We start from the raw sequence: 72,089 nt of genomic DNA on the forward strand, positions 1-72,089 counted from the left end.
TATAAAATCAACTCCACGCCGACGTGGATAGTGGGGTTATGCTGAACTTCCCTTTGGAGCACACACCAAGAAGGATAACCAAAATAGCCATGGAGAACGACCATGCTGCTGCGGTACTGTGGTCATGCTGTACAGCGGGGCTCTCTTGCCAGCCAGTAGCAGAATTCCTGAGCACCCAGAGAACTGCAAATGGCTCTTGGCACCAATCATGGCTTGGTACTCTCTGCGTCTACAATTCTCAAAGCGGCCCATTTCAGTTTTTTTGGCAGCTACAGCCGAGTAAGCGGACGGGCAGGACTCTGGAAAGGCCACACTCACTAAAAAGTACTAATTCCTAATATACACGTGCAGGAATCTATGCAGGCTACACTCCTGGATACTCTACTCCTCCTCTACCAGGAACCATTACTTTCAGCTCTTACTCTCTACCTATCCAAACTAGTTAGCCAGGAGAAAGACTAAGAGGAAGGGGAGGAGTGAGGTTATATACGACCAGGTGGTCAGTCCCTAGAAAAACATCCTGTCTAAACTAGGAGAGGGAGGCTATATCCCAAGGTTATAGCTGCTATGGACATCGTAGAAGAAACAGAATTCCCAGTTCCCATATTAATACAGTTAAGCGCAATATCAAATTCATATAAAAAAAAACACTGCATGCTGTTTGGCCTCACATACCAAACTGAGCACAGGTCATATCTAAAACACTTTTTTTTATGTATTGTAATTAATAAGAGTTGAAAGCATAAAAGTAGTGAAGAGCCCACTTATTTTTATTGAGTACAAAGACTGGAAACCCAACTTGTACACTTCAGTGCCATAAAAAAACTGAAATAAATACATTTTAAATGTTTGATCAAATGGATTGTTGTTAGGTGCTATTTTTTTTTTTTTTTTATTTAAGTCAAAGTAATTGACCAGAACCAACAGTTGAGCAAATCATGTTAAAGGTCTGAGTAAACGCATAAACAATCTGAAGTATGAAGATACTAAATTCATCCTTTGAGAGAAGACATTCCTGCTCTCATAATCTCATCCACCAAAAGGATATTGCTTGCGATAACCGTGCTGAAAAAAAATAAATAAATAAAGTTAGGCTGATGGGTTATACAATATTTAGCATCACAGGTTCCTCACATAAAAGACTTGGTACTGACTTCACGTGCCCTGCCCCCCTCCAGTGTTTAATTAAAAATTTGCTAAAAACAGGAAGGGGTGTTTACTTCTCTTTAGTATCAGAGATGTTAATGCACCTCACTTCTGCCTTATACTGCTTCACCTCATTAAAAATGGTGAAGCAGGAAGCATTCTACCAGCAGGATACGAGAGGGTGTAAAGTTGGTCTTTAAGGACAGGCAGAAGGAATTACCAGGAATGAAGAAGCTGCTTCTTAACACAGTAATTGTCCCAGACACCCGCCTCTGATGAGACCATTGGTTCACCTAGAGGGAAAAAAAACAAAACAAAAAAAAGTTAATAGAATTCGCCATTACAATACATGCTGCCAGATGAAATATTTTACAAAAAAAGGTTTTGAAATCAAATCTTCAGCCCAATAACACTTCATATTGAAATACTTCTGTACACAGTACTATTCTACTTGTGTCATGAAGTGTGTATTTTAGGTGTCACTGTATAAACAAACCTACACTTTTCAGAGTTTGGAACTTAAGCTATGTGCAATATCGCTAGCAATATGGTCGAGCGACCATATTGGCAACTATTTGTTTGTGCTGCAGCAGTTTCCCTCTGCAGCTCCCCCGGCGGGGTCTCCTGTTCAGTGACAATCTCTTGTCTCTAATGAAAAGGAGACACAGAGCAAATATATTGTGTGTACACAGCATTTAGGGGGTCAGACTGGAATCCCAGAGACAATAATGGAGACTGGAGTCTGCAAGGTATTTCTGTGACCTCGCTGGCGTTAGGCAGTTCTTACACAGGGGTGATCCAAAAGAGGATGCAGAACTAGTTTCAGCACAATTTTACGAAACATGCTTGATAAATATTCCCACTGACAACTTTGAGTTGGGGACATTCCTTCTATTTGTAAAAGAACCTCCCAGTGGTGAGAAACCCATATAGAGCATAAAATGAAAGGACCCTTGGGTGTTTGTGCAGAGCAGTTTGGGAGGGAACATGGGCCCAGAAAGACAGCAGATTACAACTGCAAATGCCATGTGACAATTTACACTTCAAATGGCACAAGCATCAGATAGCACTGGAAAGGGTCATTAAATTTGCACAACAAAAAGTCACATTCCATAGCACATTTAAAGGGTTTCAATACAGGGGCAGATGTATTAAGCCTTAAAATGAGATAAACACCAGTGTGAGTGATAAATACCCAGCCAATCGGCTCCTGACATTTTTCAAACAAAGCCTGCACATATATCACATTTTAATGTTTATTACATCTGCACCACAATTCTCTAAAACAGAGCTGTGATTTAGAAGTGAGACATACCTGTATTCAAGTCTACACCAATGAGCTGGCCTGTTTCTGCATATTCGGCCTGTAGTTTTACTAGAGTCTCTTGGGGGTCATAGCCAGAGTTCTGGGCAAGAACCTTTAGGATGAAGAACACATAAAACAATAAAAGGTTGGGAACAAAACCACAAATCTTCTAGTATAGGTGGTAACTAAGAAGAAATCCACTTTTCCCCTTGATACTTATATTCAAGAATTTTTTATTTATTTTTTTACACACACACACACACACACACACTGCTGGGAATAAAGTGTTACACAAAAAAAAAAAAAAATGTATGTATTTTATTTATAATGCACAAGTAATCTGCTGCATACCCTTAAACAACGATGGGACACTGCAGTATATACTGGTGGATGAGTACAATTCTAAAGAAGTGCCAGGCTCTAGCCAACTATATACCACACCAGAGGTAATTTTAGATAAGCGCCCAAGTGAGCTACTTAACCAGCTGTCTACAGGGGATGCAGTTAAGATCCCGGCGGTCGGGATCCCGGCGTTCAGAATCCCGACGCCGGAATCCCGACCGCCGAAATGCCGACACTTTCTCCCTCCTGGGGTGTCCACGACACCCCTGGAGGGAGAATAAAATAGCGTGCCGAGCGTAGCGAGGCACCGGGCCCGCTGCGTGGCAAGCGCAGCGAGCCCGCAAGGGGGGGCGATCCACGTCCCCCCCTTGTCGGCATTTCGGCTGTCGGGATTCCGGCGTCGGGATTCTGAACGCCGGGATCCCGACCGCCGGGATTCAATACTGAATCCGTCTACAGTCTTTTTACATTTTGCTTGAATTTCAATCAAGGTTACAACAGGTAAACTACAAGCTGCTGGAGGGACCAACCATGTTTGGGTCCCAGTGGCAAGTAGCACCCCTGGCCTCTTGATTAGCAAATGGGTGGTTTTTACTTCACAAGACATGGATGCACACCCAAGCACTTTGCACAGCGTGTTTTGTGAGCGCAGCATTGGAGCACAGACATGCTACTGTATAGTGTTCACATGCCGTACAGTGTGACTTGTGCAAAGTGTGCTGCTTTTTACTGTAGCGCTTTATGGTTACAGCACTATAATTAGAAATACATGCACTGCCACCTTTAATTTTTTTCATTTTCTAAGGTGCCAGGCTAGCGGAGCTTCCAGCATCCCCACATGACAGTACTAGGGAACCCCTCACTAAGGGTTAGGGCTCCCTCCCATCTGCCCAGCAATAATCAATACCCAGAAAGAGGAATCTGACTCCTTTAGGCACATGTCATTTCCAGGATGTCCCCTATTACTGCTGTGCATGTGGCTCTCCAGTGACCATGCAATACAGGCAGACTCCCACCTGCAGTGGAGAACACGTGCTCAGAGCCTCTACCATGTCTGAACACATACAGCCACAGCTGGTACCAACGCAGTATATGGGCTTCTTGCCCTTTTATCTTGCAGTTTTATCCCACAGGCTAATCCTAAACCACCCAACTTCCCCGGCTGCACGTCAGTATTCCAGAGTTGATATATAGAATGCCAGGCGTCTTGACCCCAGGGATGCTGACCACATACCCTGTGGAAGCAGGTGAGAAAATGCTAACTCATCACAATAGAACCCTTAAACAGCAGCACAATTACACCACACAAGGTTTGGATTAGACCACTGAACAGCTTACTTGAAAAATCATTTACAAACTAATCAAACACACTCCACATCTAGCAATACCTTGGGAATGATGAGGAGAGCATCAGCAAATGCCTGTACACCAAGCTGGGCACGGCCCTTCACATTAGGTTTGTGTTTGATAAGAGCATCTGCTATTGCCACTTCTAATGCACCAGCACCCGGCACAACAGAGCCTGTTCAAAAGAAAGACAATTATAACAGCTTAGTGTATGGAATGGGAGTAAAGGCACGTCTTGCAGTACATAGCATTAAATGATAAAATTACCCCTGTAGATCAAAGATGCAACTCACCATCGTCTATAGAATTTTTCACTGCACGCAGCCCATCCCGTATGGCATCTTTAATTTGTGTAAGCGTGTGCTTATTGGGCCCTTTGACCAGCAGTGTGACAGAACGTGGATTTTCACACTCTTCTATGAAAGTGAACTTCTCTTCACCCTTAAATATTGTAATTAAAATGGAGAACAATTAAAGGATACACATGTAAAACAGTACGCAAGTTATATATATTTAAAAAATAAAGTACTCTTTTTTTACCATTGTGTATTCATAGACGAGACCAGCATGTCCCAAGCACTCCGGTGTGAGGTCATCCACTGAATTCATAGCACTGCCACCACATGCCAAGGTTAGCCTTGCAAAAAGAATAAAAAACAGTCAATACCATCTTGTATGACTTGTGTAAAAATCTTTTTTTTTTTTTTTAAACCCCACACCTTACAACGTCCACTCACCTTTCCATATTTCTTCTCTTTGCTCTACGTAGGGCTACAATCCCTTCTTTAGCAAGGGCATCTAAGGAAAATGGGTCAATTCCCTAAAAGAAAATTAAGAGCAGTTAAGTCAACGAGGTATTCACGGCAGTTTAAGCTACTAGCTTTCACATGGAGCACTGGTGTAATGTTTACAATAGAACATAACCTTGTATGGTATAGGTAAGAATGTATCTCTACATGGTGATAGAACCATTTACCTGCAGTACTGTGACATTTAGAGATAATTAGACTGCCATTGTCACAGAGGCTCTTTCTCTATTGTACATTTTTTGGAGGTTGTACCATCTTCCTCATACTTTAAGTATAGTTTAGAATAGAAAAAAATAGAGACTTTACTTTGTATTGGCATTCTCGGAATCTACAAGCTACTAACATGTACTGCAATACAATTACATCAGTTTTTACCCATCATCTTTAAAACCGTGCTCAGATCCCGGGCACCATAATCCTTAAGTTTTGCTTCCCAGCGATAAGACTGAAGGAAACAAATCATTTAGCCCCAACAGATTTGTGGGCATGCCCATATTGCGGGGACCATTTGCTGAATTTCTATCAGCCTACTCTGATTGCTTGTGCCCAAACTGCGTGCATAGTTTTTCTGGTCAACGGTTCTATGTGTTGCCAGGTATTGCAGCTTCAGAGGGGGTAGTGATGTTGCCATGGAACACGGTTGTTTGCCTGGGGTAACCCACTATAGGAGGGTTGGTTACCCAGGTACCCCTTCAGTTGTGTGGACATGGGAGATTTGCCAGGGGGAATGGCTCACTAATGTGGCTTGGAATTGTAAGTCTTTATTATAAACATGTATTGTAACCTGTGGCTGCAGCCCCCCAGTAAAAATCTGCCATCACCAGTAAGTGATTGCAGTGGCTACCTATTGGAAGCAATGCTAATCTGCCACACTGATCAACAAGTATGGCTTCCAATGGGAAGCCCTTGTGCCAGAAGTGTTGCGCTTCTCAGCATGTAGCCTGAAGATGACACAGAGAAGGGTGGAGTTGCAGCTGTGCGTGAAAATGCCTCCCTCCCAACCAATGTTCCCTCTAATTTTCCGAAGGCTGTGTTCGGCAAAAGATTTTGGCTGTGCAACTTTGGAAGGAAATTTACATTTTTGTGCGTCACTTATATATAACTGGAAAATGATGTTCAACATTTGTGTTAATATCATTTTGAAGTAAAGTAAAACATTTGAACATTCAAAACACAGCACACAATGTAGTTAATGGGTGAAACACATTAATTGAGTCCACAACTGCAAAAACGGACCACTGCTGCTTTGTGCGCTCTGTTGTAATGTGCGTGTGCACAGCTTAGAGGGAACACTGCTCCCAACAATAAAGTTCCTCTATGGGCTGTACAGCATGCAGACCATAGAAGTTAGTGCCCATGTGTACGGCCGCTGTCAGGTATTTTTTCCTCCCAGACATGGACCGTGGCTTGGTGGTGCAGAGCAGGAGGCGGCACTGGCAGCCCAACCAAGGACTTGATAGGAGTCGCCACTGCATGTAACTATTTCCTCCGACCCCCCCCCTTTAGACACTAATCAAACTCTACATAACACATACACTTTTAAGACACCACTTAAAAACTGTAAAATGTAGGAGGTAAGAGACTGTCCGTTAAAGGGTTTTAATAATTCAAATTGGAGATCCAACTTATTTTGCAGACATTGCAATAGTAAATATGAGCATGTACTGTCCTTCTGAATACGTGCAGGTGAATGAACATGCTCACCGGACGCAGAGGAAAAGAACAGCCCTTTATCTAGCACAGACTTAAAGCCAAGGATGCTACAAAAGTCACACTTGGGTGTTCTCTGTGCATGTCTACAGTGCAAAGACATATTGTATTCTTACCTTTTGATTAATCACAATGAAACCTTTGCCAGAATCCCCACAGACCTTCTCCTTGAGGGCTATGATTTTTTTTACTCTTTCTTCAATAAATTTTCTCTCAGCTTTCACCAGTTTTTCACGTTCCTCCGCACTTTTGTAGAAGAAACCAGAATTCACTTCCCTGCAAAACAAAAATGTTTAATTAAATCAGAACACAGGTAGTAGCATGAAGCCACCATCATAAAAAAATAAAATAATAATTACCGGGCAATAGATAAAAAAGCACATTAGTCAGTCATTTTAGTAGATCAGGCATGTCCAAACTATGGCCCTCCAGCTATTTTGAAATTACAAGTCCCATCATGCCACGCCACTGTTTTGCCATTAGGAAATGCTAAAACGTTGGCATGGCATGCTCGGAGGTGTAGTTTCACAACAGCTAGAGGGCCATAGTTTGGACATGCCTGCAGTAGATGGTAGTATAGTAGTAACCTGTTCATTTCTTGCTATGTAGCCTAGAACAAGGAACCACCCACGTTTAAAGTCAAGTATTTGTTGTAACACATTTTTTATATTGACCACTTAAAAAGTTTTAAGTTGTCTCCATTGCCCACTACAGTAGGTCTTTCATACAAAAGTGTCAAGAGTACTTACGTTTTCTCATACTCCAGGGAAACATTGCATGTAAGAATAAAGGCATCTTCTACTCTCTTCTTCATGTCTGGATGACGTGCTCCATGGTCAAGCACAATCCCTCTAATGAGCCTAAGAAATAATCATTAGATAACTAAAAAGCATATTGTGGCTCGCAGCAATTCAATTTTATTTTTAAAGATCTAGCAATTGCTTTAGGAAAAACACCTATTTGCATTGAACTATTTTTGCAAACACTGGGCCAATTAGGTCCACTTGGTTGAGGTACTGGGGAACGTTTGTGTAATTTAATCACCATCTATTTGATAATAGCAAGACTGACATTAACAGGCTTGTAAATTAAGTATCCCATTGACGGCACTGTTGGGACTCCTGGCCAGATGGAGGATACTAATTTGCAAATCTTGACAGTGTTTCACCAGGCATCAAACATACTGGTTTGCGAAGCATCTCCAATATAAGGAAAAGCCAAGCTGGCATATCGGTATTCTTCTATATGTAAAAAATAACTTCCCTTTTAGACTTTTAAGTCTAGGAATCCCTTCCTTGAGCTCCGGAACAGGAGTACATGTTACAATTATTCTTTAACTTCAACTAAAACACCTCCATAGAGTAGAATGTTTTTGTGATATCTGCCCGTTTGAGAGGTCTACCACAATACACAGCCGGAAACTATTACATATTTGAAGCAATGTAGCACAAGTAATATTGCTAGACTCCCTTTGAAAAACATTGCTGCCTTTCTGAGAAAACAAACATGCAGGGTTGAAGGGGAACATTTTTTTTTTTGATTTTCATGTTAGATTCAGGTAGTGTTGGTCTAATGTAGTTATTCTATTTAATTTCAGGTAGTATTATTCTTCTTCAATGAAAGGCCATGCCCCAAAGCATGATTAATATTGTACTCTAATGCACCAATATGGTCCCATGAGAGCAACCAAGAACGGCACAAGAGAGATTTAATTTAGCAAGGTGTCTGACTGCAAAAACTACCACAAGTTAATGCAGAATTCATCCGTGCCAACTAGCTCCTAAGTAAGAGCTAACTTCCAGTCTTGACAATACTTAATCACAATCCATCGATTTGCTGTAAATACATTTGCAACCGATCACATCAAATGATTTCCCCAGTCTATGCACAGCCGAGCACTTACTCGGCCAGTGTGATAGAAACAGGCTGATGGGGCTGGTGCGGACATCACATACCCTCCTTGAAAAGGCTTGGGCATGCCAGAGTTCTGACACTCCCATAAAATCGCAGGGTGACACACAAATGCCAGCTTTCAGTCCAACAAGTTGTGTATGGCTTGCTAGTAAAAAAAAAAAAGTTGCTGGAACTTATCACTGGGTGGCTTTGCATTTGCAGAAGTTCAATGATTGCCTAGCCTGCAGATTTGCAGCTGGGTGATCAGGTCTGAATAACCCCCACTATCTGCTACACTTCTCACAAGGAAGGATACTCAGAGGACGTCAGTGTTGGGAGTGGTATGTGAATAAATAAAGAGACGCCTGTGGCTCAAGAGCCACCGCTAGACTAGTATGTACCCAGTTTTAAGACACAAAAACCCTATAACAATGTGGACTGCATCTCTATTTAAATCATCCAACTAGAAAGCTAATTCTGTACAAGTTTAGGCTCTATGCAGTATGTTGACTATTACTTTTCAGTAAGTTACACTAGCAATACTCACGTTGTGTCACTTTCAGTTTTGTGTTTCATCTCCATAATTTCAACCATGAACAAATCAATGGATTCATTTGCTTGTCTTATGGCCAAAACAGAATCCACAACAGCCTGAATAGAAAAATATGCATTAAAACTTAGATGAAGTCATTTATAAAAAAATACACCTATGACAAGGGTTGCTATATTTGTTATGACTTTCCCCTCTATAAGAAGTCCATGCCTGGATTGCCTATTCAGCTACAGATGGAGCCAGCCTTAACTTTGCAGGGCTGGCGTTTCTATCACCAGCCCCGCTAGGGGCACGCGCACGAGACGCTCGCGCGCCCCGTGGCAACGGACCTTGTCCTGGGTCCCCGCCGCATCCCCCAGTGCCACCCCCCCCTAACCCTGCCCATCTCTCTGAAGCAGAGACGGATATACAGTTTCAAACAAACAGTTGGCCAAGTGGACAAAAGTTGGCCGTGCACCGACTTGGCCAGATTGTGGCTGTTTGTGTAGCTGAGCAGCACACTCTTTGGACTGGTACAATAACCAATCACTGGTGCAAGTAGTATTCATGCTAGGCTGCTTTAGCTGGGAGTAGTGCCCTGACTGATTTTTAAAGGGCAAAACGCGCTTTGACCATTTTGAGACACCCTGCTAAAACAACCTAGCCAGTCAGTCGCCATGGCAGGCTTCTGCACATCCCCAAGGCAGACTTTGGTGGACGGGCCCACCCACACTGGTGACCCTATCGCATACGAAGTGCCCCTTTTCCTCCAGCACTCTGCCCTCCTGGGATGCTGGAGGGAACACTATGCAAGTCCTGGAAGCCATAACCAGACACCATCCAAAATATGTGCTCAGTGTCCTTCTCCAACACAACATTGCATCAGACTATAAATCTATTAAACTATTTAGGAGCACATGACAGCATTAAACAGCTTTTGTCTTCCACCATACACCCAGCCGTCTGCAACTGGGCTTCCCACAAATCAGGCACAAAGATGCATGGGATTAGTTTAGAGTGACTGGAAGTTGTGGTGGACAACTTTATCCAGCATGTACAACACACAGTTGCTTCAGACTGGTTTGAGCTGCTTCACCAAGTGCTGTGTGAACACAGTTTTTCATAGATTCCTATGCGAATACTGACAACCAGATTTGGGTGTGCACAAACTGATCAGGTTTACCTCTGTTAATACATCAGCAAGTGCAGCATGAACTTTGGTGCGCAGTGAAGTCCTGGCCACATTAATAAGTGTCTCTCTGTCCATTTCTTTAGACACTTTGACTTCATCCAAGACCTTAAGTGCTTTAACTTTTGCTTCATCAAACCCTTCTGTAACAATTCTTGGATGGAGCCCCTAAAAAACAAAATACCATTAGAAATTGTGACAATTAAAAAGGTTAAATCATTTATCAGGTTCAAAAGGTTTCAAGCAATTGGGCATGTATATCAAGTGCTGATAACGTGCTTTCTTTGCAATATGTAAGCATGACCAAGGAGAATCAAGTAGCAGCAGCACTGTATAAAAAAAAACAAAGTAATGCTTTACATTTCTAATTTAGGTAGTCCAGTTAAGTGTATAGTTATACAAAGTTTTTTTCCTGTCAAAAGATTTTCGATTAACAGTAAACTTCATTAGTGTGTTACTACAGTAAAGCTGTGTACACACGGGGGCGATAGGGGCTGAAATCGCAGGGAATATGGTCTCTGGTGACCATATTGCCAGTGATGGGAGTGTGCCCCGGCGATGAATCGCCAGGTGCGCGCTCCCGTTTTCAGCCTCGTTCTAATCGCAGGAGCTTGCTCCTCGACCGCGACCAGCTGATTACCTCTGCGGCACTGCCGGCAGAGGTTCCCTTTCATCAGCGACCATCTTTGGTCGCTGATGAAAAGGAGAAACTGAGCAATATATCTCCCCCGTGTGTATGGGGCTTTAAGGTTTTGCCCATTCCAAGGAGCATCAATTGGTCTGTTAACACATTCCGCTAGGATCATGGAAGGGATGGCCAGCACATACTAAAGTGACAAGCATCTGTAATACTGATTAACGTTAATAGAGGTCCTGCGCATGGCATCTATTTAACAGGTCTAAAGAAACAGGTCACATTTTGTTCTTTAAAAAAAATAAAATAAAATACAACCGGCAGGACACAGCACCCTGCTTAAACAGCCAAGTGTGAACACTGCTTTTGCTATGATTTGATTGCAGCATACCTCAGAAATATAACGATCAGCTTGCTTCAACAGTTCCCCAATTATCAGCACATTTGAGGTGGTTCCATCTCCAGTAATGTCATCTTGAGCAGTGGCTACTTTAGCAATCAAAGAGGCTGTTGGATGTTGAATTTGCTAGAATTCAAAAGACAAAGAAAACTATAAACATACATACCACAACTATAAATGGCCTTCAATAAGAACCTTGAATTACACATGTGTTTGGTATGCTTTTGTTCCTTTTTCGGCAGACATGACATGTACAAAAGTATTTAAAACGATGATATTAGATAAAAATACATCATTTTTAAAAATACATTGGATTTACTTTAGCATGGTGTCTGACTGCAATGTCAACAACATGACAATGCAGAATTCATCCATGCATCAGAGTGTTTCCTCCAGGGTTACAATAACTTCTAAAAATGATAGAAGCTTCTAGCTTTAAAAATAAACAAAAAAAAAAAATCAAATATAGAAATCGAATGACAAATGAAATGGTTATAGCGATAGTTGAACATTGAAATATATTTTTTTGGGGGGGATGAAATAGTTTTTTGTACTCATGAAAGAGGCTATTTAATTGTTACTCTGATTAAGCGTTAGTGCCATGAGCACACATTATTTCTGCTCGCATCCTGTCAGGTGCAGAAAGCTCAAAACCTAACACAATTGAATATGGCCACCATCAAACAGAATGACCAACGTTAAAATGTTTATTGTTGGGACTGAAGCCACTATCTTTCCAAGTGTTTGGTATCCACAAATCTCTAACCGTCGCACCGTGTATGGGCACCAATATTGAAAGCATATATCTGGTGACTGACGCTGCATGGGTGCTGGTGGTTTGACGCATGGGTACTGGTGGTGTAAACAAGAAGCCCGTTTCTGAATTGTGCATTTTCAAGAACACTGACTGCAGACTGAAAATGGTCACACAGAGCATCTCTTATGCAGTCAATAAGATACTGGCATCCAATATTTTTAAGAGCACTGGGCAAAGATAATAGCGTGCATTTATGACACATCCTATATGCAACTATGTAGAGGCAATTACAATGGTCCAGTGGTTCTGAAACTGGGTGCTATGTGACCCTATTGTCCTTCAGAGCATTTGCAGGGATGCACCTGGTTTGGTGGTCCAGGATTATGGACAATGTGACAAGCAATACCATTGTATTTGGCTTCCAGACATTAGATGTGCGGATGAATTAAAAAAAAAAAAAAAATGTATTCTGAATCTCTGAATAAACTTTTGGCTTATGGGTACAAAAAAGGTTTGCGTACCATTGCTATATCAGATCGAATGACATGCATAGTACCACTTGTACTGGTCCTATAAAACCAATTTTACAGCTTGAAAGAACAAATCCTAGCAAGCGCAGGACCAAAGCAGCACACACACACAGCACTCACCATTTCATGCAGTAAGACATTGCCATCTTTGGTAAGCTTGATATCTCCAGCACCAGACACCAACCTGTTTGAAAAACAAATTGAGACTAATTCAAACTAGCTACTGTTCATGGAGTACATGACATATGTGGCTTCCCACAGAAAAGCAGCAGTATATATGGTGCAGGAGTGCATTCTGACAGATTAGAATGGGCTTATTGGGTATATAAAAGGGAGGGGTGTGTATTCAATGTGATTATGTACCCATTATAGGCATGCCTATTGTTGGGGCACAAGCCGGAAAATAAGTTAGAATAATGCACTGTACAGAGACTTTATTTTAACGATAATATCGTTGCAGGTCATGCAATTGTTACAAGACTGTCGGTCCCAACATTAAAATAAATTAGAACACAACTGGGACTTTCCAACCTGGTGTTGCACCCTGACAGCCACCAAACAAAACACAGGCTTATGGCGTTTGTTTTGCAGCATCTTCAAACTGTTACATGAATGACAGGAGGCCAGACAGGAGCATTTGATTTATATTTTTAAAGCTTAATAAAAGTACAGTTTCTACATGGTTACCATTAAATCAGACACTTTAACTACAGGATAACACTGGCCACTGTCATTACTATTAATGCATCGGTCAGAGCAGGGCCAGATTAAAGCGGGGCAAAAGGGGTCAGTACCCCTGGGCCCCTCTAGCTAGGGGCCCCCTGTGGTTGTCATGTATTTGTTTTTTTATTTTTAGCTAAAAGTTTTGTGCATGGGATTGGTAATGCTGCAGCTTCACCTATCTACCAATGATTAATGGTGCTGAGCATTGGGAGCCAAGGCACACTGAGTGCACAAGTGTGCAGTGCATTACTGGGAGTTGAGTAAGGCCTATGAATCTTTGCGCTGTGCGGGGTCGTGTTAGAAGCCCATAGGGTTCTGGCGATGCCCACCATTGCGGTAAGCCGGCAGGGGACGCTTAGAGCATCCCAAAATACGGTAAAAAAACCTCATTTTTAGTTTAGAGAATCTACCCCTTAATCTGGCACTGTCAGAGCAGAAGACAGGAGACCAGCACGTGATGGAGCACCAGTTGAATAGGAACAAAGGCAGGAAACTGACTTGGGGTAAGTAGCCCAGTAGGTGGAATCGAGGAAGGAGGGTGGGAAGTGAAAGGAAGAACTACAGAGAGAAAGGGTAACAGGAGCTTTGGTGGTGTAAACATCCCAATACCACATTACGAGGTTATTACAATGCAGGCACGATTACACAAATGGCCACCCCTATAAGCTCTCAGCCTATGCGCGTGTGCCGGGGTAACACAGGAACATAGCGCAGCACCGTATGCACTGCTAGGGGACGGCAGAGCTCATGTACAGCCAGCATAGATATAGGTTACCATGACACAACCATCTGATGCCATGCTATAGAGGGGCGGAGTAGTGCGGAGTCCCAGAGCCATGTGAGCGGCTATGCGGGGCTGGAGACCGCTACCAAATAAGGAAGCGCCAAAGGGCCCCGGCTCCCACGTGTGTAAATGGGCGCTGCCGGGCCCAGTGTGTGCGGTAGCTAGGCCCCGGGTCTACGGATCACACTACATAAATTCTGCACAGCGTGCGCTTACATCTTCATAGTTCCCTTAGGCCCGAGGTTGGTCCGCAGAACATCCTGGAGTCCCCTCGCCGCGCTGATGTTGACGGCGAGAGCCGCTTGGGCCCGGGCAACCTCGGCTTTGGGATTGAGAGCTTTAATGGCAGACATTGTGGTGCAGTGGGGACCTCGGGAGACGCCCAGGAAAACGCGTGTGCGGCGGACAATGAGCGAGCCCTGCACACGCCGCGATCACAGGAGGCTGGGGCCGGCTCTTCCAGAACAATCTAACGTGCTCAGCCGGCATACACCGCCCAGCCTACGGACTATGACTGGCTGAACAAGGAGATATCTCACGCGATTGGCTGCCGTCATCACATGTCTTCTGTAACCTCGCGAGATCTATGTGAAACGTTTTAACTGCCAAAAGAAAACGATAATTGCGTGTACGGAAAGGATGTAATGACGTTGATGGCAGGAGGACGTTCCCGGGCGACAGCAGCGTGATGGGAGGGGACATCGAAAGGAAGCGTCGGTTAAATTATGTAGTTACTAAACTTTGTTTATACCTAAACATTAACAATGTTTACCAATATTAACCGATGTTTCTATGTTTGTTTTTAATGAACTGGTTACCTAAACATATGATACGTTAATAAACATCTGAAATGATATATTATCCTTGTATTATGTTTATGGGTAAAAACCAGACCCAGACAAGACCCCCGGTCAGGGCCGTCTTTTCGTATGGGCTTAATGGGCACTTGCCCAGGGGCCCCAGGTGTATAAGGGCCCTTTGCTGATAGCTGAGGGTTCCCTTTTTCCAGGGATACCAGAATTTTGAAAATCGGCCCTGGGGAACTGGAGATATCCAACTTCAAAGCAGCAGTCCACATCCGACCTGTTAATTGCACTTCCCAGTCATATTTCTCAGGTTCTCTCTGACTTAGTGTTATTCTGAGAGTAAATTCCAAAAGTTGGGACTCTCCCCTTTCTGTCGACACTAGCGGCTTGTCTTGATCTTGCCCAGAACCAGAGATATCAGCCTTCAAGCAGCCGTTCCCTTCTTCAGCTCCAAAAGTCGGGTGTACAGTTTTATATTTTTGTCAATGGATTGCTCTGGCTCCTGATCTCTGATCCCCACGTCCCCAGCACCTCCTGAAAGTTGGGACTCTAGGTTTTTATACTATTGACGGCTAAGAAATCTATTTCCAGATAATGGCGATATCTGCAGTCAAACAAGCTGCCCTTCCACCGGAAAATGACGAACATTAAGCCCTCTCCATTATCCAACCCTCTCCTGCTTATAAAACACCCCCTACCTCCCTGGAAGTCATTTACAAGGGACCCTTCATTTAGTTCAGTGCCCCCTTCCACGCATTAGTGTTCACCCTCCCACCACCTGTGCAGTAAAGGAGTTATTAGCAGAAGTTACTGCTCCAGGTCCTACATGTTGAATGGAAGATAGAGTATCCCCTGCCACCCGTGGGACATCAAAGCGGCTGCTGATAGCACCTCCCACCCCTAGGAGGGGAGAAGGGGTAAGGGCCGCAGTGCATTGCTTTACCCAGGGGCCCACACTGCTGTTAAGATGGCCCTGATGGTGCCCCCCTGTCATTTTCTCCTGGATCCGCCCCTGTATAAACACATATATATATATATATACATACATACAGTACAGCGACACTCACAAGGTTGTGTATGGAGGGGCCCCGCTGGACTGCTTTGCCCGGGGGCCCATAATGCTGTTAAGATGGCCCTGCCCCCGGTCTGGACATGTAAATCTGCAGCCCTGAGCTTGTAGTGTCCTGACCAGGGGCTTCACATGTAGGGTTACCACCTGTCCGGGATTTCTTTGGACAGTCCGGTAATTAGAACGGGTGTCCGGAATCCGGACGGGTGGCATTCCCAGGCTATACACTGTCCGGAGCTGGAGGAGACCGTTGGCGGGAGATAATGGCACTTATCTCCCGCCAACGGTCTCCTCCAGTTCCCGGACATTGTATAGTCCGGGAATGCCACCCGTCCGGATTCCGCAAAACAAACAGCCAGTTAGAGACCGGCAGTGCCATGAGGATGAGGTGAGCAGGATCATTTCAAATATCGCGCCTGCCCTGCTCGTGGTCAGCCAGCCAATTGGGAGCGGCGGCTGACTCATCTATCTGGTGGGAACAAAAACCTGGAAATTTATGGGAGCAACTGACAGTCAGACAAATTGTTTAAATCATTCTTATATAACAAATTTATCAAAGCATATATTTCTTTTCAGTTTTCCTGCATTTGGGTGGAAATTTTTGATTGTCATATGCTCCCATCCATTTCCAGGTTTTTGTTCCCACCAGAAAGATCGGACAGAAAAATCTGTACATGTGTATGCACCTTTAGTCACGTTAACCTGGTGCTAGTGGCGGTGGGATAGTATAGTAAGCCTAATGAAGTTGCATGATAAATTAATGTAAATCAGCATGTTATGGCAGTGTCATTAGTACTTACAGTATGTAATATCTGGGTTCCTGTTTTTCTTATGAGACCGCGTCCGCTCGCCACACTTCGGGCACGGTGGCTCGCTGCGCTCGCCACACTATATACAATCAACTCCATGCATAGTTGGATAGTAGGGGTATGAAAAAATGGGGTGCATTTAACATGGGAGCCCAGATAATACATAAGTACCTTTATTACAATTTCATTATGTTTTTGAAGCATGTCCGCAGTAATCTGATTAATTTTTTTATTTTAGACATATAATTACTCAAAGCATATGGTGTGTACACACTTGTACAATGTGCATGAGATTTTGACTATATAGTTAAAATCTCATTTGGATCTCATGCAGATCGCAATCCCTTGCAATCCCGATGCACGCTCCCGTATCGCAGCCAGAAAGTCTTGGCTGCATAGACTATATAGTGCAGATCTGCAGTATGTGGATACAGGAAGAGGTTAACTGCGCTAAGAATATTAATATAACAGGTGTAATAGGTCAAATGGCTATTTTAATAAGACATAATAAAACAAATAATACACATAAAATACAATTGTTAAAATCGTGGTTAAAAAGTCACAGTGAATTGATTATATTAGGTATAGTAACCTGAATACTTGGATGGTCACCCTTTTTTAACCGCCAGTACTGGGGAAGTCCTTCCAAATGGTAGTGAGGGCATACGTGGATTATCCAATGTTTTGCAGAAACAAGATCATTTCTCCCACTGCTTTGTAATGGGACCGGGTCCTTTAGGAGGTGGTTTTCCCCCAGAGAAAACTCTGTGCCGCGGTGAGTGGAAGCTGGATGGAGCCTCTATTGCAATGATTGGGCTGAGGGTAGTTTCCCCTGGATAAAAATCGATGTTTTAATGCCTCAGTATTGTGGGTGTTGTATCCAAGTAAGTTTTTTGGAATCTGCACTATATAGTCTAAATTGTATATATAGTCTAAATTGTAATATAGTCTAAATTGTACACACCTATAGAGATACAGTTTGGGTGTATATTTTAGGCCCAGAATTTCCCAAACACCACCATTACCAACCAAGTTAAAGGATATCCATGCCAAGTCCAGATGGTGATACTAATTAAGTCACCTGTGCTGAAGCATTGATTTCCTTAAAACCTGTACTGTAATTGGCAGAGTTTGCGAACCTCTACATTAGGGTTATACAAGGAATGGGAAGGAATGGGAACAATGTGTGTTTCTTCCCTACATACTACTGAAATACGAGAATAGTAAAACAGGAGATTCATCCTCTCAAGGTAGCCAGAAAAATACAATGTGTAGTACAGCAGTATGCCTTTTATTTCAGAATGATACTCAGGTTTTAGTTAAAAACAAAAGATTCCCCCCCCCCCCCCCCTCCAAAGTAAGGGCCTTATTCTGGTCCATGGGAATTTGCACAGGTGTTTCTTTACTGCACATTTCTGTGCACGTTCGCCTGATATCACTGGATGTCAGCTGCCCACCATGTTCCCCTCCAGGACACACGCAAGCCTAAGACACCTGAGAGCTACTTATATATGCGTGTGCGCTCCACATCATTCGATGGTCGGTGACCATCGAATGATGTGGGTGTCGCCTAATAGGTTGCGAATGGATGTCCATTTGCAGCCCTGCGGACGAATTCACCCTGCAAAGGGGGGTGGCGACATGTGCAAGCAGGCTAAAAATTACATTCAGCGCTGTGTGTCAACCAGAATCACCCCCTAAATCTGTGACAGGTCACAGAATGAGGTTTGAGCACCCAGCAGTTCAAACTACAGTGATAATTTCCCACCAGTATTATCACTATCGGCGTCTTAAATGCTGCTAATATAAATCTATACTCATGGTGAAGTGATTACTCCCAATGCACAAAATTCAAGTTTAGGGATCTACTAACTAACAAGCATCATTTAAACCCCAGCCTATCAGTGGTCATGTACACAGAATTTAAAATAAATACTATCAAGTGCAAGACCAGGTGTTCTACTGCAGGGGTAGCCAACTCCAGTCCTCGAGAGCTACCAACAGTTCACGTTTTCCAGCTCACCTTGCAGGTACACAGGTGCACACACCTGACTAAAACCTGGTAAATTACTAAATAACAAATTTTAAAAGATCCACAGGTGGAGCTAAATACTTCACTTGTGATTCTGTGAGTAACATGGAAAATATTAACTGTTGGTAGCTCTCGAGGACTGGAGTTGGTTACCCCTGGTTTAATACATTTGAGAAAAAATATGTGCTTTGTGATCAAGTCTGAAATAGGCCCTTTATCATTAATGATGCGCACTCCTGCAGGTCATTAGCAATATCCTCTGCCGTCTGTACATGCAAGACAATGGAGGATAGAAATGGAATGCAGCATGCCCCCCTCCCATCATATGTATCTGCTGGTAGCTTACACACTTGCCGGTGCCAGTACCCCACCCCCATTGATATCGCACAGAGTTTTGGAGTTGCTGTATATCAGAGGGGCAAATTTCATTTGTTGCAAGGGTACAGGTGACTCTTTGTCGATGCTGTGGACCGTCCTGCAATTAGTTCTGGACAAGGGTGTCATAAATATTAGAAAATGTCTCCCTGTTGTCAGAGCATCCATGGCAAACATTACCACCCTGATAAATGTCTTTAGAGAAGCATTATTATTCATCCATTGTCCCCACACTTATTTAAATGGCCTAGTCCTAGCTAGCACTAACCAGTTGGCAGTGAACGGGTGGATGAGAGTACCTATTGTGGAACTGATCTCAGGAGGGAAAGAAAGTATTTTAATCTGCTTTCGTTAGGGCACCCCACCTTTTTGGGAAAAGCAGGACAAGGATTCCATGGGTGCCTGGACAAAGGCAATGAGAGTTTAAATCAAAATGATGGTCGTTGTAATACTAAAAGGATGGTGGGGATATGGAGCCCAATTGAAGTAAAGAACACTTAAAGATTGAAATATCTGTGAGAGAGCAAGAACACTGTAGCAAATTGGAGAAGTATGCCCTACTATTAAAATGCCTTTAGGAGTGTGTGACCTAAAGTATCAAGTCTTCATAGGAGGTTGACCATCCAGGTACGGGCTAGGCCCTATAGTGCATAACTTCCATTGATTCAGTGGTCCAGCTAACGATATTCTCCATTGACATCATCAGCAACATTGTGCGTACACACTGGATGATATTTATATTTTGTTGTTCTTCCCTGTCAGAATCGGCAAGTCGGTACCCATCTTAAGCCTAAGGGGAAAATGTATTATGCATGCTACTCACTTAAAGCCAAAAACATAAGATAGCAATTATATTAAAAGTATCATTAGCATTTTACATTCTGGCTACTCATAGAAGCAAGCCACCGCTTAATAAATTTACCCCTAAAATATTGATTCAGTAGAGACTGATCCTAGATAGGAGTGAGAAATTGCAAGACCACCTATTAATATCTTTTATAGAACTCCAAAAATGTACATTGTGAATAATGTGTGTGTCGCTGCCACATTGTCATTGTCTGCTGATATCGCCACCAAAAATGTAGCTTTATCCTAGACAGTTGCTAAACAAATAAGAACATTGATAGCTTTGACTTACTTTGCAACTTCCTCTCCTGCAGCAGCAGTAGCCAATTATGGAATCACATACAGACCTGTCACAGTCCCTCTCTCAATCAGCTGACTGCATGAGCACTGGCACAAAAATACATATATACACTGGCACAAAAACACCCAGAAACTCTAGAAGTCCACAAATGTGGACGTTACAACTGAAATTAAGCTTATGCATTAGAAATCACAAATCCAAAACATATCTAGAGTACATACCTGTTTTTTTTTTTTTATGCAAAATTTTCATTTATTATTTACTTTTACAAATGATTGAATGTGATGTGTCAATGAAACAGATTTTAAATATCGATTATATTGCCCAATTTAGTTCTAAATATATATTCCAACTTTAAAAAAGCTTTGTAATTAAAAAGAAGTTATTTGTAAATCAAAGTAAAGGTACATACATGTGCAAATGCTCCCTGAAGAGGTTAAGGTATGGAGAGTGGGCATGCCATTATTTTCTTATTAATTTTTATTCCATATACTTGGCAGTTAGTAGAGAAACCAATCCTGGGGCATTTTTTCAATCCCGGAATTGAAAAATGCTCAATCCCGGGATTCGTTTTCCTAATAAAAAAATGGCCTGCATATTTACCTTCATGGCCAGGAGCGGCGGGAGCTGTGCAGGCGTGCGGCTGTCAAACAGGCGGGGTGTCTGGGAGCCGGGCCGAGAAGAGTTGATGCACTGCTGGAGGTGCTTCTGGGTGCTGGGCGGGCAGCTGGTGCCTAGCCGGGGAGCGATGTGCAGTGCGGCTGTTTGCGGGCGGAGCATGACCTCTGACCGTCATGCTGCGCAGTCGCAGGTCAGGCACCGGGAACAGCCAAAGTGCGGCTAAGCGAGTGCTCATCCGCTGCCCGGCAGTAGACTTTGCATGCGCAGTCTAATCCCGGAATTGTAAACTCCAATTACGGGATTAAAGTCCCAGTGTTTTTGGGGTCAAATCCTGGGATGCTGCCGATCCCGGGATTGGCCACCCTAGCTGTTAGTAAATAACCTTAGATTCCTTTTCCTGCATCAATAACCTTTTACAATCTGATTTCCGATTAAACATTTTGTGCATTTATCGTAATATAAACAGCAAGTGGTTATGTTTTCCTCTGTCAGCTTTTCAGATGGTTTTAATGTACTGGCTAGTACCTGCCTACTCCCTATATTGCCTTTGTGATTTTAAGAGCATACATTTACATAATTAGGTAAAAATGTATTTTTTTTTGTTTTCGGAGGTTGAAGACCTCCTTTAGTGTAACAACTTTCAGTGTGCTGCTTCTATGCACAAGCAGAGGATATTAAAGTACTGTACTACACAAGTTGTGCACAGAAATGCAAGTTGCTCTTGTACAGTAGATGAATGGTAGACATGATCCGTCAGTTATACCACACCCAGTTTAAGCAAATGCATTTATAGTGTAACATCTCATTAGATTTGGTGTCTGGCAATATAAATCATTTTGTAGAACTTGAATTATGTATAAATAAAAGTATGTGACATGTCAAATAAAATTATTTATTACCATTTTAACCAGTTATCATATTTATTCACATGATCACCTATCATATTGTAATATTGTAGAAACTTATTTTAGAGAACTTGTTTCTTCTTGCATACAGGGACATCATTTTTCAACAGTATCTTTCCATGATGACAGCATACAGTAATATTTTATAGTGAAAAACAACAAGATTGGCCTGGCAAACACACATGCAGTTTACATTTGATGGCAAATTGACAAAGAAGTTTAATGTGTTCTATTTTTGCAGCAAACCTTTGACAAAGCAGCATTTAATGAATAACAACATTTTTCGTAATATTTTTGTAAAGTAAAGCATGATTTGTACACAAATTAAATTACATACTGAAAATAAATTTCACTATGGGTTTGTAACTTTTCTCCAGAAATACTTTAACTCCTATGAAAATGGCAAAACAAATTTTGTTTTGAAATATAAAATCTGCTATCGAATTGGAACATTCTAGTAACAGATTTGCTATGATATGAGATACAAATTGATTAGGATTCAATGCAAAAGAATAATTTAAGATGTTCTAACAAAATTTTTTTTAAGTGTTCATAACAAAATAAATATCAAACTATAGGCCAAGTATGAATTTTATTCAGAGTGAAGTAATGAGCTACTTGGTTACTTGGGAGCTGATCTTTTTCGGTAATTAAACCAGGATAATTAGTACTGTAATTGTATAAGAACAGAAAGTACACATTAAGTTGGGGCACATTATATCAAAACAGTAACTGCATTGCTTGATATGAAAAGAAAAGTTTTTATAGATACATTAAGCGCGTAGTGTAATCACTTTTTGTTTGTCTTACATGATTTATGGCGTACATAGAAATCTAAATCAGCATGTGTTGTGGCTAACAGTGGAACAGGTATGCAAAATGTGCACAGGTTTCAGAATGACAAAGATAGGATATGAAAGGTTTCATTTTACAAAACCTCATGACCAAATGACTAGTTTGTAATGGTAACTACAAGGAGTAGTGTAAGAAAATTACAGAGGAAAGTCGTACTGCTACCAGCGCAAACATTGTTATGCAAGCAAAACCAGGCCTTTGTCTTTTGAGTGGTTATTACTAGATCAATGTTCTTAGGGAGCGTACAAATTATCAGGAAACTGGCCATTTTTAATTAACACCTGAAGAATTATGTATTACACTAATAACTCCCCGGATCTCTTCTGTCTTGGAGTTGAATGCGTTTTTCATACATCAAAGTAATCCACAGAAAAGCTTGCCACTTTTTGAGTTGAGGCACAAGTAAGACACAGGGCGCTTTTACTGGAGGGGAGAACTCTTCAGTGGGATCATAATTCTGGATTCCATCTCCTGTATAAGGGGTACTAAAAGACAAGCAATAATTCATGATTTATAGTGAGGAGTTTTAAATGTATGCTGTTATTAGAAGAATGAGCCTGGGCAGGATTCTGATTATACAGAGATTTAGATTTAAATAGGTTAAAATAATTACTGCAGACAATTCTAACTAAATACATACTAGAAAATGTAGAAACTCATCTCTTTTATCCATTCAGGGAGTTACTGTTACATAAAGGGCTCATTCACAGATCTATCTTCAAATTGCAAACTGTTTAAGGTGTTGGCTTCTCCCTTCTACATCAATCCAGCATGCAATGTGCATTCAACTGTCAGCTTAAAATAAATGAACAGACCAGTAACCTCTTCTAAGCCCTGCAGCTATATTTTTAAATAAATTTTACTTAGTATTCTTTTTTATTTTTACAGATAAATTATAGTTCCCCTCGAGATAGTCACAGGCAATGTTGAGTAGCCACGGCTGCTTTCAGGGACTGCTGACATCGAGACACGATTTACATTTTTAAGATACCAGGACCCTTTTCCAGTACGATTGCTGGTCAGAAAACCTGCTGCTGGAACGGAGGGATGCATGGCAGCAGTCATGGCTATGTGCAGCTCTGTCTCTCTCACGTCAACTGGGATTAGCCACATTCTGCTCTACCTCCCGCAAGTAACTAAGGACTTTTGGAACAGTTGAACTTAATAAATCACTGGGTCTCAATTTACTTGTGTGGCACCATGTTATGGATAGAATGGTGGGTCAGAAGTGGGCTTCTCTTGAGAGAAGTTACCATTTTAGTTAGGAACAAGTGACTTCTGGTACTCGCTCTCCGAGTGGCATCACAATTCAATTCTATATCATTATATCATGTTTTCATAATCAAAATTACCTCTACAGAGAAGGTTTATGTTCATTATTGTGAATTGCTTTGTGATGGCACATTTGTTCTGTTAATTTCTTGCAAATTAACTATAAATGATTGTAAAAGGTGCCCATACACTTGACCGATTTGGGATGATTTCACCTTTCCCGACAGATTGGGCCAAGAACTTAGCCCAAATCGGATGCGTTTAATGTCCCTCTTGGGTTCAATGCGTGGTCCTGTGCACATTGGACCTGAGCCGGAAGTCGGACCTGCTGTCCATCTGACTGACAACTAGACACCTCTCCAGGCGGAGGGGAATGGGGTCGCATGCGATACATCGCATGTGATCCTGCCACCTGGGAAGGCCACGGGCGGTTCGAGGGGGTTGGATGGCCCACACACTGCTGCGATACATCGCAGTAGTGTATGGGCACCTTAAGTAAGTCAGATTTGGATGTGAAATGTTGCACATAGCTGCACCTTATGGGCTGCTATGGAAACTCCCCAAGGTAGTACTGACCCCAAGAATGGAACCATGAGAAAATAGGATTATTGGTACAGCTATATTTCCTTCTTTGGTTGATTGTTGTTGTTTCTATCCTCCCCTGGGCTTAATTGAATTCAAACTGACAGTTAGTGGAACATTCCGGGCTGGGTGGATGTAGTGGGGAGGAGCCCCTAACACAAAATGTACGTTTTAAAATGTATGTCTTCCATAAATGCACCCTATAGACCAGTGGTTCCCAACCCTGGTCCTCAAGTACCCCCCAACAGTGCATGTTTTCCAGGTCTTTACACAGAATCACAAAATAATTAGCTCCACCTGTAATGAGTGCACCTCCCAGGTGACCTGGAAAACGTGCACTGTTGGGGGTACTTGAGGACCAGGGTTGGGAACCACTGCTATAGACCAAAGGAAGCAATTTTCCCCAGGTAGATTCAGAGATTTACCAATAATGATATGTATTTTTTGGTTATTAAACCTTTTCATTTGTTTAAAATATGTTGTCTACCACATCTTTCAAATTATTTTAAACTGTAACTTATGTGGGGTACACACCAGAACGACCACGACCGTTCACTACCGATAGACGACCATGGAACAATTTCCCTTGGACTGCCCGGGAGCTACTGGGTAGTCCCCAGCAAACGATTTGCAAAAAGTGTGTTTTTTTTTTTTGCAAACAATCTTGATCCGATACCGATTTGGCGTTATTAGACTGTCCGCGACGGACAGTCGGTCGGACTGGTATTGACAGATCCTACCTGCAGCACATAGGACCCACGACGCGACCAAATGAGTGGCTGTTGTGGGCATCGGATCGGAATCGGATCAACAAAATGACAAAAAAAAAGCCCAAAAGTACATACAATCTGTCTGTATTGTATCAGGATTGAGGGGATGGAGGGAAAATCGTCCTGGTGTGTACCCAGCATAAGACAACAGTCAAATAAAAGTGAAAAATCAAGCTCTCTATTCAGCCTGTGTATGACAACCTGCACATTTTCTGATCCTCTACAAGTACATAGAACATAGCTGAACATAGATCAGCTGTAGACAACAACTATACAGGACATAAAGCTTTAGCATTGAAAGAGAACTTTTTCTTGGCATTCTCTTATTAATTATCACTATCATAGCCATGGTCCTTGTGATTCACCACAACGCTACCCAACAACAAGAGTGTCCCACCAACCATGATCAGCTAAGATATAAATAATGCCTAAAGGTGCCCATAGACGGTCCGCTCCTGGTCCGTCCGTCCTGTACTGCGCATCTCATCGTATGGTACAAAACGTGTATGGGTACCTTAAGAATGATACGTTTTGCACAAAGAGCATTTTATGCAATCTCTGAATATTTTTCTTGGAAAAAAACTTCTGAAAATACATTTTGCATATAACATTGTAATAAATATTTGACATGTTATAATTTATCCCCCCAAAAAATCTAAGTCACAGAAACGAGAAATACGATACCAGAAAAAAAAATCTGTCACCAACTGGATTTTCAACCAATTAAGTAACTTACATTCCCCTATTCCAGTGGTTCCCAACCTGGGGTACTTGTACTACTGGGGGTACTCTGCAGACCAGTTGGGGTTTTTGAAAATCTTATTGGTAATGGCGGAAGAGGAAGAACCATGTTGCGTCACTTCCAGTTCCGTCTGCAGCATCTCCTAATGATTTGACCGGCCAGCAATCCCCTGAGGGCTAACCGCCCTGCTCTCAGACATTAGCGTTTATCTGTCCCGTACTGACATGTGTGAAAGAAGCAGCAGCATAAATCCTACAGGCATTAGTGGGAACCCCTGGAGACCGTACACAGCCAGAGGCCAAACACAGAGGGACCCAATTCCTGGCCACACACTACTCATCTGCTACTCATTAACATAAGGACACATATAATGATACGAATACCGCTCACTTCCACTCCACTCTTAACTACTGTGGATATTTCAGATTGAGAGGCGGGTGCACTCAAATGAAAAGCATAATCAAGGGGAACAGAAGATAAAAAAAAGGTTGGGAACCACTGCCCTATTCACTTAAAAGCATTTTAGCCAACTAGATCAGAATCTTACAAATGGGGTTTATTTACTAAGATGGGAGTTCTATTTAATGGGATGTTGCTATGGGCAACCAATAAGAAACTATTTATTTAGCAGTTTCTAGAAGATAATAAATATAAGCTGAGTGATTACCATTGCAAAATCCCATCTGAAATTGAACTCCTATCTTAGTAAATAAATCCCAAAGAGTTTTTGGAAGTGAATGTATTCTCTGTGGTCTTTTACCTGTATAGTAGACACATTCATCCCAGCCATCTTTCTGCCATGCTGAACTTCTAATGTCATCCCTGGTCTGCAAGTCATTGTAAGCTATAAAGAAAAATACAAAATATGAAGAATAAAACATCAATACAACTTACCAAACAATATACTGTAAAAATACAGCAATGAGGTTTACTATCCAATAAACATAAGTAGTAGTAGTTTGTTTATTTATAAGACGCAAGAAGAAAAAACTATGAATGGGGGAGGGCTCTAGCAGGAGTCCACCCCTGTTCACAGATCCTGGCGCTAGTAAGCAATAAATGTGGCTCTATATATGCCTTGTAAAATACAAGTAATTTGTTTTTAGATTAACAGCTGCAGCAGATGCAAATAAGACTGCTATGTCTCACAGAAGTACAGGAAAGGGTTTTTGCACTTGCGCTGCTGGATCTAATAAAATAACCTGTGAACCATGCTGAACAAAAGGATATCCAGACACATTTGAAATTTATGTATTAAATTTTATGTATAAAAAACACACAATAAAAAACAATTGACATATAATTTAGACAACAAATTAGTCTAAAAACAAATACAATACAACATATATTCAAGTAGATAAATCTATTATTATTTGAGTGTCCCACTCCAATGAGGTCGCAAGCTGTAAGGAATTAATAGAATGGATATATCCAAAAAGCAGAGTAAATTCAGTAATCTGGCAGCCAGTTGTTTGTTAGTAGCGGAAAGCCAATGGGTTAGCTGATGGGGAGTCAGGGGGGGGGAGGATGGATAGCGGAGGTCAAAGCAGGTATATGAGAGCAGTGGACAAGCTGTGTGAAGCCTGTTAGCGCATAAACGCCAGATGCTGTCAGTTAGGGAACACACTTAGTCCATTTGTAATATGCTCACCCTCCTTGTAGTTTGTAGCCGGAGGGCACGGGGAGCCGGATGGTCAGAGGGGCTCAACCCAATGCACGCAGTGGTGTTGCGTCTGCAGACAATTATCCCGCTGTAGGAGACCTTTTTAAGCGGGGAGCCTAGATGTACTTGCGGCTCAACCCGATTTGGTGGGAGATGTAGTGACCCCAAGTGGGGCGTCTGGCTTGTGGCTGCCGGTCCGGAACAGCGTCTTGTAGTGGAAGCGCTGTAGATGGCTGGAGATAGCCGCTGCTTGTAAGTGCCGGGCGCACATCAGCCCTGGAATGGAGGTCGCGACCTCAGAAGTGACTCCAGCTATCTCCAGCCATCTCCAGCGCTTCCACTACAAGACGCTGTTCCGGACCGGCAGCCACAAGCCAGACGCCCCACTTGGGGTCACTACATCTCCCACCAAATCGGGTTGAGCCGCAAGTACATCTAGGCTCCCCGCTTAAAAAGGTCTCCTACAGCGGGATAATTGTCTGCAGACGCAACACCACTGCGTGCATTGGGTTGAGCCCCTCTGACCATCCGGCTCCCCGTGCCCTCCGGCTACAAACTACAAGGAGGGTGAGCATATTACAAATGGACTAAGTGTGTTCCCTAACTGACAGCATCTGGCGTTTATGCGCTAACAGGCTTCACACAGCTTGTCCACTGCTCTCATATACCTGCTTTGACCTCCGCTATCCATCCCCCCCCCCTGACTCCCCATCAGCTAACCCATTGGCTTTCCGCTACTAACAAACAACTGGCTGCCTGATTACTGAATTTACTCTGCTTTTTGGATATATCCATTCTATTAATTCCTTACAGCTTGCGACCTCATTGGAGTGGGACACTCAAATAATAATAGATTTATCTACTTGAATATATGTTGTATTGTATTTGTTTTTAGACTAATTTGTTGTCTAAATTATATGTCAATTGTTTTTTATTGTGTGTTTTTTATACATAAAATTTAATACATAAATTTCAAATGTGTCTGGATATCCTTTTGTTCAGCATGGTTCACAGGTTATTTTATTAGATCCAGCAGCGCAAGTGCAAAAACCCTTTCCTATTTATAAGACGCCACAAAGTGTCCGCAGCGCCGTAAATAGCAAACAAAAAACAAATGACAAGGTAACGTACAGGGTGTGTTGATAAAATACAGCATAAGTAGGGGTATAGCTGGTAGAACTAAAATCAGCATCAGTTCTGAAGTAGGTGTCGGAATTGTCGAGGAGACTGAAGATGAAGTAGAGGAAGGGAAGAACAGGGCAGGAGCACTGGTGAGGTAAAGAGGTAGGGTGAGTACGTGAGGAAGGAGGGCCCTACTCATAAGAGTTAACAGACTAAAAGGAGGTGGGAGGACGAACGAAAAACAATAGGATAAGTAGGAACGGATGGGAACGGATGAAGGGGTAGGGTAGGCAGGATAGGAGGAGCGAAAGAGGTTAGGAGGAGGAGGGATAGGCTAGTCGAAAGAAGTGGGTTTTGAGGGAGCACTTGAAGGAGGTAAGGGAATCAGAAAGCCTGATATGTGGCAGGAGGTTGTTCCAGTGCAGGGGGGCAGCGTGAGAGAAGTCTTAGACACGGGAGTGGGAGGAGGTGATTAGGTGAGAGGTCATAAAGATCATTACTATGTATAGGGTATCACAGAACAGTTTTATTATTTCCTAACATTTTCACATTTCAAGGAACGGAGAATTTTTTACGCACCTTTGGGTTTGATTATCAATGTTTGAAAAGTTCCTCAAGAATACAAAAAGTATTCCATTTTAACAATAAATATGAAGACAGGCCTTTAAATTGTAATGACAATGATAAAAATAGTGAGTGTGTGTGTGTGTGTGTGTCATTTACCCCACAAATGATGGACCATGTACAGCTGTCCAATCTGTGAGAAAAAGCCAGCCACAGCTTCTCCGCTGTCTTGTCGATACCTAATGGCACGAGCCCTGAGACACAAACAAAACAAAATGATATATATTATTTATCATAGGTCATTAAAACAAGTATTCAAATATTATTTCTAAGAAACTGAAACTTACAGAAAAAACAGAGGACAAGTTTAAAAAATAAAATGTATTCGAAGCACAAATTCATTAAGAAGTTGCCTACTTAAAGTTGAATATATTGGGCGGGATGTAATGCTGTCCGAGATCGCGGGATGATGTTTTGGTTTTGCCTTGTAAATGATTGCCCCTTTAAAAAACATTTTTCTGCTGGCATGTTTGATAATCTCTGAAAGCATTACATCCCGCCCATAAAGATTGATTTGCATAGATATTTTTTCAACAGCTTTTGCTTGTGGTTTCTGCTAAAATTATAGATTACCTTTTGTGTTGTCATTTTTTTGCATTCTCATTGTTCTATTGAATTTATTGGCATAAGCAAATGTGGTGGGGAGCGTACCTTTTCTACGGTCAACTGTCTGACATTCTACTGAAGACCCTCTTTCATTCGATAGTATATTAACAAATATACGACTGCCACAGCTATAGCTTGTGGTTGACTGAATTAGCCGCAAGGTGGATGATATGCTGCTTTAATGACATGATCGCACCAGCAGCGGCACTTCTTCTTACCCCCCTCGTGGACCGACCTTGCTCATTTTTATACGCAGCCCTATGGTTGTGCAAACTAATAGTTGTCTGGAGCTTTGCTAAGGGCAAATTCACAAAGAACTCGGCTATAATTAACTAAAAGTAGGCTGGTGCTGATAATTGTATACACACACACACACACACACACACACACACATATATATTATATGTGGGTGTTTCAGTGTGTATCCGTATGCAATTATCCACACCAGCCTTCTCATAGTTAATTAGTGCTGAGTTCTTTGTGAATTTGTTTTAAAGAACCTGTAGGGGGTATTGCTTTTAATATGCAACCACATGTATATGCTCTGCGGCTAGAAGATATTGACTGGTTTTATTGATTAGATTGTAATAAGCGCATGAATATTATATGTTAATTCTATCCTAAGGGCTGCATCCAGGCAGTTACTCGCATGGGGAGTCTAATTAAATCGTCCCCTTGAGTTACAGAAGACTCCCCTAATTTCTGCACTTAATATAATGCAAAACAGTATATCACTTATTATAGATCCATTTTGTAATGATCTATTAGTAATGCTCCTATTACAAAAGTTCTTAAAACATCATCCTTTAACGCAAGATGTCCACTGTAACTGCCATACACAATCACGGGACCAGGCACACGGGAACTCAGAAGGAGATGTATACAGATTTCTGAGCCACCATAACTGGGCGGGTTTCATGGCAGTCACACGTGCAGTTATTGCACAAATTCACTGTATGGGCTTAGAGAAAGTCACACCAATTTTCACCCACTAGGCACGTGAGGCATGTGACTAGGGGTGACAGCATGCTGCCCTGCATGAGAGCTCTGGTAGGCCGTTGGCCAGATAAGGCCGGATGATGCTTTTTGTCAGTACTGCTCTTTTTTATTTTATATCTTGCAGGGAAAAAGTTATGGTACTCTTTACCTAGAACGGCGCCCGCGATTGGCATCGCGGGCGTCGGGGGTAAAAAATCGCGGGCATCGCGGGTACATAAAAAACGGGTGCGACGCGATGCCCGCAATTTTACCATAGGGATCAATGTTAAAACTGTGATTGGACGCGATTTTACTGTAAAATGCCTCAATGCCCGCGATTTGGCCATAGGAAACAATGTTAAATGGGCCACAGAGCCCTAATAGTGCCCTTGAACTGTGAAATGGCCCCCACAATTGTTAACGCCACCCCACGATCAACGTCAACCCGAAGCGTGGCGAGCGCAGCGAGCCCGCGAGGGGCGGCGGTACGCGTCCTCCGACCTTTTCATACCCCCACTATCCACGTCGGCGTGGAGTTGAGAATAGAATAGTGTGGCGAGCGCAGCGAGCCACCGAGCCCGAAGCGTGGCGAGCGCAGCGAGCCCCGCGAGGGGACGCGGATACCTTCACAGGTAAACGCGTCCCTTCGCGGGCTTCACAGGTGTCCGCGTCGCCATGGACACCTGGGAAGCCCGCGAGGGGACGCGTATAACTGTGAAGGTATCCGCGTCCGCTCGCCACGCTTCGGGCTCGGTGGCTCGCTGCGCTCGCCACACTATTCTATTCTCAACTCCACGCCGACGTGGATAGTGGGGGTATGAAAAGGTCGGAGGACGCGTACCGCTGCGCTCGCCACGCTTCGGGTTGACGTTGATCGTGGGGTGGCGTTAACAATTGTGGGGGCCATTTCAGACTTCACGGTGACTATATGGGCTCTGTGGCCCATTTAACATTGTTTCCTATGTAAAAATCGCGGGCATTGAGGCATTGAACACTAAAATCGCGTCCAATCTCACTTTTAACATCGATCCCTATGGGAAATCGCGGCCATCGCATCGCACCCGTTTTTTAGTGCATTCGATGGTCGCGATGGGCGCAGTTCTAGGTAAAGAGTACCAAAGTTATTCATATATTATATTATAGTTAGCCAAGAAGATTATGTGGGCAGTGAGTGACATACATTATGTAATTAGGATTCATACGCAGACCAATAACCTGGTTCGGTTGTTGTATTGCTTTTAATATTTTCATATCTCCTTGGCTAATTATAATTATATTACTAGGTTAATATGTGCAGGGGCAGCACACAATATGTCTGTTGTTTATATGTGTAGGGGCACTTTAATTATGTCTGGCTCCTACACTTTCATCCTGGCTCCTAGATTGTACAGTTATGTATTTAAAACCCGTCTGTATAGCTGCGGCATTTCCCACCCGAGGCTTATAATCTGGTCAATAAGTTTTCCCAGTTTTTTGTTGTAAAATTAGGTGCCTCATCTTATATTCGGGTCGACTTATACTCGAGTATATACGGTAATCCTTAAGTTGATACATCCAAGGAAGAGTTGCTTATGTATTTGAATAAAGTATGACAAGGATGTGGTCACACATCTATGTATTTACCCAGAACATAACAGTTCTTCACTGTTTTTCACAGGACAAGTATTTATCAATTAGTGAAGCCAGTCTAATTATTAATGGAGTAGTGTTTGGTTGATACTTGGAAACGTAAACTAAAATAAAAAAAGTTTACTTAAGTAAAACATTCTTACACCTCCTTGAAAAGTAATAATTAGGTCTAATTTCTTGCGTCCTTACCAGTGGTTTCCCCATTCAATCATGGTTCCAGGCTGGAAGAGAAAAAAAGTATGTCCCATATAGCAAAATGGAATGTATTTGGGAGGGCAGCACTAATAAATTTAATTGAATTAAAAGAATGTTGTTTATTGAAAAAATTAAATAAAATTGGATTAGTAGTTAAACATGACATCACATGTTTACAGCAATAAGAAGTTTAAGCTGTCAAAACGTCTATATATTTGTAGAGTCTTTGGGTATCATTAACAGTGCACTATACATATACAGGGCACCTACAGACCCCCATTTGTATTGTATATTACTCTCTTTACTTGGCACACACAAGGGCAAAGCAAACAAATAAATAACATTGCACCTTGCAAAAACATGTAGCACTGCAGATATGATATTCTCTGAGATTTATATTTTGGAGGTGCGTGTCGCAGCTGTGAATTGACCCCAGAGGGAGAACAGATAGTGTGAATTCATACAGAAGACAGTGGTAATGTGCAGATAAAAAAAAAGCCCCAATCCATTGCTACTATATAAAAAATCCAAGGAGCATTGGGTTAACACAGATGACAGTTCCAGGACTAGGTTTTATTACAGCTGCCATGTATTATATAGTTGTGGACTACACTGTTCACACATGCTAGTAAATATTACAAATGTTAAACAGATACTGAATTATATATGTCTTAAACACACAAGTTGAGACTCCCATATAAGAAATCCAATATTTTTTTACATTTTAAGCAAGACATATGGCGACACCTTTGCTGGATGAATTTCCTGGCCAGGTAAAAAATCAAATTGGGGGGGGGGGGGGTGAAAAACAGCCAAAAATTCAGCTAAATAAGTTAATTTGATTCCGATCCACGCAGATTTCACTAATGATGGATTTTGCGAGCAGGCCAAAACTCAGTACTGGGATTGAATAGGGCAAGTTCAATTAGCCCCCCCCCCCATGTGTATATGAACTGTTTAGACCCCCTCATCAATATTAGCAAGTACAGTGAAATCAAATGCAAAATACTTTTGGTACTAAGCATTTTAGATATGGGAGACTCAACCCATACTTATGAGAGCAATAACAAGACATAGGTTATATCTGTATGTAATGTGCACTGATGTAATTTCCAGACAGTAACCTTGGGAGGTACTTAACAGGGGTTTGGTTCATAAGGTTGCCCGAGAAAAGGTCGACAATGTCTAGGTTAACCCCAAAAAGGTCAACATGAACAATGTCCACATGGTAAATATTTTCGGCTTTAGGGGTGTCAATATTTGTAGCACATGGGACCCCCAATTAGTCTACTGCATCCTCTCACATATCTCACCATGCTTCGGGCAAGGATCTTAGATCCACTACCACCATGTTTGAAAAATATTATGAAAAACTCACGTTGGCCATATGCGGTGTCAACCATAGTCATGTTGCCCTCTTGACCGTGTCAAACAATAGTGGTCGACCTAATGACTGTGGGCTTAAAGTCCAGATACTCTTAACAAATGCCTCTACTCCTGCAGGAATCTAAATTTTGTCAAATAACTTATTTTCTGTTGGATCAGTTTCCTATATCTGTAGCATTTTGTGGGAAAGTATTTGCTATAAGGTTTACTGCAGCAATGGTGTCCTAGATATAGCAAACTATTAGTGTCAAACTTTTCAGTCTCATTTAAAAATTACCACAATTTTATTTATGTCAAGGTACAATGATGTCTGCCAATTACCTCAGCGCTTTAAATTGCCCATTAAACAGTTGTCTGAGAATTACCAAAAACATAATTTACCCTGACCCATGGGGTATTTGTCAGACATCAAGTGTTAGTTTTTGTCTGAAAATTACTCCACTTAACCCTATACATAAAGCTTGGACAATTAGGGTTTAAATTCAACACACTTTAGTAAAGCAATGCACAATATTAGTGATGGTTTTATATCTGGCATTATATATTTTCACAGAAATAAAGGTGGACTATTTTTAATTCTATATCAGCAACAGGTATCACATTATACTAGATTTGCCCACTTAATATTCTTTGAAATACGGTATGTGCTGGTAGCAACATACTGTACAATCAGCCTAGATTCATAGAGATCTCAAGTAACGCCATATACTAGAATGGATAAATAACCTCACCCTTAGCTGGTAGGACCTCAGCTCATATATGTTGGGCCCTTTTCGCGGGACAGGTTCATTCCAGAAGCTGAATTCCAAAAGAAGCTGATTTTTACGGGAGAGCAACATGTTGCCCCGTTCTTTGCGAAACTCCGTGAACTCCTATCCATGAAATAGAAAAATAAAGAAAAATACGCAGGATACAAATTAAAAAGGGATGTAAATTTACAGAAGTACTGCTGAAAAATTATATTTGAGATCATGGACCCCTTAGTATAAAATACTAAAGTTTCTATATGGCAAGTAAATGGGACCATTGAGTCTAGTGTTTGAATAAACATTGAAGTACATATGCATCTTGTACTAGCCTTATAAATGAATGCAAAAACAGGATTTTGGTACTTATTGTTAAATCCATTTCTACAAAACCAAAGGGGACACTTTACAGTAGGGTATAGAAGTGTATAACTGGGAGCTGGCACTTTAAATAATTTGAGTAGTGTGTCCTCCCCAACTCGGTATTAGTAAATCATGCTGAGGAGACTTGGAAATTGAAGAGATAAGAAGCAAAAATACACATAAACTTAAACACAAACAGGTGTGAAACAGAACAATGACTTGGAAAAGCATAGCCGCAGAAAATGAACCCATTGTCCAGGCACGAAGAACAGCACCAGACTGTCCTGTTTCCCTTGTGGATTAGGAGAAATGGATTTAACGGTTAGTAAAAAAAATCCTGTTTTCTCCTTCATTCAGCAGGGGACACTGGAATGTAGACTTTACAGTGGGGACATCCCAGAGCTCCCATCCCGTGCAGGAGAGTGCAGAGAACCCGGCAATGCCACACGGCCAAACTGGGAAGCAGAGGCTGCAAAGGTGTCAAACCTGGAGAAACGGACAATAGTATGTTGACTTGACCATTTAGCCGCTCTACAGAGTTTAAGTATACCCAACGGGCAGCTGCCAAAGAGGAACCAACCGAAAGTGTAGAATGTGCCCTAATCTGTTCAGGAGGGACTCTAGATGCAGCCAAATAAGCTTGGCAAATAGTGAAACTAATCCACCTTGCAAGTGTCTATTTAGCTGCAGACCATCCAGGCCAAACGCGATCATACCAAAAAAATAAAAAAGGCATCCCTTTTCCGCAAAGAAGCAGTCCTATTCATATAGACCCTGAGCTCTTGGACCACATCTAGAGACCTAGATGAAGGAGAAGCATCAGAAAAATATGGTGACACCAGAGGTTGATTTAAGTGGAAACTCAAAATCACCTTAAGAAGGAAAGACATGCAGCCCACATGGACAATCAAATAAGGGGTATGACACGATAAAGCACCTAACTCCGACACGAACCTGGCAGAAGCTAGGGCAAGGAGTAACACCACCTTACAAGACATGTATTTGAGCTCCACCAATTCCAACAGTTTAAAAACAGATGGCTGCAGAAAGGAAAGAACAAGATCCAAATCCCATGAAGCCTTGGGTGGAACAAACGGAGGATGCAACCATACTACCCCCTGGAAAAACATCTGGCACAAGAGCTATTTTCTGGTTAAAAAAAATTGACAATGCCAAAATCTGTACCTTCAAGGAACCAAGACGAGCCCCAAGCAGATATTAACCATACTGCACCAGCATATATCTCTTTACTTTTTAAAATATCTACCATCTCGACCACTACGCTCTGCACAAGATCTGCGTCTCTCTTCTGCATGGATCACTAGCTCCCATTCACTATTATAGGACTTTCATTGGGCTGCTCCCATCCTATGATTTGCCCTTCCGCGCACAATAAGACTCTCCACTAGCCTCCAAACTTTCAAGTGTTCCCTAAAAACTCACCTCTTAAGGCAAGCCTATCATTGTTAAGTTTTACACGCATAACCCTCTGAGGTACTTATGTATTATATAGCTTTTCTTCTGGACTTGCAACTTGATGGGACTGCTATGATATTACTGGTGCCTGTCCGTGTGTTTCCCTCCTATATCCCTATAGATTGTAAGCTTGCAGCAGGGCCCTCTAACCCCCAAGTCTGTCTGTTATCCAGTTTGTTTTATCACTGTCTACAACTGTAAAGCCCAACGGAATCTGCTGAGCTATATAAGAAACTGTAAATAAATAAGTAAATAAACCAAGACGCAAGCCTGCCAAAAGACCCGCCTGAAGGAACAGCAGAAGACGAGATGCCTTGAACCTCAGAAGGGCCACACTCCTACTTTCACACCAGGAGATGTAAGCTTTTCAGATGCAGCCATAGTGGTTTGAGGTAACCTCCTTTCAGGCACTAAGCATGGTCATAATGACAGCTAGGGGAATGCCCTGCATCTCAAGAGGGCCCTCTCAAAATCCATGCCGTTAAACGTAGACGCTTTGAGACTAGAAAGACAAAACAGCCTTGCTTCAGAAGATCCTCCCACAGAGGAAGAGGCCACGGCTGATCTATGAGAAGCTTTTAAGTCCAAATACAAAACCTGATGGGGCTAATCTAGAGCCACCAACAGAACCTTGACACGTTCTCTCTTTATGCACTGCAGAAGGTGATGAATCAGAGGAAAAGGAGGGAACAGGTAGACAAACTGGTGATTCCAAGGAATCATCAGAGTGTCGACAGCCACCACTGCCAGATCTCTTGTTAGTGAACAATATTCTGGTAGCTGATGATTCCGGCGAGATGCCAACAGATCCACTTGTGGAAGGCCCACCATTGGGATAACATGCAAAAGACCTTCGGATGTAGGGCCCAATGTCCTGGATCTAGGTCTTTCCGACTTAGATAGTCTGCTTCAAAATTGTCGACCCCCACAATGAATATTGCCGAGAGGGTGCTGGCATGTTCCTTCGCTCAAATCAGAATCTGACTGACTTCCCTAATGGCTGCACGACTCTTGGTACCACCTTGACGATTTATATATGCGACCATGGTGGCATTGTCTGGTTGAACTGAACTCTGACAGCACAATCCTTTAGTAGAGGATGCACTAGTTGCAGAGTGTAGAACAGCCTGGAGCTCTAAGATGTTTATAGAAAGTCTTGTTTCATGTGGAGTCCAAAAACCCAGGGGTACTTGTGTATTATGGCGGCGCCCCAGATGTGCATCGCGCGATGTTTATATCGCATGGCATGCATTTGCCCCCTATGCGATGAAAGATTGTAGAAGCACCATAAAGGGTGCTTTTAAGCACCCTAATGGGTGCTTACAATGTGAAATGCACCCCCACGCCACCTCCCCCAACTATAAACGTGAACCCAAAGCGTGGCGAGCGGCGGCGGTACGCGTCCTCCGACCTTTTCATACCCCCACTATCCATGTCAGCGTGGAGTTGAGAATAGAAAGTGTGGCGAGCGCAGCGAGCCACCGAGCCCGAAGCGTGGCGAGCGCAGCGTGCCCCGCGAGGGGACGCGGATACCTTCACAGGTATCGGAGTCCCCTCGCGGGCTTCACAGGTATCCGCTGCGCTCGCCACACTTTCTATTCTCAACTCCACGCCGACGTGGATAGTGGGGGTATGAAAAGGTCGGAGGACGCGTACCGCCGCCCCTCGCGGGTTCGCTGCGCTCGCCACGCTTCGGGTTCACGTTTATAGTAGGGGGGGTGGGGGGTGGCGTGGGGGTGCATTTCACATTGTAAGCACCCATTAGGTGCATCGCATTGTATGGCATTGTATGCCATGTACAATGTCATACAATTTTAAAATTGTATGACATTGTACAGCATCGCATGCCTTATGGTATGCGATGGGCGCCGCCAAAATACACAAGTACCAACCCAGGAACTAAGATCTACAAGTCACCGCTGTGGAGAAGCATCCAGTCCCACAGTCTGAATCTCTTTCATGTGAGCAGGTGCAATAATACCAACCACCAAAAGAGAGATAGTCTGATCTTTAGGGCAAGGATACTCTGTGGTGAAGAAAAAGATGGGACCCGACCACTGAGCCAACAGGTCCAACTGAAATAGTCTGGAGTGAAAATGGGCATACGAAATTGCCATTAAGGCCACCACCACACGAATAAGGAGTCTGATACACAGAAGCACGGATACCTTCCTGCGCTTCAAAATCAGATGGACCATGACCTGGAGGGCTGAAACTTTGTCCTGAGGGAGAAAAACTTGTTGCTTCAGAGTTTCCATCATCATGCCCAGGAACAGAAGCCTCTGTGTCTGTTGTAAATGTGACGAAATGCCAAAAGGCAGTGCCCAGAACTGGCAAGATGGCCACCGGGACTCTGATACGCCAGGGCTGCTGGGAAGCAAGGGGCATGACCACCAGAGTCTAGAACCACCCCTTACAATGGCACCTTTTTCAAATGGCCTTTTTCTATTACAGCTTTTTAATGCAGGGCATCCCGCTAACTGGGTGCCCTGGCCATACTCACAAACTGCCATGCTGAGGATGCGGTCAAGGCTGGGGTTAGTGGCATCCAAAAATTCCAGAGACAGTGGCCGGGGACCTCTGTGCAAACTTTAGTGGCGGAGGGGTCTCCCCGGCAGCTCCCCAAGTGTGGACAGGCATTTCACTATATTTCTCTTGCTGCTAGAAGAATCCCTTGCTAAATAATATTGCCTTACAAGAGAAGCCAAAATATGACCAGTTCCCTCACACACTACTCAAATAATTTAAAAGTGCCAGCTCCCAGTTACTAAACTTATATACCCTACTGTAAAGTCAAAATTCCAGGTTCCCCTGCTTCATAAAGGAGAAATGTGGCTCAAATCAAATTATATGCGATTTAAAGGCTAGTGATTATTCAGGGTTGCACTTTCAAAGTCAAATTTATTTAGGGATTGCTTAATGCCCTTCTTTAACAGGATAGCTAGAGCAGATGTAAGTTTATAACTTTTTGCTAGAAATGTGCAAGTTCGGATTTATCGGAATCTCAAAGCGGGATCTTATTGGCTGTTACATGTTTTGGATAGCCAATATGAACAATTTGGATAAATCCAAACTTTTGTTTATTTGGCGGTACAATAACCAAATAAATCCAAACCCGCACAGCTCTACTTTTTGCACTGCAGTCAGTTTATATAAAAGCTGGATAACACTTGCCCTGCTTGTTTAGCACTTTCACAGCACTAACATATTGTATTTAAAACACAACAGTAAAAATAACAAGCTTGAAGCTACACTGCAACTAGTTCATATGTATGCTAGCATATTAAAATGGCAGGCCCTTTGTGTTCATAACAATGACCATAACAAGCTACACAGCTAAAATCATCCAAACAGGACACGTTTTCCAGGTTACCCAGCAGGTGCACAGGTGTACTCATTATTTGGACACTTTTCAAAGAATTTACAGGTGGAGCAAATTATTGTACTTGCTAGTCTTTGTAGAGACCTGGAAAACGTGCACTGTTGGGGGTACTTGAGGACCAGGGTTGGCAACCACTGGAATAGGGCAATACAACTGAAGTGTAAATTTTTATACAGTTATAACTCTGTAGTAGGGGCATAATCAGGTTTAACTGGGACATTATGTGCTTAGGATATGGATGCTACTATGTGTAAATATGCCAATGCAGCAAAGGGCTTCTTCTGTAAATAGACACCTCCTGCAAGCTTATGTGATCTATGAGGAGATGTAGAGGAGCTACCACAAAAAGGAGTAATTTCTATTGTTTTTCGGAGAAGGCAGCTATGTTTGCATATCTGTGGGTGCAGCGTCAGACTAGTATACTGGATAGTCGATAAGAAGAGTCTGTATGTGGCACACTTTACATAACAATTGTTAAAATATAACTTTTAATTATAAAGTAACATAATGGCTCATTACATCAGTGAAAATGTTAAAAAGTTTTAATAGAATGTGCATAAGAATGAAAATGTGATTTCAAATAAAAAATTTTGACCAAGCTACTTGATTTCTGTGTTTCTATTTTTTCCTCCTATTTAGTCACAAGTGAATACAAAAAAAGTAACTAGTGTTGGGTTTTATTATGGGAATAAATGTATCATAATTCAAGAAGCCAATCGGTAGTATATATCTATATCTGGTATTACTTGGCTCTGTGGCCACTGCCAGATATCTTCAGACTGAAAGTATCAAGTCAGTGGTTCAGGGAATTCAAATGTAGCTATACAATTGGATACAAAACTTTGTCTCAGTGCCCAGATTACACTGTGCTATTCAACTGAAGTCCTTATAATTACTGTCTGCATGTAACAGTTTATTAGCAGTACAGCGTGTATATATAATATTAGTGGTATACAGTATGTTGTTAATATTGCAAGACACCTTGCCCTTTAAGTGTCAGTATTCTGGAGTGCCACTTTCCTTCAGTATAGACAGGTTATGTCTCACATATATTTTAGGAGAGGCGTTCCTCTGTATTCTTGAGTTCAACAGAGCCTATACATGGATACTGTCCCTCTGCTTTACATAAAACAATTGCATTCCCTGTGTTGAGGCTGATATTAAGCAGCCATCTATTATCTATCTATTATATTATCAGGTATCACTACTGTTCACGACTTGTTCATTAGTTTGATTTAAATATGGTTCTAAATACTGGGACACCGTTATTTAATATCCTTATATTGACATTGCAAGACATACAGTATTTTAAATATATGTTTTGACTTTTGCACTAGTAGTATGATCACACACATTAAAATTATTGTGATATGATTAAAGTTTTCCAATGTTTACCATTTAAGTTGGTGGAGTTCAATATGGGAGTAAGTTAAAGGTAATTTATGTAGTGCCTATTTACTGGATTTAGGTGAAGCTCATAGAAAATGGCATAAAAAGAAGGGACTCAAAATGAACTAAAAACTTAGTCAGAGATCCCATATGCGTTGTGTGTGTAATATGTTCTTGCTCCCCATTGTGTATCCTCTTTTCCTGATTTTCGACCATACTGCAACAAGCCTTGAGAAAGGTCCATGTTGGACCAAAACTTTGGCAGCAGCAGCAATTTCCTGAATAAATAATTTAAAACTTGAACCATCTCCACAAAGTCTAGTGAGTGGTATTTTTTCCCCATTTGGGGATTAATACACTGTGTAATTGAAGCATTGGTATCCACCGGTCCTTCTGGATGGCAACCCAGCCTTTGGCTCCTTTTGGATAAGAGTGCAGGTTTGTGTTTTGTATTGTGTTTGTGTAGCAGAGGAGGAAGAAAATGTGACAGTAAAATCAGTCCAGCTAGTACTTATAACAAATAAATAATGCTTTGTTGTGTTTTACAGGAAGTAAGAGTTGAGAAGTAACTCTCTATCTGTGGGCCCTGTCCAATCTAATTAGATTTACTGACATATGTAATAGCATACATTCTGTGTTCATCCTTTTTTCGACTTCTAATGTTGGGTCAGCTGATGCAAGTTTTGGTACTCTTTACCTAGCACAGCGCCCATCGCGGGCATCGCGGCCATCGCATGCACTAAAAAAACGGGTGCGACGCGATGCCCGCGATTTCCCATAGGGAACAATGTTAAAAGTGTCAATGGACGCGATTTTAGTGTTCAATGACTCAATGCCCGCGATTTTTTCATAGGAAACAATGTTAAATGGGCCACAGAGCCCAAATAGGCCCTCTGAAGTCTGAAATGGCCCCCACAATTGTTAACGCCACCCCACGATCAACGTGAACCCGAAGCGTGGCGAGCGCAGCGAGCCCGCGAAGGGGGCGGCGGTACGCGTCCTCCGAACTTTTCATACCCCCACTATCCACGTCAGCGTGGAGTTGAGAATAGAATAGTGTGGCGAGCGCAGCGAGCCCGAAGCGTGGCGAGCGCAGCGAGCCCCGCGAGGGGACGCGGATACCTTCACAGGTAAACGCGTCCCTTCGCGGGCTTCACAGGTATCCGCGTCCGCTCGCCACGCTTCGGGCTCGGTGGCCCATTTAACATTGTTTCCTATGGAAAAATCGCGGGCATTGAGGCATTGAACACAAAAATCGCGTCCATTGACACTTTTAACATTGATCCCTATGGGAAATCGCGGGCATCGCACCCGTTTTTTTTAGTGCATGCGATGGCCGCGATTTTTTACCCCCGATGACCGCGATGCCAATCGCGGGGGCGCCGTGCTAGGTAAAGAGTACCCAAGTTTTTCCTTGCCTTTTCTTCTAGTTTGTCTTACGTGTGGGCACAACCACTTTGTTGTAATGAACTTTTCTCAGTATCCTCAATGCTACCAAAATACTGGTATAAATGTATTTTCTTTTTTTGTATAATTGCCCTACTTCCGGTGGTTGATGCCTATATATTATGCCCAGATAATATATTGCATATATTATCTGGGTTTTCTTTCTTTCTTGTATTATGATCTATTATTACTGAATAATTAATGTTAATGTACAGTTCTATAGAAAATGGTATTGCCATATAAACACAATGTAATATGCTGGAGATATTGGATTTGTTCTGTGCCGACTTACCTTGTTTTTCCTAAGTTTACTCATTACTTCTGTCAGTGCTGGATATCCTCCCTCATACCGCCACAAATGAACTGAAACACACACACAGGAGTTCATCAATGCATTTTGGAGAGCAGAGGTTCATGTACTTACATATGTATTAGAACCAAGAATATGTTTATGTGCTATTTCTAGAAGCAGTACCTTGAATGTCAAAATCTGAAGGCATTGCACCATCTGTTTAACACGTACCTGCCTGATCCTGTTCTCCATACCAGGTGTTCCAGGACCCCACCAGTGTACAGGGGTAATCCTCTTCTGCATGGATCTTCGGCAGTATCTCTTCGCTGGAAAACAATGAAAGTAAAAATAATGTAAAAAAACCACAACCTGGTTTATTTACAAATTATTAATAGACCTAATCAATTTATAAAAGCAGTAATAAGCCCTTTTTTTTATTTCAGCTTTATTTGAGTTTTTCCGTATGACAAAGTATAAAAAAAATGAGAAACAAGAGCAAACATCGATTTCCATACAATGGAGGACAGTCCATACTGTTAATTATTATCGACATAGTTTATAATTTTCTAAAACATAGCATTTGATCTGTCCTATACATTAAAACAAAAGATTTACGATCATTTGGTATATCCCCCCAACGTAGACGGGGGAGAGCAATCCCAGTAGTTCTATCTATTTCATAGTTGCCGAGGTCATTAACTATCGGGGCACCCATGTGAGCTAGGTCCACTTTGAACCCCTATCCCTAAGACCCCCCCTCTATTTCTCTTTCCAGTGTATATTACTAATAAGTGAGATAAATCTAATTCATATGTCTTTAGCATAGTGTTATTAAAGTGATTAAATAGAATTATATCCTCTCTGTGTAATCCTGACAGGATCATAAATAAAGAGAAAAACAAAGAGGAGAAAAAAAAAAAAAAAAAAAAAGGAATAAAAAAAGTGAAGAAGGAAAAAGTGCGTCTATATATGAACAATTTTTATGTTTATTAGTGGTAGGAGTAGTGTTCTATTATACTTGAAGCCTAGGGGCTTGTTCCCCCAGGAGCCAATATATTGGTGTACTGAATAATGTGCCACAGACTAAATCCTAAATTAACTAAATTAACCTTCTCTCATAGAGCCCTTATTACCTCCGAATCCCTCGACCCTTCAAGATCTAATCAACTGGAGGGACATGCTACCACTGGGATTGATCTTCCATTTACATCTTACCTCTACGAATTGCTCTTGATTCTATAACCTAACTTACGATCCCCCCCCCCAACCCCTCCGGCATGGGTAATTAAGAGTTCACACATTCTCTTAATATCCTAGATCTTTTAGGCTACAAACCAGTTGTTCCACACTTTATTGAATACGTGTATTGTACCGCGTGCTAAATGGACAAATTTTTCATTGGCCAATGTGGTCTTAACCAGGGCGAGCCAGATCTCTAACAAGGGCCCATCTCTGGCCATCCACTTCCTGGCTATACACACTTTAGCTAACGTAAAGGCTATAATGAGAAATTGTCTTGTATGTTTATCCAGCTAAGATTTATCAAATATTGCTAAAGTACATGCTTTACTTGTACATGCTTCATTTGGTATACCCTTTTTTAAAAGTTCTTCAATCACCTCCCCCCAGAACTTAGATATTACAGGGCATGTCCATAATAAATGCCAGAAATCACCCCTAGTATTAGGACATCTAGGACATGAATCACTGTCCCTTCCACCAATTTCAAATAACAGTTTTGGAGTCATGTAAATTCTATGTACTATAAACATCTGGATTTGCTGGAATCTGAGATAGTTAGTTGCTCTCCAGATGTCAGCCAAAGCACTCATCCAGTCTTCATTATTTATGGGTCCCAGATCCTTCTCCCATTTACTCTTAATTCCTGGGAGAGGTTCTAAGTTTAAATCCTGAGTGAGTGTCGAATAAATGTATGAGACTTCATGTCTTTTGGGGCATCTTTGAAATAATTTTTTAGTCAAAGAATGCTCCAAATTAAATGTAGAGCCCTTAAATTGGATCGATAGTGCATGTCTAAGCTGGATATATCTAAATAGGTGTTTATTAGGGAGGGAATGAGAGTGTTTCAAGGAATTGAATGACAATAGTTCCCCATTCTCCATCAAATTACCTATCTCTGTGATACCTTTTCCGCCCCATATACTCTTCATTTGTAATTTATCGAGCTCTGATAGAACCCTTGCGCTATGTAACGGAGTTTCTGGATCTATACCCTTACTGCCCAAAATAATTTCTGCCTGTTTCCAGACTAAATTAATCTGCTTTATTATTGGTGGCCAGTTTTGCCGTATGTTTCCGGCTAAGACCATCTGGCGAGGGGTATGCCCGTTTGTGGTAAGTCTTATTAGCTCCGTTAAACAGTCTGCTCTATTTAAAGCTTGTAGACGCTTGTCTGAAGCCAGTTGTGCCGCTAAGTAATAGAGCCGGAAATCAGGGAGTGCCAATCCGCCTGTTTTTTTACTTCTAGTGAGCGTCTTCAACCTAATTCGCGGTCTCTTGTTCACCCAAATCAATGAGGATACTAGTCCCTCCATCTGTTTGAAGATTTTCCTCGGAATATATATGGGGGAGTGTTGTACTACATACCCAATTTTAGGCTGGACAATCATTTTTATTAGGTTAGCTCTTCCAGTAAGTGTCAATGGAAGACGGGCCCATATATTTATCTTAGATTTGAGATAATCAATCTGTGGGGTGATATTTAAAGGAATAAATTTGGAGGTGTCTCTCGAGACCCGGATGCCCAAATACTGAAAATCAGTGACCCACTTCAATAAGCCCTTTTTTATGAGGAAACCACTGTCAAAATGACTTGCCTTGACTTGATATAAATATTATATATTACAGTAAGATATAAACATATAAAGTTCTAGGTCACAAAGCTACCAATACTGACAAGTGATACATGTAGACTTACTCACACCACTCTACTGTTCCTCACTGTCAGTTATCAGGGCCGGATTTAGGGGTCAGGCCTCAGCTAGGCACAATATTTTTGGCCACCCCTGCACCTGGAGGGATGGAGGACCCGGAGGCACGGCTCAGTGACCTCCCGACGCACTTACCACTGCTGGCAACGGGTCCATGGTGCTGCTGGCAGTGGGTAAATTTGGCAATTTTTTTGGTGCTGCTCTGCCGCCGGGCAGGTAGTAGGCAGGGTCCCTGAGGGCACACCAGGAGACCCACATGTCTGGCAGACAGGGGGTGATAAGTAAAGCTGGGCAATGGGGCTGTTCTGTTGCAATCGTTAGCCTGCTCCCTGTTCATGCCACCCTCTTACCCTCAGTGCGCATCCTTCCCCCCCCCCCCACCCCAGGCAGCACTGCGATTGGGTGGCTACATAGGTGTGAGATGCATGCACGTCCCAGTCAGATGGTGCGCCTCTCTGCCGGCGATCACCAGCGGGGACATTCTGGCGATCCCCGGCGCTGAAAAAGAGGCGCTCCACCTGTATATTGCAGTGTGAAATAAAGCAGTCAGTATTTTCCCTGCAGAGAAACAAAATAACTCACCCAAAACTAATTCTCTCTGCACATGTTACATCTGCCCCCCTGCAGTGCACATTGTTTTGTCCATTTGAGAAGGAATTTGCCTCTAAGAGTAAACCAGAATAAGGCCAAAAGTCCTGTGTTTTCATACACGTCATTGAAAATTAAGGTAAACTTTAGACATATCCTTAGACTAAGGGGGGTATCATATTAACACCTGTAATTTACAGCTGCTAATAGGTTCATCAGGGGACTATTGAATTAGTCCCAATAACCTACGCTCCCGGGGATTATGCTGAGGCACCCAAAGCATGATCCACGATAAGAAGCCATCAGAGCTGCAATAACGCATGGCACCTGGAACTTCCCTCGTAACCAAAAGCGGGTCCTGTTTTGGACAGTAAAAACAGCCTATAATTGGATAGCCCGATAATGACCATTAGTCAAAATTGCGCTGTTTTTATTAGGAGAAAATTATTGCATCATTTAATTGCTCCATATTTCTAGGTACTTGTACAGCAGCATAAGTTCATAACAGTTGCCGAGCTGCTAAAAAGATTGCAGTGCTCCCCCATCTCACCAGCCAACTCCCCTTCTGTTCTTTCAGCAAGCCCCCCCCCTTATCTCTCTGCAGTCAGATACCGCCCCCCATTTCTCTGCAGCAAAACAGTGTAGTGCTTGTGACGATATGATGTCACACCCACAGGTTTAAAAAAAAAAAAAAAAAAAGCTATATTGTTCCTGGCAAATGCCACCAAGTCACAGCGGATGCTCAGCCCACACCAGATTTAGATCCAACTCAATAGAACTGAGATTTTACTGACACACGTGAAAAGGAAGGTGGGTTGGTCCACTGGAAGTGTGTAAGGAACTTACCAGACCTTGTTGTAAGCATCAAGATATTCCGGCTTTACATTATGAACTGAAATAATAGAAGACAGAAAAACCATGAAAACTGATATCAACTCAATTGATTGTTAAAATATGTAAGTTACAGTCATAAACTTCAATAAAATAAAAATTATAAAAAGTGTAACTGTGATTTTACAAATAAAAGAAATAAGTGTTAATGTCATCATCTGTTCTATTTCAATTTGACCCATAGAAACAAAATAGTTCGTAGGAAGAGCAGAACATTTATTCCATGGAATTTAATAAAGAATATAAGCCATAATAAGTGATATTGTAGGTTCAAAATACATAAAATAGTTAATAAAACAATGAAAAAGTATATAAAAACTGTGCTCCCACCCCCTGAACAAATAAAAACCTTCACATTAAGTTGAGAAGGAGAAAATTAGAAGACAATAGCAAGATTTGGCTCTATCATTCTGGACACATTGCATAACCTTTAATATACACCTAGCTATTGAGAAGCATCATCCTGGAAACCATGGGGCAAAAACAATTAGCTGCACACAATGGGGGTTATTCTGATTCACTCGGAAAGGCACAACCACTCTCTAATGGACAAACCCATATGCACTGCAGGTGGGACTGATGTAACATGTGCAGAGAGAGTTATATTTGGGTGGGGTTTGTACTTCAAACGGATATCTATATTGCAGTGTAAAAATAAAGCAGCCCGTATTTACCCTGCACAGAAACAATAAAACACCCAAATCTAACTCTCTCTGCACATGTTACATCAGCCCCACCTGCAGTGCATATGGTTTTGTCCAATAGAGTGTGATTGTGCCTTTCCGAGTGAATCAGAATAACCCCCAATGTGCAGGTATTACCGGAAGTAAAATATTTATTTCTGCTTGCACCTTTGTGGTATACATAGTAGTAAAATCACTTAGGTCTTCTATGATCTGCCGTACAATGGGATTGTGTGCAGTTTTTGCAATCTGCCCCATACAACAATATTCCTTTTGGACCAATATAAAAAAAAATGTTCTCCAATATCCTGCAACCCAATGAAAACACTCCGATGTTTGTTTTCATTGTCTAACCTGCAACAGAAAAAAAAAATCGCTCACATGCTTACAATACCACTTAGGCCTTTTCTATGTCTTGCATGGTACGTTCTAGAGTTCATCCTCAGCTACTTCCTTTATTAGCCGCAGCAGACTGCTTTTTCTGCATGGGTGAGTAAGAGTGTCTGAACAGGTTATTCTTTGATAAATACACTGGCTACATTGAAGGGATGATTAAATGAGTTATTTTAAGATTATTACCAGGGTAACAAGCTGCCCTTCTGAAGGTTTAAAAGGTTGCATATGTGGCCACTGAAGTTTTCAACATTAATGATCTAAAGAGACTCTATAGTATACAGTTCTATATACTGTAATGATAGCAAAGATGACATAATTACATTGTATTTTGTAGAGGTTGCTAGTCTCTCTCTTAGACAATAGGTTTGAATGAGCATCTTTACGAGGGTCTACTTTACGCACAAAGAGGGATCGCAGCCAGCTGTCTTCTTTGTCTTTCTTACTAGATGTGGCCAGGCCCCTGTAAAGAGATTACATACATAATATGTACAAGTACTTGCAAAACTCTATTACATTTTCAATAGACTAAAGGCCCATATACACGGAGCGATTCTGAGCTGAAAGCCGCTCAAAACACAAAGTTTGAACTGCTTTCAGCTCAAAGCCGCCCAGTGTGTATGACCCAGCAATAAATGGTAATGTGCACTCCTGCATCACGGCATTGAGGACGGCTTTGCATAGCGCTGCAGGCCAATTTTGACTAAGAACACAAGGCATAGTGGGTTGCTATAGTCTCGGCTGGACTGCCTATTCTGATGACATCACCGTAAGTTCGAAGCCATGTTCCCACAGCACAGACACTGGGGAGTTCAGAAGACGTGCCGGGACAGCTGGACATTATCAGGACTTTCATAAGGCTGCTCCCATCCCATGGAATGCCCTTCCACCCACATTAAGACTCTCCACTAGCCTCCAAACATTCAAGTGTTCCCTGAAAACTCACCTCTTCAGGCAAGCCTATCATATTTAAGTTCCACACGCATAACCCTCTGAGGCACGTATGTATTATATAGCGTCCCTTCTGGACATGTAACTTGGTGGGACTGCTATGCTATCACTGGTGCCTGTCCTTGTGTTTCCCTCCTATATCCCTATAGATTGTAAGCTTGCAGCTGGGTTCTCCTACCTCCAAGTCTGTCTGTTGTTACCCAGTTTGTTTTATCACTGTCTACTATTGTAAAGTGCAACGGAATCTGCTGCGCTATATAAGAAACTGTAAATAATAAAGTAAATAAATAAGCCATTTTGACTAAGTGAATTTGTCAAAAGCCCCAGACACACAGCGAGATATTGGCTAATGGACAATTTTGAGATAGATTTTGGCTAGATGCACTGGAGATTCTGACTAAGCGATTTTGTTTAAGTAATGATAGTCTATGATCTAGTCAAAATTGCCTTGCCTGCACAGTCAATCTATGCTAGACAATTTTGACTAAGCAGGAGAAAAATACGGAGATTTTGACTAACCTTCTAGGAGATTTTGACTAACCGTGTGTACACCCCTTTAGTAATGATAGTATATGATCTAGTCAAAATTGCCTGCATAGTCAATTTATCTTTATACTGTACCAGGCATAACATACAAAAATATAACCTACATATCTTGGGTATGAAGCTGGTTATACATCAGGACAACCGAATCGTATGCAGGTTGTGGAGCGGTCGAGCAAGCAATACTATGTGCTTAAAAAGCACATACGATCTGCTTATGACTGTAATGAGAGTCGACGGATCAGACGTATAGCAAGTCTGATCTGAGGGACAACTTCACAACCAGCGGGACCGTGCATCGTAACCAGAATACGCACAATGTGCACACGATCCAACGCAAAACCCATTGAGATTGTGCGTTCTGGTCCAATGTCGTTCTGGTGTATGGGGCTTTACTCTGTAAAAAGGTCATGTAAGATAAATGTGACACACTGACCGTCCTCTTACATATAGAGTAACTGAAGGAGACAGCTACAAATAACAAAGTACTAAAATAGAAACTATGATGGGTGCAGCATACTTTGCATACACACGTTCCACTGTTTTGTTCAGTTTAGGTCAACACTGCAGCTATAAAGGGGGTGAGCTTATATATTTCTATGGTTATAAAGAGAAGAATTGGGTACAACTAAAAACAAAATGAGCAGACTAAAGTAATCCCACATTTGCTCATTAGAGACCGAGTTCCCAGAAAAATGAATATACATGGAATAAAGAGAAGAACCCAGGATCTCATTCACAATCAAAATAAAAAAAACATGCCAAAAATAGCTCAAATTAAAGGCCAATACATAGGCCCTTATTCTGGTTGGTTGTGGTAATATCAGCGTGCGTTTGTGCCGCCGATGTTTTGTGTCTGCGCATGTGCAGAGGCGTCTCTGCGCATGTGCGAGCCGGACGCACGGCCACATTCCGCATGAAATGTGTACACTACGAACAGGGGGTGGAGAGGGGTGTGAAGGGCTGTTTGGGCTCATTACCATATGTTTACACCCCACGTTTCATGGGCGTTCCCATGAAAACGCTGGGCGTACGTATGGTAATGCGGCCGTGACGCACGTGTAGGGGGCGGACATATGACATTGCCGGATGTCAGCTGCCCGCCCAGATCCCTGCTTTTGCACGGAGAAATGCCCATGTGGGTCTGAGGTTGCGGGAGCTGGCGGACCACTCGGCCCTGCATTCGATGTTCTGCGACCATCGAATGATGGGGGAGGTTCCCTGAGATGGAGGAGGTGTATTCATGAGAAATACACGTGCGGTCCGTTCGGACAGCTTCTTACCGCATACGGACGGAGTTGGCGATCCATATGGAAGGCGGGGTTTAGGACGCACGGTGCTGGCCGCATATTCGGATTCGGCCGCACCGATCAGAATAAGGGCCATAATGAGACCGTGGCTTGATGGGTTTGAAACCGTGATAATTAGTCAATGCTCTCTGATGTATTTCTTACTTATCTTGGTAGCCGTAAAATAAAGAATGATGTAAATATTGTATTTAAGACTCAATGCATATTTCAGGAAGATGCACATATTATCAGTGTTGGCATGGAAGATAACACGGCGCTGCAGCTGCCCTCCTGTTAAATGTAATAAAGTTTTACAAGTTTGCAGTAATATAACAGTAGCTATGATACATGATTGCACTTATTACTGCCACTGCTATTGTCATTTGTCCATCAAAGTTAAATGTCCAACATAAGACTATATTAAAGATCCTTTAACAGTGCACTTCAGTCTTATGGAGCAAGCACTGTGCCGAGTGGCACTCAGGCTGCATATGTGTGTGCGCTGTCTCCCTGACGAGTGTACCTTATATCCAAGCACAGGGCAGTGACCTTGAGCAGAGCAGGCTGCAGCTGCCATAGTCCCATGCACAGCATGGAGGGCACAATGCATGTACAGTAGGACAGATACAGGAGGCAAGGGCAGAGCGGCCGCACACACGCCCGCAAAGTGACCTGTGCCGCCTGTCACCTGCCTTATGTGATCAGTCTTCTGGAAAGCTGCTGGAACCATGCCGGACACTCTGATCTTGCTGCATTGAAGCAATAAGCCTTAGTGACTGTGGATCCTACCTGACCCGCATTAAGCCCGGCCCGCAGGCCTGCATCCTGTTCGCCCTACTCAAAGCCACGGCCATGGCTCTGCTCGCCATCTTGCACAAGCTGCTCTTGCTGCTGCCAGGCCAAGCCAACGTCAGGGAACGGAGGAGGAGCTGTGCTGCAATACCGAACACAACCACCAGATGGAGATATACTGATCTGGAAATGTTCTTCCTTATTTTAGGCTGCATGTATTAAGGTGCCCATACACGTACCAATTACCCTGTACTTTTTGTGCTAAAATAGCATCGTTGTGCATGCGTTGTGCATGCGATGTGATGCTATTTTAGCACAAAAAGTACCGGATAATTGGTACATGTATGGGCACCTTTTAGACACACTAGTGGGAAGGCTCACAAGTTGGGACAATACCAATATTTAGCTTTATGATTGGTTGGGAAACACACACTCTGGATACTTCATAGATTTTTTTTTAAATGAAAGGACCAGAACTCAATATCGCATGGAGTTATGGAAACCTTGACATAAAGCTATAATAACAATATTTTAACACATCTTTGCGGCCACCGTTAGCCGCTACTTAGCCACTACGTAAAGATTTTTGGCAGAATGTGAAGAGGATATTGGGAGCATCCAAATGGCAGAATAGTAGCACCATTGTCCCCTCGCAGGTTCGCTTCACTCGCCACGCTTCAGGCTCGGTGGCTTGCTTCGCTCACCACAACTTTACTAAAGGTACATGGTGGCGTGGACACAGGAGGGTGACGTAACGTAAGCGGTGGCCGCAAAGATGAGGAAGTACCCATTTGCTTTTGTGTTGGTTTACTATAAACTGTCAAAACCCCAGGGAATGTGGTGTCAAGTGCAGAGAACAGTGTAAAACAGACACAAGGCAATTTGCACTTGGATACATCGGATAATTTTGTTCAGGAGCTTATGCCCTCATATAAACTTGTTTTATCTGAGTAATCATGCCTGGTCCTATCTATATACATTTTTATATTGGAATACTGTGCTCTATTAAAAATTTGCAACAATGCACAATAAAAATGGTATAAAGACATTTGACATGCTTATGATTTAAATATATAGATATTTCAAAAATTGGGACATTATGTTATGCTATGGGGCATAACATAAACTAGGGCACTACTATGGAGCATATAATTACTAAGTCCTCCAAAGAGGCGTCTCTCTAGAAGCATTGGGAAAGGGGCCCCTTCAAAATATTACTATGGAACCCACAAAGTTTTGGCAACACTTCTGGGGACAAGTATCAAACCTTTACGCAAGATAAAGTGGAGAAGTTAGCTATAGCAGCCAATGAGCTTCCAGGTGACTGTTATTGAGCATATGGGCAACTTCTCCACTGTATCGCTATCAAATAAATTGCTAAACCTCTCTCCAACTCTGCTGTGCGCATGGATTTGCCCACTGGAGAGGACAGTGCGCTCAGATTTGCAGATCTATTTGGAAATAAAGATGGTGGAATAGTAAAAGTTGTAGTTGTAAATTCTGTTTTTATTGAAAGAAGACACAGAAAATACTGCATTACCTCAGCCAGCCTGCTGGCACATTAGGAACATTTGCTTCAGAAATATTTTTTGTTTAGTTCTTAGGAATGTTACTACAAGGTTCAAGTCATCTTACTGAAAGAAAAGGTGAAAGCCTGGTTTCCAACTGAACCCTTTGCTGGGGGAAAAGTATCTTGTGGTCTTCACTAAAGGTGCCTCCTTCACCTCTTGAATTTAAATTAAATAACATTGGGGCAGATGTATGAAGGGTCGTTATGGGGGAGAAGGGGTATCAGTGCACGTTATGTGCACTATACCACTTCTCCATACCTCCCAACAGTCCCAATTTTATCGGGACAGTCCCGATTGTCAGGGCCTGTCCCGATGTCCCACCCGCGGGCGGCAGTGTCCCGCGGTGTGGGGGGGCTGTTGGGAGTCCCCCCTGTCGGCTGCTAAGCAGCGGGGAATAAACGCTGTGTGCATGCGCACAGCGTCTATTCCCGTAGCCAGGGGGCTGGGGGCATGGCTAGAGGCTCACAGAGCCTCTGGGTCATGCCCCCATAGCGGCAAAATGGGGGCGTGGCCTCGCGGAAGACCCGCGAGTATAGGCCACGCCCTCAAGTTAGGCCACGCCCCCGAAAATTTCGGCGCGCAGCAGCATAGTCCCGGCTGCCGTGCAGCTAAAGTTGGGAGGTATGCTTCTCCCCCATGTATGAAGGAGCTGGGATGCGGTACAGGACAGGGGCGCTGCTGTTAGCTCTGGGCTGCGCTGGGGATCTTGCATGAGCAGCGAGATCCCGCGTATGCCCAGTGCAGCCGGCCGGGGAACAGGAGACAGCGCATCAGTGTAATCTGATTCACTATCTCCAGGAGGGGACATCACCGGAGGGGGGAGTTAGCGCTCCCCCACTTCGGCAGACAAGATGTTAATACATCTTGTCAATGTCCCTTCCTGCTTCGCCTCGCTAATGAGGCTAAACATCTGCCCCATTGTCACCAAAATAAATCTCCTTTTGCAGATTACAACATTAATAGGCATAGCCATTGTGTGTAAATTGCATGCAGCAAGCAATGCCCCCAATATGCACAGCTCCTACAAGCAGTGGATGCTCAATGTTTCTTTCACCCCTGCAAACTCTGCAATGTTGGCATGAAGACAGGGCCGGCGCCACCACTAGGCAGAACTAGGCATTTGCCTAGGGCGCCGGCCGCTGGAGGGCGGTAGTGAGCCGCCGAGGTACCCGAAAGCAGGGAGCAGGGAGCAGGTAAGTCTGTGATTCTTCATCCTTCCTCTCCCCGCTCCCCGCTCCCATACCGCCCGTGGCATGAAATAATGCTGCTCCCCCCGCGCCGCCCGCTCCCCTCTCCTATCCCCGTGTTATAAAAATCGCTGCTCGCGCCGCCCGCTCCCCTCTCCTATCCCCGTGTTATAAAAATCGCTGCTCGCGCCGCCCGCTCCCCTCTCCTCTCTCCTATCCCCGTGTTATAAAAAAAACGCTGCTCGCGCCGCCCGCTCCCATACCGCCCGTGCCATGAAACTACTAAGCTCCCCGCCAAGGAGATTTCTGTGCAGCACTACCTGCGCTCCGGGGGGGGGGGGATATCGCCCACCGCAGTATCACCCGCCACCCCCCCCCCCCCCGGCAGGCGGGCGGGCGGCGCACGTTTTTTTTGCCTGGGGCGGGCGGGGGGCTTGCACCGGCCCTGCATGAAGATCTATTTGCTTTCTGTATAAATGGGTACATATGCAGATTATAACAGAAATAAAGAGCTGCCACAGTATTACACTCTGATAAATAACCATTATTCTTGTTATTTCTAGAGTTCAGGAACCCGAGCCGTGTTTGCAAATCCAAAGTTCTTTGTTAATTTGTTCTATGCCAAATTCCACAAATATCGTTTAGATTAATTTAAGCACATCTGGTGTCAGCCTGTGTGTGGATCAGTTGGTCACCAGCAAGTTGTTAGACAGTCATTAGGTCGACATGCAGGAAAGTCGACATGAGTCTAGGTCGAAAGGGTCATAAGGTCGACAGGGTCATTAGGTCGACTTGGATAAGGTCGACAGGGTCATTAGGTTGTCATGGGTAAGGTCGACAGTGAAAAAGTCAACATGTTGTTGTTTTTTTTACCCTTATGTCCTAGTGGATGGTAGGGCATGAAATACTGCCTGTCGGCACATGTGCCGACATGGACACCGAAACATACCACCACGTCCCCTCGCATGGCTCGCTGCACTCGCAATGCTTCGGGCACACTATTTTATTCACCCACCACACCATAGTGTCAGCACATGCCGGCAAAAAAAAAAACAGTAAAAAAAAAAAAAAAACTGATAAAAAAAAACATGTCGACCTAATGACCCTGTCGACCTAACCCATGTCGACCTAAAGTCTTGTCGACCTTACTGCATGTCGACCTAAAGTCATGTCGACCTACTTGATGGTGACCCAATGACCGTATCCCATCAGCCCACAGGTCTGTTTACGGAAAGCGGTCATCTATTAGAATGAACTTAGGTCTACAGTCATTAGGTCGACCCCACTAGGTCGACTGGCAGGAAGGTCGACCTGACTTAAGGTCGACATGGGCCAAGGTCGACATGACTTAAGGTTGAATTTGCATAAAGGTCGACATGAGGAAGGTCGACTGGTCATAAGGTCGACATGGGTTTTTCACTGGTTTTTGAGCCGACATGTGCCGACAGGCGGTATTTCATGCCCTACCATCCACTAGGGCGTGGTGGGAGAATAAAATAGTGTGCCGAGCGCAGCGAGGCACCGTGCCCGAAGCATTGCGAGCGAAGCGAGCGATGCGAGGGTCCGATTCTCATTGCCAACTGTGTCCATGTCGACTGTGTCGACATTCGGATAAAAAAAACAGTAAAAAACCCACGTCGACCTTATGACCAGTCGACCTTCCTCATGTCGACCTTTATGCAAATTCGACCTTAAGTCATGTCGACATTGGCCCATGTCGACCTTAAGTCAGGTCGACCTTCCTGCCAGTCGACCTAGTGGGGTCGACCTAATGACTGTAGACCTAAGTTCATTCTGACAGATGTACCGATTCCCTGTTTACAAACTTGTTTTGTGGAATAAACGTCTGCAATTCGGTAAAGATAGAATACGTTTTTTTTTGGTATTAAAAATAATGTCGCCATGACTAGGTTTGCTGGGAATCAGTTCTACTGGAAATATGTTTATTTCTGCCGGTACTTATGTAGTATCTGGGCTGCCGATTTTGTGATTGTATGCCTTACCTTAAGGCATACAATCAGATGCGATGCGATGCGATTCGATGCGATTTTGCATAGGATTCAATGTTAAGAAGGTCCTGTTCATTTCCCCACTATCCAAATGGGCATAGAGTTGATTTTATATAGCGTGGCGAGCGCAGCGAACCACCGCGCCCGAAGCGTGGCGAGCGAACGCATATTTCTTAAAAAGTATTCTGTGTCCCCTCGCGGGGCTCGGTGGCTCGCTACAGGTTTATATCCAACTCCATGCCCACTTGGATAGTGGGGAAAGGAAAAGGACCCCTTTTTCCCATTGAATTCTATGTTAAAATGGACTCAGACCATTTTAACATTGAATCCTATGGAAAAATCTTGACCATCGCATCGCATACGATTTGGTCGCATGCGATGCGATGCGTTTTCTAAATCGGACGCCCAGATACTACATAAGTACCTTTCTGCCTTCCTGAACTTGTTTTAGCCCACGGTATGTGAACCTCTGAATGTTTTATGACTGACCACTGGGCTACTAAATTGTAGAGCCCTGCAACAAGGTAATCCCCGCCCAGCCAGAGTGAAATCCCGCCCTGTGCAAGCTGAAAAAGTATCACATCCCTGCGAATAACGGCAACTCCATTTGCAACCTCGGTACTTGTTTCCTAGCACGGCGACACAGATTTTGATTGTAAGCATCGGGTCGGAAAAATCGCGTCGATCGCATCGCATGCCAATCAAATCGCATGCGATGTGATCGACGCGATCGACCCGATTTTTACATTGGAATCAATGTGAAATGGTCCCTGAGACCAGATTTTGCATTGATTTTAATGTAAAATGCCCGAAAACACCCCATTTTCATAGAAAACCCCCCCATATGTTTCAAATGCCCCCCATTGTTAACGCCACCCCGGTATTGACGCCAACCCGAAGCGTGGCGAGCGCAGCGAGCCCGCGAGGGGCGGCAGGTACGCGTCCTCCGACCTTTTCATACCCCTACTATCCACGTCGGCGTGGAGTTGAGAATAGAAAGTGTGGCAAGCGCAGCGAGCCACCTAGCCCGAAGCACACACAGGTATCCGCGTCCCCTTGCGGGCTTCACAGGTATCCGCGTCCCCTCGCGGGGCTCAGTGGCTTGCTGCGCTCGCCACACTTTCTATTCTCAACTGCACGCCGACGTGGATAGTGGGGGTATGAAAAGGTCGGAGGACGCGTACCGCCGCCCCTCGCGGGCTCGCTGCGCTCGCCACGCTTTGGGTTGCAGTCAGTACCGGGGTGGCGTTAACAATGGGGGGGCATTAACCATACTTTTTACACATATTCAATGTGAAATGGGCCATATTGGCCCATTTGATATTGTCACCTATGTAAAATCGGGTTGATCGCAGCGCGGGCCATTATAATGGGCCGCGACCGACGCGATCAACCCAATTTTCACTTTAAAATTAATTTAACATTGTTCCCTATGGGAAAATCGCGTTGATCGCGTCGGTCGCATCGCGGCCCCTTATTACGGGTGGCGATGGTCGCGATCAACGCGATTTTCACATTTACCGGCAATTGAGCTTCTTAAAATCAGAAAATCGGGTCCATCGCGTCCATCGCATGCCTTAACTTAAGGCATGCGATGAACCCCGACGGGCGCCGTGCTAGGAAACAAGTACCGCAACCTCCCACCATCAAATGATTTTTCCAGTGTGTGCAGTACAATAGAAACAGGCTGATCAGGGCCAGAGAAGACAGTGGCAAACGCAGGATTTTCAGAAGGGGGTTTCCAGAGGGGCGGCGCAAAGCACGGAGATGGACACTTAGGTGACCCAGTATATGCCGGGTCAGTTAAAGTAGTATAGATAGACCAAATGTATATAAATAATAATAAAATATATATATATATATATATACACACACACACATATATATACAGGGGCGTCAACAGCAGTGTAGACCCCTGGGCATAGCAATGTATTGGGGCACCTACCGATCCTCCAGCGGTAGGGTGGGGGGTGCTATGATGTCCCGCGGATGGTAGGGGGTATTATATCAACCGCTCAGCATGTAGGACCTGGATCAGTAATTTCCACTAATTACCCCTTTACTGCACAGATGGTGGGAGATGGGGTGGGAGAAGGGGGCATTGGGCTTAATGAAGGGGCCCTGATACATAACTTCCAGGGTGGTAGAGGATGTTTAATATGCAGAGGAGGGGTGTATAGTGGAGTGGGCTTGTTATTCATAATTTTTTGGTGGGAGGACAGCTTGCTTGACTGCAGATATCTCCAGTTCCCAGAAATAGATAATGGAATTAAAAACTAAGGAATCCCACCTACCAAATGGTATTGGGCACTAGGGGATGAGAGTTCAGGAGGCAGAGCAATCTGCCAACGAGGAAATAAAACTACATACCAGGTGTGTGGAGCTGGAGCAGTAACCAGCTGCCGAAAGGCTGATATCTCTGGTTCTGGGAAAAGTAGAGACAAGCTTCTAGTATCCATCAAAGGGGGAGAGTCCCAGCTTTTGGAATATACCCTCAGAAAAACTCTAAGTGAGACAGAACCTGAAATATCCCACTGGGAGAGCAATTAACAGGCTTGGATGGGGACTACTGCTTTGAAGTCAGATATCTCCGGTTCCCAAGGGCCGATTTTTAAAATTCTTGTACTCATGGAAAGAGGGGACCCTCAGCTTTCAGACTATGACCATTAGACTCCCCGGGGGGTTTCTGGGTACTCAGAAACCCCCCCTGCGTGCGCTACTGGAAGACGTCACATGCCCTCCCTTAATGTCATTTTCCCTGACACTCCCAGTAACTGGCCTAATAACTTTCACAAGCGCTGGCTTAATTTACATGCAGCCAGCAATTTAACAAAAATGCAGGATTTATCGAAGGATAGCTTCGGAGAGTTGCAGTCGATCATCACCCGGCCTGAGAATTCGCAGCTGTGCGATCAGGTCTAAATAACACCCATGGGGGGTGTGGCTTGTACTAGCTAGGAGAAGGTCGTGCGCTCCAGCTCTCCCGCATAAAATCCTGCTTAATATCCTTCTTGGATGCCTCCAGCTTCCGACGGACGGCCGCAGAACTGTGGGTAACTGCCCTGCGTCTTCTGCAGTGCTCCGCTGGATTTTGGACTCCCCCTGCATGCTTAACTGGGACTCAGCGGTCTCCGTTGTGGGTTTCCGCAGCGCTTCTGCTGGTGGCTGCCTGGCGTTAGGTGCTGACGTGTGCTATCACCTCCCAGTGTCCAGTGCTCCGTTACTACTTCTTCAAGCGCACGTTTGCGCCCCGCAGTGTGTTGGTCCATCTTCTCTGGATGGTCTCTGTGGCATCGAAGGGAGGAAAAGGCCCTGGTGTTCTGAGTGCTCCGGCGGCCAGTTTGGAGTCTATATGGTGCACGGCAGCTGTTAACCCTCCTGGTGATCCCGGCTCAACATTACTATGGCTATACTATAGCCACTATCACCTCTAGCTTGACAGTGTGCTAGCCACCGTCACTCTGCTGCAGCCTGTTATTCTCCTAGGGAGTCCTGCATCTTTGTTGTGCTGATCCTCCATTGCGTTCTGGGCACTGTAATTATGGTTGCCTCATTGCAGAAGATCCTGCAGGCTATTTCTGCATCTAATAGGAGGCTCCTAGATAGATTTGACTCGCAAGCTGATACCCTATCTTCTTATACATCTACTATAGATCCTGAGGCTGCACATTATATCGACAAGGCTATTTCAACTGCTCCCTACCATGTTGCTATGTGTCCTGTGCAAAGATCTCCTGATGCTGCTGCTTTTCTCACCTCTTATCCTGTGTGTACCTACCCTTTGGGCTTGGCTACATTTGTGATCACCCACAATTGTGGAACTGTCTGCCACCCCTTACAGGGACCTTATCCTGATGCTACAGATTCTCTCAAGCCTCACCCTGTGGTTACCTGCACTATGGTCTTCACACCAAGCTCCTGTCCTACTGATGTGGCCTCCCTCATGTTCCATCTTGTGACAACCTGCACTATGGACATGGCTACATTCTTGGTTTGTGCAGCTTTTTGTTACCTTATACAAGGATCCTATCCTGGTATTGTGGATCCTTTCATGTTACACTCATATATCAATGTGTTTACTACGTATCCTAGATGGCCTGGAGGGGTAAGGAGTGTTAAACCCTTCGATGGCCTCTGGCCAGATTGACATTTTGCTTTGATGTATCCCAGATAGTGTCCTATTATTTTTCTGTTGGTGTTGGACACTTGCAAAGTTTTATAGTATGTTACATGTATATCCTGGTATACTATCTGTCCTCTATGTAACAATATCCCTGAATTGTACCACTTCATCTTTTTCTTAATATTTAGTTTTTGCTGAGTTACTATATTTATGTATATTTGGTTGTTCTTTATGGTGGGATGCCTGCTAAATTTGACAAGGTTTTCTATATCAGGCTCTTAAAGGAGGGCTGGATGCAGCCTGGCTTAGAGCCGTTACTATTTTGCATTTCATTTCAAGGTTTCCTTTATCTGGTTCTTGCGAGAGGGCTTGGTGCGGCCTAGCCTTAAGCCATTAGTATTTTGCCTCATATTCTACTTGGTCAGGGAGGGAGGGATGGGTAAGACATGGGCAGTATTCAATGTACATAATCGTGGCGTGCAGCAAATCCTGTTTAGGATTCGCTGCACTGTCGCCGCGTTCCGGAGGGCTGGAGCCTTCGCTGCCAGCCTTCCCTGTCCCAGTATTCAATGCCGCAGGGGCTCGCTGCCCTTGGCGGCGAATCTTAACCCCTGCGGTGTCCTGCAGGGAGCCGGGGATGGCGGCAGGCAGATGGAAGTCTTCCTGCCTGCCCCAGAATGTATGTGGAGGGGAGGAGGGTTTCCCGGGACCCAGGCAGCACAAGCTGCCCCCTGGGAGAGCCAGCAGGGGACTGGGTATTCACTGCTCCTGATCGTGCATATGTAATGATCGGGTGCAGTGAATATATGAATATCTAATGAGCGTCTCTCGGCTCCCGACCCTCTGCTGGCTGTTATGTGTAAAAAATATATATATTTTTAATTAAATATATATTCATGTGCTATAAGCACATGAATAAAAATAGCATGCCCCTTCACAGAATAAAATTCCTGATTTTTTTACACCAAATGTAAAAAAAACAACAACTTTATTTTAAAAGTTCACATTCCACTTCACCATGAAAAGATGGCGATTTGCTACACGGCGAAAATCACTTAGAAAGACGGCGAAAAGTGCACGTTGAATAGGGCGATTCACTTTCTGACATAAAAAAATCACCTTCCAACGCGAAAATAGCACAAATACGCCGTGAAACATGGCAAATTGGCCTCATTGAATACTGCCCATAGTATTTAGTTAGTGTAGTTAGTGGGAAGGGGGTAAGTTGGTTTCCAGGATCCAAGTATGCCTAAATTGGGGTCAGGTTATACAGAGTGGGGGGTTCTGGGATAGGGTTGTTTTTGGCATTATTATTATTATTATTATTATTATATATATATATATATATATATATATTATTTTATTTTTTTGCTGGATTTATGGTATTTATTTTAACACTGCTTGGTACTACAGTCAATTGTGGGATATATTCGAAGTGATTCTTACTACTGTATATGGGAGGGCATTGTCCACGTTGGTTTATAAGTAGTTTTCTACCTTATATTCTATACTACCCTTGTGTGTTAGTGCCCGAATGGTGCCTTCAGGTACTGGTGTGCTACAAAACTATACGTTGATATTCTGTGATTTTTGTGACTGTTACTATAACCTTTTTCCCTGTGTGAACATATGTTACTGTTAAGCATGTTCTTACCTGATATGCAGTCGATTGTATTGTTCCAGCTACATACTTTACTTTATATGTTTGGGGTCATTAATACGTATATGCTAAAAATGTCAATAACAATTATTGAATTTAAAAAACAACACCACCACCCATGGCTGGGCACGAGTGGTTGACATACATCATATCTACATGGTCCAACTGTTGACATAGAGCAAGTCAACATTCATAATGTCTATCTAGATATGTCAACATAATAAGCCGCCAATAAACTGTTCCTGTCAGTCTAGCAGTGTCATTTCTTTTCAGTGTAAGCACCAGTGCTTGTTTCCAGGTGCTGGCGGCCACATGACAATGTCTCAGCAGCAGCCGTCTGTAAAGTATCTTTCCAACTATCCATATCCTAATTCCTACTCCTAAACCCTCCCCCAGTGCCTAATCCTAATCACAACCCCCCCCCCCCGACCTTCTGCATTCTCATATAGTCGCCTTTTCACCTGATAACAGTACTGACGCCAGCATTACACACATGCTTACATTCTAAACTTGTCAACATTATGAACGTCAATATGGTAATGGATAATTATCTGATCAGATACTGGATGGTCATAATCCAACATGCAAGGATGAAATAAGGGATCAGCTTTCACAGAAATCCCCCACAGTTTAGGAAGTCAGTACCATACCCATACCAGCATTCACTTGCAGTTAAAGAGGTAATGTCAGAGAAAGCAGGCAACAATGTGGAGCTCTGAATCAATCCCAACTCTTTTACCTTGCATGTAAACAATGATTGGCTTCCAATCAAAATGGGTGCTCTAGCTTGTCGGTCCATTTTCTTACAACTAAAATTACAGCTATGGTCCATTACATTACTTAAGAATGAAGATAATTATGTGCAGGCTGGTATATCGGCCGCTGTAAAAGCTATGGGGGATTATGTAGCAGCTTGTGAGCTGCACAATGAGCTTGATTCAGCCATATGATAGCTGCTCGCAGTAGATTAGTATGTATGATCCTTAAGCAATGCAAATACAGGAGTAGGCACCATCACCCCTTGCCTGAATTTGTGATCATAGTTTAGAGCAGGGATGGGGAACCTTTAACACTTCAGTTGTTGTTGAACTACACATCCCAGCAAACTGTAGCAGGGTATTCTGGGATGTGTATCTTAACAACAGCTGGATTGCCAAAGGTTTCCCATCCCTGGTTTAGAGGAACATAGCGTCCATTGGTTGCGGCGTCGCTCTGTGACTACAGCCTGAGTAAGACTAAGCTTATTCAGACTGCCTGTCACAGCCTTGTCTTCACTCTTGCACTTTAGAACACCAGCACTTTTTATATACAGTCTGTCCTGATGAGATGGCTATAAGGTATGAAACGTTGATGTGACACATGAATATGGCACGATAAGCATTCTGCACCTTTAATACAATTTATATACTAAGTCCGCCGTGTGCCGCCTATTCTTCTTTTGGCATATAACATCTGTTGCCACAGGTTCAAGGTTGGAATTTATATATGTTATATTAAATGTTCTTTCAACAGATAAGCCATACTTGTTGTATGTGTGTGTGTGTGTGTGTGTGCGCGCGCGTGTGCTTAGGGCTACCACCAGCAATTTTGGAGCCAGGAACTAATTTTTTAGTCTGTGCCCCGGGCCCTCTCCCTTCACTTACTACCTGGCTCCCCCATCCCCCTTTCCGCTGTGATGCCTGCACTGCTGAACAAAGCCCTGCTCCCAGACATCAGATTCCGGATGCTGGTGGCCAATTAAAATGCAACACCGGGTGGTAAGCCAATCAGAGCTCGCATACCGGCAGCCGATCTGATTGGCTTAAGGTACGCTAGCTCTGATTAGCTCACCACCCAGTGTCGCATATTAAATTGGCTGCCAGTGTCCTTATGTGAAGAAGCAGGGCTTTTCTCTCTCTCTTTCTCAGAGAGGCTGGGCCCGGGACAGCTGTACCAAAAGTACCCCCCTAATGGTGGCCTTGTGTGTGTGTGTGTGTGTGTGTGTGTTTACAGCTCAAGAGTAATGGTTGTAATTTAATATTTACAACTAAACTGTAAGTTTATGCAATAGACTAGTTGCTATAACGCCCCTGTGTTATAGCAACTAGTCTGTTGCATAAACTTGCACCAAGCACCAAAAAGTGCAGCCAACCACATGCACCAAGCTTCAAAAAGTGATAAAGTGGAGCGTGCTTAACATCAGCTCCTAATTGCCATGTTACAGACTGTGTTCAAACAATTGCAGTTAGGAGCTGATTGACTGGTTGTTTATCACTCTTTGAAACTTGGTGCATGTGACCCATAGTCTTACATACATACAGCATATTGGGGCAGATGTATTAAGCCTGGTGAAGTGATAAAGTGGAAGGTAATAATGCACCAGCCTATCAACTCCCAACTGTAATTTTTCTTACACAGCTGATTGGCTGGCGAGTTATCACTTCGCCAGGCTTAACACTAATGAGATATCGACATGAAAAGAATGGCTACAAAACAGCATCTGCAGTAAGGTCCTTTGTGTTTGGTAATGCGGATTTTCAGGGGTGAATACTCCAAGCCCCTATGCCTAAACCTAACTTTGCCCTCACAGCCTAACGTTGTCTGGCGCAATCCAATTAGTGGTAAAACTATTGTTGCATGGGTATAAGAGAGTAATTCAGCCCATTTACACCTTCGACATCGATCAGTTCCTGTTAGAAAGGATAACTTTCTAGGCCTCTCAATTTTCAAACATTACACTGGAAATGGTCCCTTTTGATGGGGGCTTTATTTATATAGTGCCAATCATATTATAATACAGAGGATAAGTAATCATGCACATCAGTCCGGTCTAATTGAAGCATACAGTCTGAATATCGTACAACATTGCTAGGAGGTAAAATTACTTAGAAGCTAATGCAAAAGCTGCCGATTCTCAGTGTGTTTAATCAGGAAATTGCTTTGAATAAAAGAATAGTTTTGAATCTCTGTTTTGAGCAGCAGCTTGCTCAGCAACTGTACCCCTAGGATCTGTTTGACAGCAGCCAACTAACCTATGCTTTTGGAGAGTTAAAATAAATCTTAGCACTGGGAAGCTACCCATGCAGACTCAGGGATATTAACAAACTCCACACAGATAGTGTCCTGCTTGGAATCTCTCTAATCACTCAAATGCAAATCAAGGCAACTAATCAAGTTTGAATAAATTCATGATGCTTTATATCTCACAGTTTTATGTGAGGGGCTAATTCAACTCAGATTAAACAATAGAAAAAAAAAATCACTTTTATTATTTAAATCTCAAGATACATTTTAATTGCACATCGTTTCCTAAAGGCAACTGTAGGTCTTCAAGAATCAACTTTCTTCTCTTCAGTTTTACCCGCTGAAATATTGAGACTCTGAAGCTGTTCATTAAGGTCGGTTACATGAATGTCGTCCAAACTTTCTAGAAATTTGCTGCCAGCACATAACTTCCCTGTCAGCGGGTCCACCACTCTGCCCACTTTGAAAATGATTTCAGACAGTTCATGCTTGACATGCTTGGTCCTTCTCTCAGGCAAAGCTTTCAGCAGCACAATATCTCCTACTGTACATTGCTCCTGGGCATCATGTGCAAAATAAGTCTTCCTCTTGTTGTAGTACTAGGTCAGGAGAATAAGAAACAGCATTTAATGTCCTGTACTTAGCAGGCTCACTGTGCACCAATAACAAATCTCAAATGTTTCATGTTCAGGTACTTAAGTCTGTATAGCCTGCTATTACAAAGATATTTAATGACCTAATAATCATCAGTTTTTCAGTTTCATGTATTCATTTTGTGAATGTGGCTAATTAGCTATTCAAAACCAATCTCTCACCTGGCATTGCCATATTTCTGATTGACATTTTAATTGCACTTTATGTGGTTATTACTAGTAATCTCCAATCAGGAGCTGTGGTATAGTTTCTATGGGATAACAGGTGTTTAATGAATGAGGTTTTAGACTTGCCATATCTTTTTATTCCAGGTTGACTAATGTCAATTTAACCTAGTGTTTTTAATTCTGTTAAAAAAAAGTATGTTTTTGCCGTAACGCATAATGTAAGGCAGACAAAGTAATTTGGTTTGGATTTGGGGGGAAAAGGTACCTCAGGGGCCCCAATTTTGTGGTGATTCCTTAATAAACACCCATGATATTTCAAATAAACTGGATAAGAAAGCCACGATTAGTTAATAATTTAATAAACTAATTGTCAAAGTTGTCTGGCAGAAATTGTTGTTTTCACATCCTCTCTTAACTAAAACATTTTTAGGAAAAATCTGAGATGGGCGGTGGACACCCCTGGTTGACATGGAATGACCCAACAAACATTCCCGCAGAGAACATATTAAGCATCTTGTAGAGACAGAAAATATGTTAACATTTGCTGGATATCAATAGTGTTTAGAATCAGGGAGACTTGTATGGGAGATGTGTTGGGGACCTGGATGTAGTGATATTCCACCACTAGCAAGAAGCAAGCTAATTAAGGATTTTACGAGTGTGGCGTGTGAGCTTCTATTTTTTTGCAGTAGGCTCAGGATATTGCAATATACGCATGAAACAAACATTGTAAAGAGAGTTGTAATGTTAATGAAAGTTTAATCAAAACAGTATTATTATTATTAGACATTGCAGTCATACTCAGAACATCCATAAGGCTATTGGGCCAATTACAGGTGTGGTCAGCATAACACTGACATTCAGTTTAACATTAAAGCACTATATTCTGCTACTGGACAGACCAGAACACCCTGAGAAGGACACTATTTACCTTTAACAAATAGGAATCCAACACCAGCCTCGTCACTCTCACTTTTGCTGTTTTTTTCATCTTTGTCCCTATAACTTTTCCAACAATCCAGTTGGCATGCATAGTGGCACGTACAACTGACATGGTACTGGGCTGATCAAGTGCACCTAAAGTAAAGAGAAATCTCACAATAAATAAAATATTTGCAACTTAAAAAAACATCATATTGTAATCAGCATATCATGTTACCGATTTGTGTTTTAAAAATTCAATTTGTGTTTTTTTCCCCCTTGACTTCTGGACTGTGGTACGTTAATGTTCAGTAAGTCGACAATTGTCATTAGTGACCCATGAGCCTAAGTATAGTAATAAAATTTGCCATCCACAATGTGCATGTCGATAGTCACAATGTCAACATTATTTATTTATTTAATTAGGAACAGTTTCTTATGTAGCGCACACATATTCCGCAGCGCTTTACAGATTATACTGACAATATTTTAAAACAATATGCAATTTGGCGCTGCCTGCCTGAAGGGTACTGTTAGCAAATCAAATGGATGTACATAAGATAAAGAAAGGTGCATAAAGAGATTTAATAGTAAAAATAGTGCATGCAAAACAAACTTGATTAATGGGCAAATATATGTATATGTTATGTCTCAATTGACATTTCTTAGTCCATATATTGCAGATGTTATAGAGGGGGTACTGTGGTGAGAGGGGCTGGCGTCCTGTCCCCTCTCAGTGCACAGGTCCCTCTCAGCACTCACAGTTATTAGAGTAAAGTCTTTTCCGTATAAGTCCCACGTAGCTGCTCGGTCCCACGATGCCACTCTTCTGGTGGAGTGGGGTGTCTCTAGGTGTACGCTTGTGTTCAGCGGGGTGGGTGGAGGTACACTGGGGTTTGCGCACGGAGTGGGTTTCACCTGGAAGGCTGCTAGCTACCACGGCGGAAGACTCGCAGGGCTCCTGGTGGGGAGTTCCTCCGTTCACCGCTCGTAATAGCCCAGACATTTCTTTCTGGTGTCCCCAGATCCGGCCTCCCAGGCGGCTGTGTCCCGGCGTTCTCCGGCCTTCTCACTCCGTCTGCGGGGCGCCGATGGATGACGTCACCGTCAGATGGGGAGCTGGACGTCGGGATCCCGCGGTTTCAGCCGCAACTCTGCTTGTATATGCTGCGGCCCCTAGTTGCAATAGTGCATGCAAAACAAACTTGATTAATGGGCAAATATATGTATATGTTATGTCTCAATTGACATTTCTTAGTCCATATATTGCAGATGTTATAGAGGGGGTACTGTGGTGAGAGGGGCTGGCGTCCCGTCCCCTCTCAGTGCACAGGTCCCTCTCAGCACTCACAGTTATTAGAGTAAAGTCTTTTCCGTATAAGTCCCACGTAGCTGCTCGGTCCCACGATGCCACTCTTCTGGTGGAGTGGGGTGTCTCTAGGTGTACGCTTGTGTTCAGCGGGGTGGGTGGAGGTACACTGGGGTTTGCGCACGGAGTGGGTTTCACCTGGAAGGCTGCTAGCTACCACGGCGGAAGACTCGCAGGGCTCCTGGTGGGGAGTTCCTCCGTTCACCGCTCGTAATAGCCCAGACATTTCTTTCTGGTGTCCCCAGATCCGGCCTCCCAGGCGGCTGTGTCCCGGCGTTCTCCGGCCTTCTCACTCCGTCTGCGGGGCGCCGATGGATGACGTCACCGTCAGATGGGGAGCTGGACGTCGGGATCCCGCGGTTTCAGCCGCAACTCTGCTTGTATATGCTGCGGCCCCTAGTTGCAGGCTGGTGCCGGCTTGTCGATGATGGCTTTAGGGTGCGATGTTTTCAATGGGTGAGTGGATAACCAACGTGTTTCGTCTCTCTTCGGAGCCTTTTTCAAGGATGTCAGTGCCAGTGTCAGGACTGTCTTTAAATTCAGTGACCCTCCTCCTGATTGGTTGCGGGTTCTGGATGCTTATTGGTTCATCAGTGATGACTCTGGCACAAGGGTGGGGCCAGGTATGTGGGTCAGTTCCTGAGGATTCTATTTCATTGGTTAGTGGTTTGAAATGGTGATAGGCTAACGATTCCTGGCTCCGGTAAGTGGGCGGGGTCAGGCACACAGTTCATATCCGTGAGTATTGCACTACGTATTTTTGATGCTGCTACTAATGTCCAGTTCTGTACTATAAATAAATAGGCAGACAATGCATACCTTATGCAGCAATAGCCTGATGGCATATGCACTTGAATACATATATACTGTAATGATGATGGTGATCGTACTATGAGGTAGAGGCAATACTACTATTCTATGGAGTCCTAGATTACTCCACTACTCGTAGATGATAGAAAAGGGATGTTGTGATACTTACAATGCTGCTACATTGAAATCTATATTTAACCCCTTTGGCTCCAATGTTTTCAGGGTGAATATCCACTTAAGCTCTTCTTTATCTAGTTTCTTGCTGAAATTGCCCCCCCCCTCCAGTTTTGGTCTAATTGGGTAATAATGAGGCTCCGAAGAGAGCCGAAACGCGTTGGTTATCCACTCACCCATTGAAAACATCGCACCCTAAAGCCATCATCGACAAGCCGGCACCAGCCTGCAACTAGGGGCCGCAGCATATACAAGCAGAGTTGTGGCTGAAACCGCGGCATCCCGACGTCCAGCTCCCCATCTGACGGTGACGTCATCCATCGGCGCCCCGCAGACGGAGTGAGAAGGCCGGAGAACGCCGGGACACAGCCGCCTGGGAGGCCGGATCTGGGGACACCAGAAAGAAATGTCTGGGCTATTACGAGCGGTGAACGGAGGAACTCCCCACCAGGAGCCCTGCGAGTCTTCCGCCGTGGTAGCTAGCAGCCTTCCAGGTGAAACCCACTCCGTGCGCAAACCCCAGTGTACCTCCACCCACCCCGCTGAACACAAGCGTACACCTAGAGACACCCCACTCCACCAGAAGAGTGGCATCGTGGGACCGAGCAGCTACGTGGGACTTATACGGAAAAGACTTTACCATAATAACTGTGAGTGCTGAGAGGGACCTGTGCACTGAGAGGGGACGGGACGCCAGCCCCTCTCACCACAGTACCCCCTCTATAACATCTGCAATATATGGACTAAGAAATGTCAATTGAGACATAACATATACATATATTTGCCCATTAATCAAGTTTGTTTTGCATGCACTATTTTTACTATTAAATCTCTTTATGCACCTTTCTTTATCTTATGTACATCCATTTGATTTGCTAACAGTACCCTTCAGGCAGGCAGCGCCAAATTGCATATTGTTTCAGTATATCCAGGGGGCTGGGGAATCCCCCTTCTTTTGGCAGCGCCTCAAACCATAGGTTGAGCGCAATAACCATCCTTTAACCTATATGACAATATTTTAAACCTGCCCCAGTGGAGTTTACAATCTATATTCCATACCACATGTACACGCACACACAGACATTCTAGGGTTAATTTGTTGGGACTCAATTGACCTACCAGTATATTTTTGGACTGTGGGAGAAACTGGAGCACCTGGAGTAAACCCACGCAAGCACAGGGAGAATATACAAACTCCACACAGTTAGGGACATGGTGGGAATTGAACCCATGACCTCAGTGCTGTGAGGCAGTAATGCTAACTATTACACCATCCAACTCAATGCCAGCACCCCTTTCCTAATAATAGTGATAGTCTATGTAAAGGAGAGGGACTAGAAATGATTTCACCGCATTCAATGCATTAGAATAATGGCTTCTTTGAACATAGCTTAGGTGGAAAGAGTAAAGGCACTTTCATGTATTTTTTTTTATCATTTAGCTAAACTGAGTTTGTCCACTGTCCTCAGCACAATTTGATAATTTTGTAAGAGGACCTGGTAATGAAGAGGCATGCAATGTGGATTAGCAACCTCACACCTACACAGATCTTTTTTAAAGACATGAATTGCGCACAGAACAATGAAGGCGCAAGAGAAAAGTAAAACCTCTAAAATCAATGTGGACATAAAACAGCATAACAAGTGCTGGCATTGATGTGTGGGGAGTGAAAGCAAGTCTGGTCTGATCCCACCGAGGCGATACCGTAGCTAAAAAATGCGGTACTTGTTTCCTAGCACGGCGCCCGTCGGGGTTGATTGCATGCCTTAAGTTAAGGTACTTAAGGCATGCGATCGACGCAATAAACGCGATTTTCTGTAAATTACCAGCTTTAATTGCCAGAAAAGACAAAATCGCGTTGATCGCGGCCCATTGTAATGGGCCGCCATGCGACCGACGCGATTTTCCCATAGAGAACAATGTTAAATTAGTTTTAAAGTTACAATCGCGTTGGTCGGATGCCATTATAATGGCAT

General features: G+C 43.3%; 3 protein-coding genes and 3 non-coding genes across 6 annotated transcripts in view; all 6 read right to left on the reverse strand.

Annotated features, from left to right (window-relative positions):
- Nucleotides 1-749: 749 nt before the first annotated feature.
- On the reverse strand, nt 750-14,633 carry CCT6A (chaperonin containing TCP1 subunit 6A). The gene is made up of 14 exons (XM_083174073.1): nt 14,319-14,633; nt 12,716-12,779; nt 11,300-11,434; nt 10,269-10,442; nt 9,101-9,204; nt 7,410-7,520; nt 6,777-6,936; nt 4,879-4,961; nt 4,682-4,778; nt 4,435-4,582; nt 4,183-4,316; nt 2,462-2,564; nt 1,367-1,439; nt 750-1,065 (listed from the first exon to the last, which is right to left on the reverse strand). Exons 1-14 carry the CDS (start codon nt 14,453-14,455, stop codon nt 993-995), a joined length of 1,596 nt encoding a protein of 531 aa, XP_083030199.1. The 5' UTR covers nt 14,456-14,633; the 3' UTR covers nt 750-992.
- LOC146061850 (small nucleolar RNA SNORA22) lies at nt 6,608-6,744 on the reverse strand. The gene has a single exon (XR_014471295.1). It is a non-coding gene; the product is annotated as a small nucleolar RNA SNORA22 (small nucleolar RNA).
- Nucleotides 8,307-8,430, reverse strand: LOC146061844 (small nucleolar RNA SNORA15). Its single transcript, XR_014471290.1, has one exon. It is a non-coding gene; the product is annotated as a small nucleolar RNA SNORA15 (small nucleolar RNA).
- Nucleotides 11,556-11,685, reverse strand: LOC146061843 (small nucleolar RNA SNORA15). Its single transcript, XR_014471289.1, has one exon. It is a non-coding gene; the product is annotated as a small nucleolar RNA SNORA15 (small nucleolar RNA).
- A 7,199-nt stretch (nt 14,634-21,832) lies between the features above and the next one.
- On the reverse strand, nt 21,833-52,620 carry NIPSNAP2 (nipsnap homolog 2). Its single transcript, XM_083174074.1, has 10 exons — nt 52,463-52,620; nt 49,214-49,353; nt 47,770-47,815; nt 43,616-43,710; nt 43,385-43,455; nt 35,022-35,162; nt 32,899-32,930; nt 29,596-29,690; nt 26,848-26,931; nt 21,833-23,206 (listed from the first exon to the last, which is right to left on the reverse strand). Exons 1-10 carry the CDS (start codon nt 52,540-52,542, stop codon nt 23,142-23,144), a joined length of 849 nt encoding a protein of 282 aa, XP_083030200.1. The 5' UTR covers nt 52,543-52,620; the 3' UTR covers nt 21,833-23,141.
- Nucleotides 52,621-66,242: 13,622 nt separating this feature from the next.
- Nucleotides 66,243-72,089, reverse strand: part of MRPS17 (mitochondrial ribosomal protein S17) — an 8,478-nt gene continuing 2,631 nt past the window's right edge. The window contains exons 2-3 of the mRNA XM_083171168.1: nt 67,771-67,916; nt 66,243-66,617 (exon numbers count right to left, since the gene is read on the reverse strand). Coding sequence (XP_083027294.1) covers nt 66,324-66,617; nt 67,771-67,893 — 417 coding nt within the window. The 5' untranslated portion in view covers nt 67,894-67,916 and the 3' untranslated portion in view covers nt 66,243-66,323. The remainder of the gene's footprint in view (nt 66,618-67,770; nt 67,917-72,089) is intronic.

This window comes from Crinia signifera, chromosome 2 (assembly GCF_055691185.1).
Source record: "Crinia signifera chromosome 2, ASM5569118v1, whole genome shotgun sequence".
Lineage (NCBI taxonomy): Eukaryota > Metazoa > Chordata > Amphibia > Anura > Myobatrachidae > Crinia > Crinia signifera.

Excerpts from the sequence above, each read along its gene's own strand:
- CCT6A (XM_083174073.1), bottom strand. The coding sequence starts at position 14,455 with ATGTCTGCCATTAAAGCTCTCAATCCCAAAGCCGAGGTTGCCCGGGCC. Across the intron at positions 9,205-10,268 it reads TTGCTGATGTATTAACAGAG|GCTGTTGTGGATTCTGTTTT; the intron begins GTAAACCTGATC and ends TTTTCTATTCAG. Across the intron at positions 7,521-9,100 it reads AAAACTGAAAGTGACACAAC|GCTCATTAGAGGGATTGTGC; the intron begins GTGAGTATTGCT and ends ATTATTTCTTAG.
- NIPSNAP2 (XM_083174074.1), bottom strand. The coding sequence starts at position 52,542 with ATGGCGAGCAGAGCCATGGCCGTGGCTTTGAGTAGGGCGAACAGGATG. Across the intron at positions 32,931-35,021 it reads TGAGGTCCTACCAGCTAAGG|CCTGGAACCATGATTGAATG; the intron begins GTGAGGTTATTT and ends TTTCTCTTCCAG. Across the intron at positions 23,207-26,847 it reads TGAATGTGTCTACTATACAG|TACCCCTTATACAGGAGATG; the intron begins GTAAAAGACCAC and ends CTTGTCTTTTAG.